Raw genomic sequence first — 58,551 nt, 5'->3', positions numbered from 1 at the left:
GATAAGAAACCCGCTTAATCCTCAAATGAATAGGATCAAACGTCCTGACAAGTTCTAATTCTGCCATGCTTATGTAACTTTTGTCAGCTAATGTAAGCAGTACAAAGCTGGCTAGAAACCCATGTTGCTCCAAAGGGCTCCCAGTTGAGCTCTGCCACTTTGTTCCTTCTGGTTTCCTAATGGATACGCCCGGAGCTTCTTCTTCTTTTCAGCTGGAGCTCAGCAGAGCTCAGCTCCAGCACCTCTCAGGCAGGCGCCACTGCCATTATAAGCGAACAAAGGAGATGTTCATGGTGAGCTCTGGCACCTGTTTTTCTGGAACAAATAGTACTGGATATGGCCATTTGGGTGGTGATTAATGCAGGTGTAAATAGCTTCCTCCACAGAAAGATATAGAGATAGATAGATATAGATCGATAGATGATAGATAGATAGATGATAGATAGATAGATAGATAGATAGATAGATAGATGATAGATAGATAGATAGATAGATAGATATAGATAGATGATAGATGATAGATGATAGATAGATGATAGATAGATAGATAAATAGATAGATAGATGATAGATAGATAGATAGATAGATAGATAGATAGATAGATAGATGATAGATAGATAGATAGATAGATGATATAGATAGATGATAGATAGAGATGATAGATAGATAGATAGATAGATAGATGATAGATATAGATAGATAGATGATAGATGATAGATAGATAGATAGATATAGATAGATAGATAGATAGATAGATAGATGATAGATAGATAGAGATAGATAGATATAGATAGATAGATAGATGATAGATAGATAGATGATAGAGAGATAGATAGATGATAGAGAGTTAGATGGATGGATGATAGATGATAGATGATTTTCGAGGCTGCTGGTCTCTTATTTTCAAATCTGTAAGTTGACAGCTATGGACAGAAGCCAGAGCACATGGAAACGCAATTTACCTTCCTGCTGCAGCGGTACCTATTTATCTACTTGCACTGGTGTGCTTTTGAACTGCTAGGTTGGGAGGAACTGGGACAGAGCAAAGCGAGCTCACCCCATGAGGGGGATTCGAACTGCCGACCTTCCCATCAGCAAGCCCAAGAGGCTCAGTGGTTTAGACCACAGCGCCACCTACATCCCTGATTGTAATATGCAGCAGCAGCCTCCGCAGCACAGTTATTTCTTGCTCTCCCTGGAGTGAGCCAAGCCAGATGGAGACCTCATTGTAAATGGCTTCAGGCCTCTGACAAAAGAACATGATTTATTTTCTGTGACCCCCCCCCCTCCACCCAATGTTTGTCCTGTGGGTTTCTTGCTGCTCTATTGAGAATGAGCTAGGCAGGAGGAAATTCTTGCATCTTTGTTCCTTGACAAGCTGAGAAGAATGTGATAACGCCTGATCTAGCAAAGGTCTAGCCCCCATCATTATCAACATCATTGTCACCTGCCGTTTATACTTTTGATTCCTGAATGCCAAGAAGAGGGTGGGAGAGTGACGTGGAAAAGCAGCCATGGAGGGAGACCCAGGAGTTGAGGCTGGAGAAACACAGTACCATTGTTTTTATGAGAGTCAAAGGCACAGTCATTGCAAAGTGGTGCACACACTCATTTCTCTTTTATCTCACTATGAGGGATTTTACTTTCTTGGGCTCTCTGATCACTGCAGATGGTGACAGCAGCCACGAAATTAAAAGACGCCTGCTTCTTGGGAGAAAAGCAATGACAAACCTAGACAGCGTCTTAAAAAGCAGAGACATCACCTTGCCAACAAAGGTCCGTATAGTTAAAGCCATGGTTTTCCCAGTAGGGATGTATGGAAGTAAGAGCTGGGCCATAAAGAAGGCTGATCGCCGAAGAATTGATGCTTTTGAATTCTGGTGCTGGAGGAGACTCTTGAGAGTCCCATGGACTGCAAGAAGATCAAACCTCTCCATTCTGAAGGAAATCAGCCCTGAGTGCTCACTGGAAGGACAGATCCTGAAGCTGAGGCTCCAAGACTTTGGCCACCTCATGAAAAGAGAAGACTCCCTGGAAAAGACCCTGATGTTGGGAAAGATGGAGGGCACAAGAAGAAGGGGACGACAGAGGACGAGATGGTGGGACAGTGTTCTCGAAGCTACCAGCATGAGTTTGACCAAACTGTGGGAGGCAGTGGAAGACAGGAGTGCCTGGCATGCTCTGGTCCAGGGGGTCACGAAGAGTTGGACACGACTAAACAACAAGTTCCTGGTCATCTTTTAATGAAAGCCTTTCAAAAAGCATGTTCAGCTTTCTGCTGCCCAGCTGCAACTGTGTGTGCACACATTGTGCTGAAGAGACTTTAAGCCCCATGAATTCAGTAGGGCTTAATTCCAAGTCGATTTATCATTTGGAGCCTAACTTCTGTGGGTGGAATGGGGCATAACAGCCTGTTCCTTGCCAATGTATCTCTTTCCATCCTCCATCCAAACATCTACTTCAGAGGTGTGGGAACCCCCAGAAATGACATGGGATGCAACAACACAAAGTGGAGATTCAGTGGAAATTAGGGTCCCCTCCACTCACACAAAGTCGCCTTTGGAACCTAGTCTATATGTCCATCAAAACAATTGCCATCATCCTCAGCATTCTGATCCTCACCAAAACTTCCTTACTATTTTCTTTTATTCTTGTGCACATATGTCCTCCAGCTGCCAATATCTTTCATACATATCCATGCTGTCATCGGCATCTGTCTGTCTCAAGAGACACCTCCAGGGGTGAAGTCAAGCTGCTGTGTTAGGAGCCCCAAAGTGACCTTGGGAGGCAAGCCTGGGCAGTGTGTACGGAGGTCCTGGGCTGCCCAGACAACATGATGTGGTCCAAAGGAAAGCAGAGCAATACATTTGGTAACAGCTTGGCTGAAAGAGGTGTACAAGGCGCCATCAAACCGTCTTAGGGACTCCACTAAGATGTGTAGGGTTTATTCCTTAGCCTTTTCTTCTCCCAAAGATGTCCCACAAAGCAGCAGAAGTTTAGGACCAGAGTTTTCCTACTCCCAGATGGGCCACCTTCTCGGGTTGATGAGCTCCATCTGCAGAAACTGCCTTCTTGATCGTTGGACCCACTATTGGTCTCCTCTGCTCAATCTGCTGGAGCTGGTCTTCAAATTCAGGGGAAGTAGCTAACTCATGTCCATGCATGTCCATACTTTCAATACTAGTCAACTTATTTTATTCCATCCATGACATTTCAAATACTATCTTATATATAGCAGCATTCCAACACATATTGCATATCTTGTCCTTTTAATTCTGTTCATAAAACTGGGCTGCCCATTGTTTTATGCTGTCTGTTGAAAATTAGCTTTCATAGGCTCTTGGTTTGGTTTGCTCCTTGTTATTGTGGATTTCATTTTTTTGAAATTGTATTTTAAATACCATTTCACTGTAAACAACCCAGATAATATTTATCAATCGGCTGCCATATAAATGCAATAAATAAATAAAAATATAAAACAAAGTATGGGTTTAGAATCATAGAACTGTAGAGTTGGATGGGACCCTGAGGATCATCTAGTCCAACCCCCTGCAATGCAGGAATATGCAGCTTTCCCATACAGGGATCGAACCTGCAACCTTGGTGTTATCAGCACCATGGTCTAACCAACTGAGCTATCCAGGCTCATTACATTGCCTATCCATGGTTTCAAGGAGAGAGTCTTTCCTACATCATACCTGGGTTCATCAGAAGTTTGCTTGGGCCAAACAGGGGCAAGTATGAATTGACACAAACCAAGGATAAACAACAGACATACAATACAATACAATACAATACAATACAATACAATACAATACAGTACAATACAATACAATTGTGAATGAGCTTTTCAGCCTTTCTGGAGACTGCAGTAAAGAGAACTCAGAACAGTCCTCAAGAGATCAAATCATGGCAAGTGGATGGAATAGGAGGCAGCAGAATAGGAATGCATACACAAATGTGTCTGTGTTAACACTTAAGGTAGAGTGGAAAGGGCCTCCTCCCATGATAAAGATTGAGTGAACCTTTTTCAGTTTTATCGTTGTATGCCTCTTGCTTCCCCATGTTATTTACAGTGCAGGTTCCTGTCCCTTTAAAAATGAGGGTGGCCAAGAATCAAAATCCCATTAGCTGCATTGTGCTCCCTGCTGCTAGCTATTCCACTTTCCCATCTGAAGAGGTAGGCTGCAACCTACAAATGCATATGCACAATTTAAAAAAAAAAAAAAAAAACACAAACAAGCCAGGTCTTCTGAAAAGCTGCTACTGAATAGCCAAGCCTATTTCAGAACAGGATTTGCTTGTGAGTCTTTCATCCCCTCATCCCCTTCCCCCTCAGTTCAGAACTCAAGGGGGAGAAGACCCCCTTTTTAAATGTCTTTCTCTCTTCTCTTCCTCTAATCGTCAGAAGACTATAGATCTCTAGTGTTCTCCCTCTCTCTCTTTTTCAATCTGTAGGGATGCAATAAAAACCTTTTCCCCATTATAGCTTTATGTTAGCATTTTTCATCAGTGAGGCCAAAGACCAAATAAGCATGAGTTATAAATTGCCCATTGAACCATAGCAGAGTTCCATAACCCCCATCTGTCAGGCCTTTGTAAGAGTTTGGAAAAGCAATTACCTATTCTCACTTGCTGGATAAACAAAAGATGTATTTTTTCAAAGGCTGTCAATCAGCACAGGCAATCCGTTCTCTTTTTTAACAACAACAACAACAACAAAAAGTGATGGTGTGCTTTTGCAAGCGACCTGTTATCAGGCGCACACATCTTCTCTCCATAATGTGTGCAGTGTGGGACAAGTCGCACAATGTAGGAGTCACACACACAGTTCGACTTATATAAGCATGTTCTGTAAGCCTAACCTACGAAGCAGAACATTTGCGCCACAGTGGAGTCTACAGAGGTACCTCGCGTTAAGAACTTAATTCATTTTGGAGGTCTGTTCTTAACCTGAAACTGTTCTCAACCAGAGGTACCGAGTTTAGCTAATGGGGCCTCCTGCTGCCGCTGTGCGATTTCTGTTCTCATCCTGAAGCAAAGTTCTTAACCCGAGGTAATATTTCTGGGTGAGCCAAGTCTGTAACCTGAAGCGTCTGTAACCTGAAGCATCTGTAACCTGAAGCGTCTGTAACCCAAGGTAGCACTGTACAGTGGTACCTCGGGTTAAGTACTTAATTCGTTCCGGAGGTCCGTTCTTAACCTGAAACTGATCTTAACCTGAAGCACCACTTTAGCTAATGGGGCTTCCTGCTACTGCCGTGCTGCCGGAGCCCGATTTCTGTACTTATCCTGAAGCAAAGTTCTTAACCTGAAGCACTATTTCTGGGTTAGCGGAGTGTGTAACCTGAAGCGTATGTTACCTGAAGCGTATGTAACCCGAGGTACCACTGTATTTGCAAATAGCTCTGGGGACCATTATGACGGCGACACTGTATAGAAAATACAGTGCCTGGGGGGGGGATATTTTTTCCCCCTTTATTTATTCCCCCCCCCCAAAACAAAAACTAGGTGCGCCCTATGGCCGGTGCGCCCTATGGGGCGAAAAAGCTCACTACACTATGTACATAGAAAATATATAGCAAGGAAGTAAAGTTAAGCAAATATTGAGAGGCAGCATGCATGCCTGAATTCTTGAAGAGGTGGACCATACCGACTTAGGTGGACCAATGGTTTGACTCAGCATAAAGCAACTTCTCATGGAAACAGCTCTTCAACTCTGGGTGATTTCCTATTTTTCTGCAATTTCAGCCCGGCAGCATTTAGATCCCCACCCGACGTAATAATCTGGAGACTCGTTGGCGATAGGGAAACTCTCTTTCCCATCTGCACCCTGAGATAGGAAAGCAGAGAATACAGCAATGGCTGGCCTTGGCACTGGATTAGGAGCAATTTAAATCCCCTGCATTAAAGGGCACGGAAGAAAAATCAGCTGGATAGGCAAGATAAATCCGCCCGGCCCAGCAGCAACTTCATGCATCACTGTCTCCTCACTTTCCATTTCGACACACCACCAAAGGGCGCCAGCTTACGCGTCATGCTGAGTTATTAAGAGATAGCTGTGTCAACGTCAATCATGCCATTTGAGCTTGTTAGTCAGAACTTGATTAAGTCGGCAATGCCTGTCAATCTGTCCGATGGAAAAACAACAACTCGGCACGTGATGGGAAGCAGGAAGGGAACTTTCTGCTGTCAATTATAGCCTTTCTTCTACATTTTCTTTGCAATTCAGCCTAAGTTGTGCAGCTGGGGAGAAGGAGGAAGAAGAAAAAGAGGAGGAGGAGGAGGAGACAGTTGGTCCCAGAGTCAACTGATATGCCTACTCAGATATGTAATTTTACTCTTTTTGCCTTAACGTTGCTGGTTTTACTTATATTGGGGGGGGGTGATATATCAATTTGCTTTTAAAGTTTTGTTTTCTCAGTATTTTTAATACCTAACTCATTTTGTTTTATTTGAACTGCCTAGAGGTTTCCTCTGATAAAGTAGTCCATAATACTACTTTAGTATGGGATAGTGTAGTCCCATAATGTAGTCAGTAGTCCGCTGGCAGTAGGAGTACAATATGGGCATGTCTTTAAGTTAACATCTTACATTAAAAACCTGACAGTACCAAATTATCGAAGGCTTTTCACCAAAGCCAGACTATACGTCTTTCCTTCTGCAGTGTTGGATGGCAGGTTGAGAGGAGTTCCCTACCAGGACAGACTTTGCTCGTGTGCTCAAGACATCGATTCCATAAAACATATTTTGTTGCACTGTGCAAAATATGAGCAAGCCAGGGCTGAACTGATATTACCCTTGCTGGTACCTTTCCCAGGAAAATCAGAGGCTCGCTATGTCAGGTTCCTATTGGAAGACCAGACAAATGCTAGAACATTAGCAGTGGCCAAGTTTTTATCGGTGGTTGCAAGAACCAATGATCCCTATATTCGGAACGAAATGCTTGTTTAACCTGGAGGTAGGCTGTATGAATTGTGTATTGCTTTGTAACGATTTGTTGGGTCTCTGGACCATAATAAAGGTTGATGATGATGATGACTTTAGTAGTGTGCTTGTGTGTACGCGTGCGCCTTATTTTGGCATGCCCATGGAACTTCCTGAATGACTCTTTCACATTCTCTATTGTACAGTGCACAAACACCGAATAATTCTGTGCCTCTTAAAGCTGAAAGAACTTTTTCTGAGAAAGCTTTCTCTAGCACAATGAGGGATGTGGGGTAAGAAGAAAGCTATAAGCAAATCTTGAAATGTTGTGGAGTGGTCTCAAAATTGGATTATTGTTGTGGGTTTTTTTTTGGAAGGGGTTACTTCTCTGGCATGGGTCTTTGAAAGTGGGGAGACATTTTTAGGTTGAAATTTAGCACATACCCAGGGACTATATCTGTTGCAGATATTAATATAAAAATTGTGCCGTTTGAAGTGACTGGATGCATGAAAACTGAGTCCTTTTGGAATAGAAACCTTGTCAAATTTTAATTGTTTAATTCAAAAGTTAACTTGCAGAACTTTTTTCAAAAAACAGAACCAAAGCACCAAAGATACATCCAAAATATCTATACAATGTATTGTGCTGTCCAGCACAGGTTCAGCATCGTAGAAGTAAAATAAACTTATCTGAGCTGACAAACATACCTCTTTCTTTCTTTCTTTCTTTCTTTCTTTCTTTCTTTCTCTCTCTCTCTCTCTCTCTCTCTCTCTGGCATTGCATTCCAGCCCCTTTAAAAGGTAAAGAGACCCCTGACCGTTAGGTCCAGTCGTGGCCAACTCTGGGGTTGCGGCACTCATCTCGCTTTATTGGCCAAGGGAGCCAGTGTACAGCTTGTGGGCAGCATGACTAAGCCACTTCTGGGAAACCAGAGCACAGAAACGCCGTTTACTTTCCCGCTAGAGCGGTACCTATTTATCTACTTGCACTTTGACGTGCTTTCGAACTGCTAGGTTGGCAGGAGCAGGGACCGAGAAACGGGAGCTCACCCCGTCGCGGGGATTCGAACCGCCAACCTTCTGATCGGCAAGTCCTAGGCTCTTTGGTTTAACCCACAGCACCACCCGCCCAGCCCCTTTAGCCTAGAGCTGTTTACTTGAAGCACTTCATTTACATCCTTACTCTCAGAGTGGGTTTTCCCAGGGAAAGGAGGGGGGGTGGAACAGCCCCACTCTCAGACCAGTGACTTGAAATCCCTTGAAATAACGGGGAAACAAAACACTAAGTTGGCCCAAAAAGACACAGATTACATAGCTCCAAGATGGGATCAGTCTGCTTTCCAAAGCTGCAAATACCAGTCCAGTCTTGTGCCCAAAACACACCATTAATTGTTAGTGCTGATCCGTAATGATCCATAATGATCTTTCATTCCCTAGTTTAAAATACCCTTTTCCCTGATCACTGCATCTTATTTCTTCCACTGCTCCCCCCCTTTTAAAATCCATTTTCCCCCTCTTGCTGTTACAGCAAGAAAGTAAAAGGTGACCTAGTTTTAACTTGTAGGGACCGTTGCCTCTGAATCAATGCACTGCTCTATGGGACATTTGCAGAAATCGTTCTATCTTCTACTTGATCAAACAAATTGGGGAAGACGGAAGGGATGGGGACGGACAAATCCAAAGGGGGGGGGGGAGGGACAAAGACAAATTATTGTGGCTATTGGGGAGATTTCCTGTGCATTTTCATGAGTTCTAAAAAATCACCTATGCTACAAAAACACGCACATAAGTCATTCACGAAGCATGGTGATTGGAACGTAAAATTGCCTTTCTTTCCGAGGTGATGGCATTCTGCGATGAATTCCAGGTCCTGGAGGGCGAAATAATACATATGATTAAGTGCTATTTATTGATAGTCACAAAACATTGTTTCTTGTGGCTAAAATTAGATGATCTAATTGGTTGCTAGGATTTGGTTTGGGGAGAAAGCAGAGATTATTTTCAGCACAGCTAAAAACTATTGTGATCGGCATGGCCACAGCAGTGTGGGTAGATGCTGTGAATCCATAGGAATGGAGAAAAATGAGAGATGCGGATTGGGCGAGGAATCTCTGGGAAGAATTCAACAGAGCACTGTGGAGATCGTTCCGTCAGCTTACCAGATGGAACAGTCTCCCTTTCCTCCCCCTATAGCATGCTTTGCTGTGGGTTCTCCCAACCACCATCACATCCAAGACAATTGGGGGTGCACCAGTGGCGTAGCGTGGGTTGTCAGCACCCGGGGCAAGGCAAGTAATTTGCGCCCCCTAACCCGGGGCAAGGCAAGTAATTTGCGCCCCCCGCTGCACTGTCCCTCCCCCAGATAGTCCCTCGCTCTCTCTCCGCACCGCACCGCACGCCTGGCACCCTCCCCTCCACAGTGGGTGGCGACCCGGCGGCTCAGATCGGATTCGCACAGCCAGCACTGCAGTGAGAGAGAGTGAGTGAGCCAGGTAGGGGCAGAGAGCTGCGAGTGCGAGCGCGCCCCCCCCAGATGTTGCGCCCGGTGCGGCCGGCCCCCCCTGCACCCCCCCACGCAATGCCACTGGGGTGCACAGGAGATAGCAACAGGAGATGCATACCCTCCAAGTGTCCCTATTTTCCGGGGACTGTCCTGGATTTACAGAACCTGTCCCAGTTTCTGATATGATCCCAAAATGTCCCGCTTTTCCTTAGGGTGTCCCTATTTTCATGGGAGGGTACGGAGTTAAGTTACCCCTGAGCAGGGCCGGATTTAGGTTTGATGAGGCCCTAAGCTACTGAAGCTAATGGGGCCCTTTATATGTCCAGCTGTCTGTCAGCAACAAATTGTTGCTGTTTCTTGTGTTGAATATGTGCTATTTGGTAATTTATGGACCTAATAGGTATCCAAAGCCATTTGCACATGCAGAATGTGGGCACCCTATATATAGAAAAGAGCAAACCAGGGATATTTTAGGGAGCAGGCTAGCAGGCGGGGCCCATGACTTGCATCATAGGAGCCTACACAACACAAAACTCTGTTGCTGTATGTAGGTTTTATTTTATTTGTTTTTTATCTTCTATTTTGGAAATGTACATCCAGGTTGTTTTTTTCCTTTAATTTTTTGGGGGGCCCCAAGAGAGTGAGGCCCCACGCTATAGCTTCTTTAGCTTATACGTAAATCCAGCACTGCCCCTGAGCCAAGGAGATGAGTAACTATACAATCTTTAGAAGACATCTGAAGGCAGCCCCATATAGGGAAGTTTTTTATTAAAAAGTTTAATGTTTTATTATGTTTTTATATATGTTGGAAGCTGCCCAGATTGCCTGTGACAACTCAGTCAGATGCACAGGGTATAAACAGTGGCGTAGCGTGGGGGGTGCAGGGGGGCCGGCCGCACCGGCCGCAACATCTGGGGGGGGGGCGCTCGTACTCGCAGCTCTCTGCCCCTACCTGGCTCACTCACTCTCTCTCACTGCAGTGCTGGCCGTGCGAATCCGATCCGAGCCGCCGGGTCGCCGCCCACTGTGGAGGGGAGGGTGCCAGGCGTGCGGTGCCGGGCGGAGAGAGAGAGAGAGGGACTATCTGGGGGAGGGACAGTGCAGTGGGGGGGCGCAAATTACTTGCCTTGCCCCGGGTGCTGACAACCCACGCTACGCCACTGGGTATAAATAATAAAATTATTAGCAGTGGTAGTACTGTGATACCTCGGTTTAAGAACAGCCCTGTTTACGAACTATTCAGTATACGAACTCCGCAAAACCGGAAGTGGTGTTCCAGTTAGTGAATTTTACCTCGGTCTACGAACAGAAGCTGAATGGGTGGGAGGCCTCATTAGGGAAAGTGCGCATCGGTTTAAGAAAGGCTTTGGTTTAAGAATGGACTTCCGGAACAGATTAAGTTCGTAAACTGAGGTACCACTGTAGTATCATCATCCTTTTCATCATTGAACAGGACATCCCTATTTTCATCGGAGAAATGTTGGAGAGTATGTAAACCTGGACACTGCATGCACTGTCCAAGTCCTTTCTTTGTGTGCCCTCTCCAAAGGGGGTGCAGAGGGTGGCATCACAAGCAAGGGCCTTTTCAGTGGTGGTTCCTCACTTGTGGAATGCTCTCCCCAAGGAAGCACACCTGGCACCATTGTTGTCTGCTTTTAGGTGCCAGGTATAATCCTGTGCCTGAGGTTCCCCATCTCTCCCCTAAAGCCCAAACACACGAGTTTTTCCTGGGCGTGACAATGTTCCAATCCCTTGCTTCCCAATCTGCTAAGGCTACCACGGGTCTCATCCTGAACAGGCTGCATCCCTCTCTAGAGTCTGATGTCAGTGCCTTATCCGTGCCCCATTTCTTGTTTTTACAGCGTAGCTGGCAAAGTATTCTCATTCGATTTCCTTTTTCGGTGAGTACCGAACCTCTTTTTCCTTTCCGTAAGACGGGATGCTTGCTTTGCTTGTGTGAATTGCACTTCAGGGAGACTAAGGAAGCTCCTGTTTCTTCTCAGATAACAAGTTACAGGAGCAAGAACAACGGTGTTAAGATCACATTTAATTTTGATGTTAAGGGGCAAGAATGCAGCAGATAAAATAAAACGAAAGTAATACGTTTCCCCCCAAATGCAATGACTCCTTCTGCGAGTCATTTCCATTTACTTGCGATATTAATCCATTAGGTAACGTGGGGGGGGGGGTTGAGCAGCAACTTGGTCTCCATTGAATAAAAGAAGTTACCATCTGACTTTTTTTGCCTGCAGGAAACATGGTGAAATCCTTTTGGGAAACCAGCTCCTTACACCCTGGGTTTCTTAACAATTTTCAAGTCTCTTTAAAAGCAAATCAGACTCACTCACTCACTAGGATACCTCTGGAGAGATGAGACGTCGGGATGAGATGAGAGATGGGATGTCGGGAGCTGGGCATTCAACAACTAGGATCACAGCACTGCCTGATTCAGCCCTGCAATTAGATGACCTCTGAAGGAACCAAAGGCCATGTTTACAAGATCACTTTGTATTTGTTAAACATAAGCTTACTTCTATGAGCAAAAAGTGTTCTTTATTAACTCAAAAGGGGGAGGGCATTTTCAGGCCCGTGGACCAGATATTTCTCTCTCTCTCTCACCCCTGTAGGCCAAGTTTTAAAGGTGGGTGATCATCTGATATGCAGAGACCACTTGCATCTAAATTGGTGTGATTTTTAAAAATCCTAATCTGTTTCTGAGACACTCTGTGCTCGCTTCTCTTCAATCTGTGCTCTGGGTTCCAAGCTGCTTCGTATAAAATGAAATTATGTGCTCCTCATTCATTACAAATGGGAAATTTTGAAAGTGGCTGTAACTTTTTTCTTTTTTGCAGAAGTTGAAAAGCAGGTGGTTCCCCTCCAGGGTAAGGACTCCCCACAGTTTACTGTGTATTTAAAACTGTTTGTGTTTCCGTGTAGTTTGTGTAGTTCACATGACATTCCCTTCCAACAACACCAATCTTGATGCTTCCCTATGTTAAATTTGTTCTTGTTGTTGTTTAGTCGTTCAGTCGTGTCCGACTCTTCGTGACCCCATGGACCAGAGCACGCCAGGCACTCCTGTCTTCCACTGCCACCCGCAGTTTGGTCAGACTCATGTTTGTAGCTTCGAGAACACTGTCTAACCATCTCGTCCTCTGTCATCCCCTTCTCCTTGTGCCCTCCATCTTTCCCAGCATCAGGGTCTTTTCCAGGGAGTCTTCTCTTCTCATGAGGTGGCCAAAGTATTGGAGCCTCAGCTTCAGGATCTGTCCTTCCAGTGAGCACTCAGGGCTGATTTCCTTAAGAATGGATGTGTTTGATCTTCTTGCAGTCCATGGGACTCTCAAGAGTCTCCTCCAGCACCATAATTCAAAAGCGTCAATTCTTCGGCGATCAGCCTTCTTTATGGTCCAGCTCTCACATCACTACTGGGAAAACCATAGCTTAAATTTGTTAAATTTAGGTTTATCCAAATTTAGGTTTATTCAATACAAGGATAATCTGATGAATGCAGGGAAATCAGGTCCTAAACTGCAGCGGTCAGGGTTGCAGATTATTTCTTTTGGTGTTTGGTAGTGAGTGTACTTGTCACTTTCTGCGACTCCTCTTTCCATGCCCACTACTTCCTCAATGTTGTAATATATAGCTATTGGCTCACACTAGCATGCACGAAAGGGTTAACCTGAGCCCAGAGCTCAGATAGCCAGTGGGTGGAGCTAGCAGGTTCCCGGCAGCCTTTGCTCCACCCTCTTTCTGTCTCTCTTTGACAGAAAAAAAGAAAGCAGTCATGTGTTTTGGTTCCCAGCTCAGCAAAATGCTGCACATGAATGAAAAGTCTCTCTAAAAGAATATTTTTACAGCCTGCTGACCCAAAGATTACATGATCCTTTTTGTAAGGAAACAAGTTTTCTTTTTTAAATTGTTTGGGAACTTTTCTTCTTCTTCATTTTACTGCCAATGGATGGAGACTTGTTTGCTGTAACTCCTGAAACTCTGTGACTTAATTCTTCACTTATTTGCAAAGCTAAACATCTGAGATTTATTCTAGCCTAACTATTTTCATGGAGAGCATTTGCTTAAAGGTGGATGAGGGCAGATGTTAATCTAACCAAATTTTAAAGTGCTTGGAGCAATTGTCATTGTACTAACTCAGCTACTGGAGAGTAGGAATCTCTCTTCCAAATCTCTCTCTCCAACACTTGATGCTTTCATTACTTTTCTGGCTGTGCTTGTAATTATTTCTGGCTCGTTCCTGAATGGAGGAGTGTAGCCTCCCTCCCCCCTTTTATTCTTTTTATCACCCAAATTTGTGCAAAACAAGCAAACCACAATAAACACAAGCAAACCACATTAAACGTTTCTACACAAGATTTATCAGGCAGCAATCTGAAAAGTATCTTTCCATTGACTTGCGGAAGGGAAAGCACAGTTCCATGTGAAAAACAAACACAATTATTAATCCCTCCTCCCAGTCCGTCTGATTGGAGTGCCCTGGGGAAATAACTCACTGTGATTAAAAGCTAGAGCTATCCATCACAATAAAAGATTCCCTCCCCTCTCTGTCACTGGGCCTTTCCCCAGACAGCTTGTTTTTTAATTTTTTTGGCCAGGGCAGAAGAGAACATCCATTTGTTGTTTTGGAGAGCTGAGATCCCAGAGCCACTTGGAAGCTTCAGAGTCTCTGATTTAGCTCTTGGTTCACCACATAATGTGCACATACAGAGCTGGTGCACACCCTGAGTAGCTGCAACAGATTTGGTGATAATGCTATGTTTTCTGACATTTCCCAAAACAGAAAGCATGGATTGCACATTTCCCACAGGTAGGGATAGATGGATCAGTCTGTTCCCAGCCTCTGCTAGCTGCCTATGCATTCCTTCATAAATCCAATCTGTACCATTTCCACATAAATCTGCGGAGGTGTTTAATCCACACAAAGCTTCATATTTAAATGCATATTTTAAAGCATATTTATTCACCACATGCACATTGCTAAATGTGTTTTCCTTCCAATGATGCATTTCTAATAGACACAGCTTATATCCCTTTGGTACAGTTCTGGAGCCAAGAACTCCCTCGCAAAATGTGGAGGGGTGGAAAATCTGTTCTAATCTCCATATTAATCCAGGAGATGTGGATGAAGTCACTTCATATTGGAATTCACAGGGGACAAATTCTTCCAGGGCATTAGAAGGAGGAGGAATTTCTAATGCCATTGAGGGGAGGGGAAATAGTCTTGATGTTCTCTTAGAAGTGTTTATTTAGTGAGAAACTCTCCTGTTTCCCCATGCATGATCACATCACTGAAGCAGAAGAGGAATCCTTCTCTCATCTATTAGTGAAATGGCATGAGCACTCTGTCTCCAACTGGAAAAAAACAACAAACATAATCCAGAATACCCCATGGTCAACCTGGACTGAACTCCTACAAGGTTCTGAAGCTGGAATCCAAGAGCACCATTTATAAGAGGCAGACCACATGTCAATATTTCTTAGCAGCATTTTGGGGCATATCAACATCACACACAGCACAGCTCTATTTATGTTTGCTTTCAGAAGTAACTTCCATGGAATGTAGTGGGTCTTATACCCATGTTTGTGTTCATACAATTGCAGCCCCAAATGGCTTCATTCAAGAGCTGCTCTTCTCAGGAATTCATGAGAATCTGAAGCTCTACAATGGGCCAGGGGAGGACCTCAGCTCCTCATCAAATTACAATGTCCACTCCAGAGTTCTTTGGGGAAATCAAGGACCATTAAAGAGAAATGAAGTATGTTTGTGTCTTGTCTCTATGCCTGCCATCACCTTCCACTCTCTGGTTCTTCCCGACTGGCATTTTCTGGAACCACTGAGTTACCCATCCTGATTTAAGTGACAGCAGAGTCCCTTTTCGGAATCAAGGAACTCAGGGTAGCAAGACAGCAAGGGACTCAACCTGTTTTATGCTCAAAACAGCTCTGTGGGGTAGACGTGGGGTAAGAAGCCTGTGACTTGCCCTAGGCTACAATATTTACCTTCTGTCCCACGAGTGTGCCAGTCAGTAATCACAAAGTTCAAAGATGGAGTTAACTCTCTGTTAACAAAAACACAATCTCCACAGACTTGGTTGAGTGTCAGGCCTAATTGAGCATTGCAGCTCATTCCCAGTGGTCTTCCTTCAATAAAATCAGTTGCTGAAACTGGAAGTCTTTGCCTCCTCACAGCTGTCTATGTCCCATCCTCTCCAGGCCTATTCCCAAGCAATTGGAGACTATGTCTGCGTGAAGTCAACCTCTCCTCCGCCCTTTTCATGCCTCTTCTGGGTCTGGGAGTCCAGTGGGGAGTCAAGCTTGTCATAGAAGAAACGGTAGACACCCATGACTCTTCACCAGCCAGACTCATCTCTGCCTCTTGGTGTCCCTCCTCCCACTTACCTGCTTCAGCTCCTGCCTCTGATTCTGGACTTCTGTCTGCCACTGATTCTCCCATCTCACTAAGCCCTGTTACCTCTTCAGCTTCTGACACCTCCTCTTCCCACGCTTCTCCCTCTGACCACTCATACCACCTTCCCAGGCTCTGAACCTTCACCCTTGGTGGTTCCCCAGCTAGTGACTCCCACCATTCCACTATGTCCAACCAGTTCATGACACCTACACAGCCAGGTAGGATTTGGGAGTCTCCCTAATCCAGCCGTGAGGAACCTCAAACCCAGGATCCCTCAGAAGTCTTCCTTGACCATGCCCCCTTCCCAGTCCACACACCCTTATCTCCAAGCTGCACACCTCAGTAGCTCTGCTCTGTGCCCTACTTGAGTGCTTTTTCCCTGATTGATAATGCCTCTTTGCTTGCAGGATGGCGTGATGAGTGTCGTTTGTGGATGCCTATGACTTTCACTCTGCAAAGGCAGGTCACCTGTTGCCCCGTCCACACCTATCATTGGCATGCAGCCCTCTGAAGGTTGTCGGTGTGGGTTGCTCCTGACTGAAAAAGGTTTCCCACCCCTGACCTGACCCAAAGCCAATGTTCTATCCACTGTCACCATGCTACCTGCCACCACATTTAACCTTGGTGGTTAATGTACAGCCACCACTGCCCATTGAAGCTTGCCATTGAGCTGAAGCTATGGAGAAGTGTAGGTTCAGCTCTGGTGCTTCTCCACAAACACACAAGAGAGCAAGCCCAAATGGCAAGCGATCACATTTGCATTCCTTAATGCTCTCTGCTTGCCTGCCTGAGGATAAGCCAGAGGCAGATGCTGACAGAGAGAGGGAGAGAGAGAGAAGGCGCACTTAAAATATGAGAGACATAATAAACATCAAATCATGGCCCCCAAATGGCAGTGACAGGCCTTGTGCTTGTCCCTAAATGCTAGGCTTGTGTGCTGAGGTGCATTTTATGAGCAGATGACTGATTAAAAAAGGACTTGGCTGCTATTCTGGAGCCGGCAATAAATTTCTTAAATATTTAGGAAGGTCTCATTTCGCAAAATTAATAAAAGTTATTTATGTACCTCGAGTTCAGCTAGAGATCTAAAGCATCCTGCTTCCTCCAACACTAATTCTTAGTTTGTTGATCTGGTAGATGTGTTGTCTTTATTAAAGTTCCTCACTTTGTCAATCACTCCTACAGAGATGTTTTTCATAGCAGGGAGAAAGATTCCAGCCGCGTCCTATTTGATTGTTTTATCCTTCTCTCTTATGAAGTGTGTGTGATTTGCCGTGCCCCTGAGCCAATTTCAGACGTTGTGTGTTCTTTTTCATCCAGTTTGATTTCCGCCCGTATTTACAGAAGATGCTCTTCTGAAAATTAGTAGGGATAGCAGGCTGCAACGAATTTTTCCTGCCCAAAGAGTGTAGAGCCAGCCTCAGACATTGTAGGCAAGAAAACTGGAAAATGCTACAGTGCCGCTACAAGCACCCCATCCGGAAAGGAGGCCCCATGCACAGAAACAGCTGCTGCACATACATCCACTTGCTGGAAGGGAAACTGTAAAGGTAAAAAGGTAAGGGATCCCTGGACGGTTAAGTCCAATCAAAGGTGACTATGAGGTTGCAGCGCTCATCTCGCTTTCAGGCCAAGGGAGCTGGCGTTTGTCCACAGACAGCTTTCCAGGTCATGTGGCCAGCATGACTAAACTGCTTCTGGCACAACAGGGCACCATGATGGAAACCAGAGCGCACGGAAACGCTGTTTACCTCCCCGCCGCAGTGGTACCTATTTATCTACTTGCACTGACATGCTTTCAAACTGCTAGGTTGGCAGGAGCTGGGACAGAGCAACGGGAGCTCAGCCCATCATGGAGATTTGAACCGCCAACCTTCTGATCAGCAAGCCCAAGAGGCTCACTGGTTTAGACCACAGTGCCACCCGCGTCTCCTATTGGAAACTGTATAGGGAAACTGGTTGCAGTGCCCATTTAGATATCCAGACCCCCAGCTAAGTCCAAGGATTCCTTTGACCTATCTCCATCTCTGTTCAAAGGCACTTGAATACACTGCATGGGAGCTTCTCACCATGCCTGCATGAACCTGACGACCATCTAAGGTTATCATGCATCCTATTATGCGTGGAGCAGTCCTCTATTTCAGTGGTTCATTCCCAAAATGGGTGGTGCTGCCTCCTGGGGGCAGAATTACCTAGAAGGCCACAAAGAGGCAATGGGGAAACAGGCAGAGGGCCTTCTTGGCAGCAGCACCCTCCCTGTGGAACGCCCTCCCATCAGATGTCAAGGAGATAAAGAACTACACAGCTTTTACTGTAGAAGACATCTGAAGGCAGCCCTGTATCAGGAAGTTTTTAATGTTTGATGTTTTATTATGTTTTTATATTTGTTGGAAGCCATCCAGAGTGATTGGGGCAACCCATCCAGATGGACTAGGTAATAATAATAATAATAATAATAATAATAATAATAATAATGGGAGTAATTGACTATCAGGCTTTGAAAATCTGGTGTCAGAGGATCCAATTCATCAATTTTATTGACTCAATTAAACTATATAGTTTTTATTGGAGTTTGAAATAATGTGTGATTCATAGTTACAGTTTTGAATTTTATTGCATTATCATCTTCTGTAGTGGGTCATGCAAGCTGCTGTTCTGAATACAGTGGAAGCTCAGGTTGTGGACGTAATCCGTGACGGAGGCACGTCCGCAACCCGCAGCATTCATAACCTGCAGCACCGCGTCTGCGCACGTGCGTGACACGATTTGGTCTCCTGCGCATGAACAAAGCGTGATTTAGTGCTTCTGCACATGCATGAGTGGCGAAACCCGCAAGTAACCCATTCTGGTACTTCTGGGTTTCCCGCGGTCCTGCAGACATGTAACCCAAAGTGTCTGTAACCCGAGGTACCACTGTAATGCTTTTTATAGGTAATGCTTTTACCTACGGGACCGCCTCTCCTGGTATGCCCCACAGAGAAACCTACGGTCTGCAAATAAAAACATCCTGAAGGTCCCAGGCCTCAGAGAGGTTAGGCTGGCCTCAACTAGAGCCAGGGCTTTCTCGGCTGCGGCTCCAATCTGGTGGAACGCTCTGTCACAAGAGACTAGGGCCCTGCGGGACTTGACATCTTTCCGCAGAGCCTGCAAGACAGAGTTGTTCCACCAGGCCTTTGGTCAGGGCCCAGCCTGACTCCCTCCTCTGGCAACCAGCACAGAATTTTGCTTAACGGTTGCCATTAATTTGATTTAATTAATTTTTATAATGGAATGTTTTTAGAATGTTGAATTATTTGATTGTTTGATTATTTAATTGTTGTTAGCCGCCCTGAGCCCGGCTTCGGCTGGGGAGGGCGGGATATAAATAAAATTTATTATTATTATTATAGGGTAGGGACACGGGGGGGGGGGTGATTTTATGGAACCAATGGAGATGTGGCCTGAAAAAGTTTGGGAACCACTGCTCTATTTAAAGGGCTGCCCAATCCAAGCCCAGTTGAAAGACAAGGAGACTTAAGAAGGGAGAGGAGAGATCATGGAGTTGCCCACCAGCAATTTGAACTTGGACAGTAGTCTGAGGAGGCACATGGGTCAATGTCTTCCACATGATGGTCAGACATTTTTGTTATGTGCCTAGATGCTCCCTGTATAATTCTCCCAGAGATCAATTTCTCAGAGGAATGCCCCATAGTGTTTCTCATTCAAATAATGAGCAGAAAAAATAAGCTGATGGACAGAGATAAATATACTATATGTAAAGTTCGTCTTAGCAGCCCAACACACCAGACAAAATGTCATTGTTCAACATGCGCTCTCACGCTCTGGGGACCACCTATACGAAAATGTATCTCTATCCTGTTTGCATTTCCCTGGTGACCAGTGGTTTCTGATGAATAAATCTGACGGACACTATGATGAAATGTAATGTATTTCTAAATATTTCTAATTATTTGCATTCATACATACAAATTAGCATGGGCAAATGTTATGCAAATCGGTGTTGGGTTTCTGTATGTGATGCGTTCACCCCCACCACAACTTTTCTTTTTTGCAATGCGCAAAAGGCCGTGCTCATCTTTCTGGCTACTCTTGCAAATTCTTGGGATTCTAGAAGACTTAGATGGATTCTTGGTCTGCTCCATCAAGGCAACCAGCTCATTGAATAGCATGAACGCCCCTAGCTTGGGCTGCTCTGAAGGCAGAAAAGCAGAACTTTTCAATAGTTTGAAAAAGTTTCTGTGATCCCACAAGACACATTTCTTATCCTGGTGAAAAATGCCTAGAGTCATTGGGATTCGGCTCGCAGAACAGCTTGTTTATTTTGTACATCAGAGCAGCTGATCTTTTCAGCTTCCCATGCATGTTTCCAGTCCTTTCTAACCAAAGAATTTCTGTGCCTTTTGTCCTGCAACTCTTTGAATCTTGGGCATCAGAACTGCCTGTCACCATCAAAGTAAACTGAGGAAAGTCAGAACCACCCCTTTATGCACCGTCACACAATGAAGCATCCCAAAAGTGTGCAGGTTGCCAAAGATCTAACTTTGGGAGAAACGATTCAGCTGGGATGACAAAACCCTTTCTTGCCATCAACAAATATAAAATGCAGTCTGATTTCAGAAAGCAGCTTTGTTCACATAAGAAAATGAGTGTTCTTTCCCCTTCTTTTCCCCTTTCATTACTTTTCTTTGGCAGAGTTTCAGAAGAACCTGCGATAGCAATTTCCACCCTCACCTTCCCCCCCCCCCACCTACATAATTTATATTTTAATTTGTGGGTGCCTTTAATTTTTAACACCTTCCATCAGCTTAATTGACATTGTTCCCTTCTCTGCTCTGAGTCCCTGGCACTGATCCCATCTTTCCCCAGGCAGCCTGTTCCACTCCTTGTACAGCCAAACTACACATTACATTAAACAACCAAGTCCAAAGGCAGTCTTAGAACTGGCCACTTCCTTTCTTTTTCAGGAAAAGGCTGAATGGATTTGTGCAGCTGCATGCAAAGAATTGGAGAATCAGAGAACTGTAGAACTGGAAGGGACCCAAAGGGTCATCTAGTCACCTGGTCCAACTCCCTGCAATGCCTTCTCCCTTTCCCACATGGGGCAGTTTGGTGCTGCTGCATCAAAGCAAATGTTCTCTCACTTTTCCCCATGCATTTCCCTGTCACTTTCCTTTCTGCAAAAAATACCCCAGTCATCTGCAGAAGCTGGCTTGTTGTGAAAAACTTCTCAATTAACTATAATTGTGTGATCTGAATTTGCCAGAATGTGATTGAACCCCACCTGAAAATAGCAGCAGTCACAGGATCACAGAACTGTAGAGTCAGAAAGGGCCACGAGGGTCATTTAGTCCAGCCCCCTGCAATGCAGGAATCTTTTACCCAAGGTTTGACTTGAACCCATGACCCTGAGATTAAGAATCTCATGTCTGGAAGTGCCGGTTGCATTACTAAGAAGCTAATGCTAAACAGCTGAATAGGTGAGTGCATACAAAAAATATTCACTTCACTCAGCCAATCAATCTAGAGATTAGTTTGCCCTGGAAAAGATGCACGGGGAGGTCAGAGAGGGAAAACAGTGCCACATGACAAGGTAATATGGAATTTTGTCGGTCTTTTCAAGACATGTATTAGATCCATTTCTGATGACTGGCTGGACTAGCTAGATAACCAGCATGGCTCCAATATTATCAGACTCTCCACACCTAGTTATAAGACCAGGAAATTACAGACTACAATGGCACCACTTGCAAGAGGTAGTTTGCATTTATGAGAATTCTCTTTTTTTAAAAAAGGTAGTAAACCAATTAGAGGAAACCAGTTTTAATACCACCTCCCTTCCACCTGGAGTAGGTGAACGTGAACGAGGCTTCAAATGCAGAGTTTTGCTAAGCTTATTCACTTCTACTTCTGTCAGATTATTCATGATGCATGAGGTATAGGCAATGATTTAATTAAAAAGGGCCAATTATAGATGGTTTAACGCTAATAATGAGGGCATAGTGAGGTCACATGGAGAAAGCTTTTTGTAAAATCTGTATTTTACAGTCTCTCTCAGCTCACATCAAAAGCACTTTTGAAATGAAAAAGGGCTGTGGGAGCGATCCTGGAAATTCACTGTTGCTTAAAAAAAAAGATGAACAGCTTGTACTGTAGTTTTGTTCATTGCAGTGTCTAAGGCTGAAAGATCTCAGAAGTCCATGAGAGATCTTCAGACTTGGAGGCAGGTTAGGGCAGAGTTTGTCAAATACAAGGTAGGGGCGAGCTGTAAGTGGGGACAACTAACCTTTTCCTCATGGGCTGGTTTGACTTCCTGGATATATACAGAGAAGTTGTGGCTGAAACTAACAGACTCTCTGGACTGGTGCTTTTTTGCAGGTGTATTCTGTGACATATCACTGATGCAGTAACAGCACATTAAAGGTAAAGGTAAAGGTACCCCTGACCATTAAGTCCAGTCGTGGCCAACTCTGGGGTTGTGGCCCTCATCTTGCTTTACTGGCTGAGGGAGCCGGCGTACAGCTTCCGGGTCATGTGGCCAGCATGACTAAGCCGCTTCTGGTGAACCAGAGCAGCACACGGAAACACCATTTACTTTCCCGCTGGAGTGGTACCTATTTATCTACTTGCACTTTGACGTGCTTTCGAACTGCTAGGTTTGCAGGAGCAGGGACCGAACAACGGGAGCTCACCCCGCCGTGGGGATTCGAACCTCTGACCTTCTGATAGGCAAGCCCTATGTCCCAATAGCACATTAGTGATGGATTTATACTGGACCATCCCCATGTCATTCCACTTTATTTCTTATGTAGTAATTTTATTATTATTATTATTATTATTATTATTATTATTATTATTATTATCTATTCAATTTATATACCGCCCTATACCCTGTCTCTGGGTGGTTCACAGAATAAAAACAGTCTGGCTTAGTTCTCAGGTGGTGTGAGTTTCATATCTATAGTAGTGCACTAGGCTTCTCCAGCAAATGTGAGAAAAATAAAACTCGCAAACAGCTAGCCAAAGGAAGAGCAATGTGTTTATTAAATCCTTCAATGAACTATGAACATGCAATCTATGCTCAGTCAGACAATCCCCCATTTTCACATAAATAGCCTTATTGGGAGCTGATAAATGTCTCCTTTTCTATCTTCCTCTCTCTTCCTGGATTTGAAGTCAATCTAATTCCTAGGCAAGCTCCAAGCATTTCAGTGGCATTTTTCTGCTCTGCATGAAGAATTCATCAAACATCAAAGTGTGTGGGCTTCTAGATGAGCATCAACAATCCAAGCGCATCCTTCACTCAGATCCGCAACTTCCTTGAAACTTTCTGAAGCACCCATTTTCAAGCATTCTGTCAAACTGCTTCACCCTGCCATGGAAGGAAGCATTGTTGACCACAGAATGGCTCAGTGATGAGATTACTCGAGAGAAGAGATAGGGGAGAAATTCAGTTTGGTGCATTTCCCCCCCTAATTTGCACTTCCCAAAGCAATATGCAAACATAGCTCTCCTTCAAATTTTGCACCTCTCTGGACTTAACACTATAGCATACAGATCACAACACCAGAACAAAGAGATAGAAAGAGAACGTAAGTAACTTATGGCACTGTCCATAAGAAATCCAGTTGCAGCAAGACTTAACTTAAACTGACAGTATCTTATAATGTCTAAAACCTTACACTAAGCATACAGAACACCACACCAGAAAGAAAAGAGAGAGAATGAAACCCAGGCTCCTTTTGCCTTGCTATTATAGTCAGCATGACCTGAACTGAAAGAGATTAACAGAGCCAGTTTAAACCAGCTGTACTCAACTTCTCAGAAGGAATAACCCAAACATCAGAAACCTTCTGCCTGCTTCTTTCACAAAGAAAGAAACCTTCCAGAACACTCCTGAACTAAGCAGAACAGGAAAGATCTCCATTCTTCAGATCGATACTTTCTGTACTAAGAAATGCAAACTGACAGATTGTTCAGCCAGCATATCTGAGATGTTCCTATGGCATAATCTGGTGTTTCCTGGTACAGTGAGGCTTCCGCAGGGTGCTCCGGCTTCTCAGCTGGTAGATCTTCAGTACAGAATTGCAATCTCTCTCATTCAGCCAACCTACCTTCATATTAGGGCTGGTGCTCAAGATGCAAGCTGATAGGTAGTCCTGAAAAGCCCTGGTGCCAGCAGACCACATTTAAAAGGGTGATAAACTCTTTCCACCATTACACTATTCCCGTGAAAGAGAGCTTGTGCAGTTCAATCCCTGAAGGAGGGGATTAATTCAGCAGGTCCAGTTAGACATCAAGTCTTTTCCCAGGTGAACTAATCCTGTTAACTTTCAGGCTCGTTTAATTGTTCCTGCCAGTGAAGGAGCATTTGGCTCTCGCCCAGCTGCAATGAAGGTTTGTAGAAGGCTCAGCTGGAGAATGCAGATAGAGGGGTCTTCTTCTTCCTTATTACAGTCCGGGGACTGTAATGGATTAGCCATACGCTCTGGACAGATAAATTTCTTCTTTGATTAATTGTTAGAACTCAGTATCACAAGATGTAGCATAGTAACAAAAGACTGTAAGAAGAGACTGCTGGATCCGGCCAGTAGACTATCTAGTTCAGCATCCTGTTCTCACAGTGGCCAGCAATTTCCCCTGATAAAATTCATTTTGTGGTATATGCCATCATTTATGCACACTTTCCACATTTTTGGTACATGTTACATGGCTGGAGAACAACATCACAAAGCTGGGAGATGTGCACATTTTGGAGATTTCCACATTTCGGTTTGCACACCGTTTTGGAAAGTACAAACCAGGTAGATTTACCTGTTGATGCAAATCGAATGCCTCCTTCGTCCTTACCCTCAGTGCTATTTTTTCTAGAAAAAGAGGTGCCAGAACTCACCATGAATGCCTCCCTTGTTTTCTTGTAATGTCAAAGATGCCCACTTGAGAGGTGCCAGAACTGAGCTCCAATGAGTTCCATCTGAAAAAAGCCCTGCTTACCCTTTACACACACCTGTAGCCCATTGGGGCTAATTCCTAGTTTTACTACTGGTGATCAAAAAGCCAGATTAACAACTTGTTCTCATCCCCACAGAGGCAGGCAGAGGGGGCACAGCAGGGCCCTGCAACTATGATATAGAGAACTGAGAGGGGGAGCCAAATTTTGACCTTACACAGGGCACCGGTGAAAATTGAAAGACCCAAGTCTGCCTCTGATATATAAAGTGGAATTTCTTAATAGAGGCCCAGTATACCTGAAGGAGCGTCTCCACCTCCATCGTTCTGCCCGGACAATGAGGCCCAGCTCCTTGGGCCTTTTGGCGGTTCCCTCACTGCGAGAAGTGAAGTTACAGGGAACCAGACAGAGGGCCTTCTTGGTAGTGGCGCCTGCCCTGTGGAATGCCCTCCCATCAGATGTCAAGGAAATAAACAACTATCTGACTTTTAGAAGACATCTGAAGGGAGCCCTGTTTAGGGAAGCTATTAATGTTTGATGTTTTATTGTGTTTTTAATATTCTGTTGGGAGCTGCCCAGAGTGGCTGGGGAAACCCAGCCAGATGGGTGGGGTAAAAATAATAAATGATGATGATGGAGGTGGTGGTGGTGGTGGAATTTGGAAATGGCGGCATTTTGGCTAAGGTGTGCAGAAAGAATAGCCAAAGAACATGGCCCCAGTTATCCTTGACTCAACTGCTCCAGAAAAAGTAGTGGAGCTTTTGCAATCCCCATCCCTGTCTGGAGCCTCTTCTGAAAGGCTCAGCTGCAAAATGCTCCTGCCATACAGCTCTCACCTATTCTCTTCTCACCTTGCCACCCACGTTGCTTTCAGCTCTTCATCAAAGAATAAAATGAAACTGAATGGGAAGAAGGGAGGGGGAAGAGACTCTTTTTACTGGAGTTTCATTTTATATCCTGGATGGATTGCCTCAATCGTGGGGCGGAAGGCAGGCGGGTGAAGAAGGCAGGGGGGGGGGGGAGAGAAATCCTTCCTCCTGAAATCATTCTAAGAACAACAGCAGACAGAAAGCATGAAGGTAATACTAGGGGAACTCAGCACTTAATGCCTATCATTTTTTCCTAAGTGGCTCAGGCAAAGTGCAGGGTGCATCTGGTAGAACATACATATATATTCCAAAACAATGAAGGGGAAGGAACAAACGGGGCCGCAGGGTACCAGAAGGATGGCGAGCCCTGAGCTGTTGTCAGCAGATGCACAAATGATACCACAAGTGCAGCGGAAAATGAGGGGCTGACTTAGAGGCACTTGGGAGGAGACGAGATGAAGGACATGGAGCATAAAGACAAGACAATGAGCCAGGTCACTTATTCATTACCAGGAAGCGGGAGGCAGGGTGTTAGGCAGTTAGATCCAAGACCGTGGAGCCTATGTCCAATTTTCTGCCCATGGAGAGAAAAATCACCATGGGCTGGAAGGGGAGGAGAGAGGAGAAGATGGGGAGAAGGCCCCCTCGAGAGAAAAACAAGGAAAGGCAAGCAATGGATGGGTGACTGTCCAAGTGGCAGCTGTCTAAAGACGTGAGTGACTGTGAATAGAAGACATGAGAGAAGCAGTTATCTTCACCAGGACGGCAACAACTCCCTCTGTGAAAGAGAGACTCTGCATTTAACAAGGCTGTCCTGTTCTGGCTCTGCTGTGTGCTCAAAGGGTGCTATGTAAGTCTGGCAGGCAGCTCACACTGAACAGGAATTGCCCAGCAAAGGGATGCAGGTGGCAGGTTCCAAGTGGCAAGCTTGGAGAGCTCAAAGATGTTGCTCCAATAATCTGGAATGGAGCACCTTTGACCCTCCAAATGTTGCTGCACTACAGCTTCCATCAGCTCCATCAAGCAGAGCCGATGGCCAGGGATGATGGGAATTGTAATTCAGCAACCTCTGGAGGGGCAAAGGCAATGGTCCTTAGATTGCCAAGCCAGGACCAAGCATTGCCAGAGCCACACCCCTCATGCAAAGCTGCATGGCACTTGTTGTTATGTCCAATGACTCAATATACTCTTCTGAAAATCAGAACCTGGTAGCTGGTTCAGGGGGTCAGTTCCTCCTTGAACACTTTGTCCAGCAGACTCTAGAGGAGTCATCATCAGACTCATAACAGACACTATAGAGAGATCCTTGTATTGAGCGCATCCATGATAACACTTGTCTTCTGCTTGCAATACACATTTCTGTTCCCCACTCACATGCTGGTCTAACATGCTAGTATAACTTCTGAACAGGGCTAGGTATAAGGTCCAATCTATGTACAGTGGTACCTCGGGTTACATACGCTTCAGGTTACAGACGCTTCAGGTTAAAGACTTGGCTAACCCAGAAATAGTACCTCGGGTTAAGAACTTTGCTTCAGGATGAGAACAGAAATCGCGCAGCAGCAGCGGGAGGCCCCATTAGCTAAAGTGGTACCTCAGGTTAAGAACAGTTTCAGGTTAAGAAAGGACCTCTGGAACGAAGTAAGTTATTAACCCGAGGTACCACTGTATTGTGGCAAATCTCATGGAACAGAGTTTCTGGGATCAGACAATTTCAGACAGCAGATAAAAAGCTTGAACCACACACACATACACACAAACATAGCAATCTGCCTTCTACCAAGTCCAGCCATTGGTCCACTGAGCTCAGAATTGTCTACCCCAATTGCCAGTAGCTTTCCAGGGTTTCAGGCATGAGGCATTCTCAACCCTACCTGGGCATACAAAGCTGATGTTCCATTGAGCGGGTGACGCTGTGGTCTAAACCACTGAGCCTCTTGGGCTTGCCGATCGGAAGGTCAGCGGTTCAAATCCCCACGGAGTGAGCTCCCGTTGCTCTGTCCCAGCTCCTGCCAACCTAGCAGTTCGAAAGTACACCAGTGCAAGTAGATAAATAGGTACCGCTGTGGCAGGAAGGTAAACAGCATTTCCGTCCACTCTGGCACTCGCCATGGTGTACCGTTGCGCCAGAAGTGGTTTAGTCCTGCTGGCCACATGACCCAGAAAGCTGTCTGTGGACAAACGCCAACTCCTTCGCCTGAAAGTGAGATGAGTGCTGCAACCCCATAGTCGCCTTTGACTGGACTTAACTGTCCAGGGGTCCTTTACCTTTTTACCTTTATCACTGCGCTACACTCCGCACCAAGGGGACAGCATCACAATCTCAGTGCCCATGGAGAACCATATCTGGGAAAGGTGTCTGGCATAGCCTTCTCCCTAACGTGCCATATTTCTCCATACAATGCATTTTTCACATGAGGCATGCAACCGGCTCCTGCCACCTGCAACCTGAGCTGCCTCAGTTCCAGTAAGTCATGTGCCCTGTGATGTAGAGATCAGCCTGAGCTCGGAGTTATTTTTTGCTCTTACCAATAAAGGTACCTCAGGCACAGTCCCGAAACACAGATACGTACATCCCTCTGCAGGTAACTGTGCATTCTGTCAGTTTTTAATCTAAAGAAGTGATTGGCAAGCTGTTTTGTCATTCCCAAACCCATGCCCAGAAGTGGCTTTTTGTGGGCTTAAAATGTTTCTCAGAAACTTCCAGGTCTCTATCAAAAGACCAAAGTTGACTTTGCCTTATTTGACTACATGTTGGTGTTTCTTAGCAAAAAGGTTAGTCATGAGGCTGAGTCACCATGCGCTGGGAAGACAAGACAGCAGGGACCCTAAAACAACCCCTCCATGCTGTGCTGGGATGTGCCATAGACTGTGGATAAACAGCTCCTGTCCTCCCAACTCTTTCTTTCTTCTTCCCTCCTGAGAAGAAAAATAGTCCCAGATGCTGACACCACCATCAAGCTCAAGGGGTGTGCCCCCTTTAAAATGATGCCGTGAATCAAGAAGAAACTGGAACGTGTCCAGAGGAGGGCAACCAAAATGGTCAAAGGCCTGGAAACGATGCCTTATGAGGAACGGCTAAGGGAGCTGGGCATGTTTAGCCTGGAGAAGAGGAGGTTAAGGGGGGATATGATAGCCATGTTCAAATATATAAAAGGATGTCACATAGAGGAGGGAGAAAGGTTGTTTTCTGCTGCTCCAGAGAAGCGGACACGGAGCAATGGATCCAAACTGCAAGAAAGAAGATTCCACCTAAACATTAGGAAGAACTTCCTGACAGTTAGAGCTGTTCGACAGTGGAATTTGCTGCCAAGGAGTGTGGTGGAGTCTCCTTCTTTGGAGGTCTTTAAGCAGAGGCTTGACAACCATATGTCAGGAGTGCTCTGATGGTGTTTCCTGCTTGGCAGGGGGTTGGACTCGATGGCCCTTGTGGTCTCTTCCAACTCTATGATTCTATGATTCTATGAAATGAGGGCTCAGATTATTACGCTAGGGCAGCCTTTGCCAACCTGGAACAGTCCAGATGTTCTGGACTACAGTTCCCATCAAACCAAGCCACTGCTCTGGCTGGTGCTGATGGAAGTTGTAGTGCAAAACATCTGGGGAGTGTCACATGGGTGCAGGTTGTGTTAGGAGATAACAACATAGAGTACGGACGAGGTGAAGGTGGAGCATGAGAATGGGAACTATGCTTGGAAAGGCATTTTCAGTACCACGGACAGAGTTTCTAAGAAACTAGGTGGGGTTTTATTGTCCAAAGATTATACAGACCTAGTTTGGTGTTGTGCGTTTGAGGTGCACAGCCTCTCCTGCAAGATCAGGGCCTCAGGCATAACTTTTGTGGCTCCCCAAGAATTTCATTTCAGAAGATTAAGGTCAAGCCACCTAAATAGAGGGATGGGGTGGATTCAAAGCCAGGATGCCAAGTCGAGGAGAGGAGCCAAGCAGGCAGTCCAACAGGACAGGTTCAGTCAAAGAGCACAGAGAAGAACAGGGTTGGCTATATATATATATATATATATATATATAACATGTAACAACAACAAAATTCCAAATCCAAATATTGAGATTACTCCGAATCTCCTGAACCCCCCATCCCTTCCATGGGTCCTAATGATAATATTTACAACTGCATATCAATGCTTATCCAAATTTTTATTCCTCTAAATTATCCATACTTTCCGTTATTTTACATCCGGCTAATGTTTTAAACTTGCTTACAGTGGTTTCGTAAATAAATTATAAACTTGCCCCATTCTTTCTTAAAGTTCTTGTCTTTCTTGATTTCTGAGCTTCCTCATGAGGTGGCCAAAGTCTTGGAGCTTCAGGATCTGTCCTTCCAGTGAGCACTCAGGGCTGATTTCCTTAAGAATGGATAGGTTACCATGGGAAAATGACATTTCCCAGTTCCCCTGCCACAACAGTGTTCCAAACAACAAGGAAAAAGAGGGGAAGTGGGAGGGAGAGAGAGAAACATCTGTCCTATCCTCTCTCCTTGCTAACACCAACACCGCTAGAGCTAGGTAAGTAAGTGGGGAGAAGGGGGAGGTCAATTTCAAGCTCACATAACAGTCCAAGCCAGGAGAGGTGGCTTGGTTCTCAATGCTACAAGATTTCTGGTCTTCAGGGGTGGCAGGTGCCTCAATAAATAAAGCCTCAGCCCAGTTTTCTGGAAGGCCCCCACTCTAAAATCTCCTGCAGGCAATCATTCTCACAGTACTGAGCTCCTTCTAATTTTAGGTCTAACAGCAGTTTTGCTGTTGAATGCTTTAACATACAAACAAATGTAGGATTGTTCCCTTAGACACTTTGACTCAGCCCAGGCTGCTACTTAAAGTGTCTGCAGAATTGGAACCATCAGTCTGGACAGACCTAAATAGTTTAAAACCCAGCAATTTGCAAGCGTGTGTGTAGACCATGAACAGAAATGCCCCCCTTCCTCCCAATTTGCAGAGATGTTCCTTGAAGAGCTGAGTCATACCAGGGTAGAGTGGAAGAATTTCCTGCTCTTCTGCTCGAGTTAAAAAGGAACGACCCTGTTAGTTCAGAAAAAAAAACACAGAATGGGGGATACACAGAAGGATGTAACGCCACCAGCAATCACGTACACACAGAAGCTTTTTGTTAACTTGCTATAAGACTTGCTCACTTCAGTCGTCAACAGAAGTCTTTGAGGCTTGGGAGTTGAATATCCTGGCATTTTCAACAGAAGCAGATCCAGGGCACTTAATGTAAAGAATGTTTCTATCTCTCTCTTTCCCTCTCTCTCTCTGCTGACGTCAATCATGCCCTGAGATAGTGACCTTAGACTAAAAGGATTTTGTGCTGCAGGACAGTCTTCAGAATGTTTAAGATAAAAGCATGACCCTTTGTACTTGCCAAACAAGAGGTGGTGATTTTGCCTGATCTTACCTCCGCAATAAACACCAATGCATCTTTTTGCTACACCCCTTAGAGATCTGGATAGGGGTGAGAAATCACCCAGGGTTCTTCTTTGCTACAGTTGAACCAAATAGTCCCTTTTAATCCATTCATATGCACAAGTCCTCCAAAACCCCAAAGAGTTGCCAGAATACCGAGAGACCCCACAATTTTGAAAGACCATGGGGACGGCCACCTATGCGAACAGAAAACAGTGTAGAGAATTTGAAGAGGAGTACAGTCAGACCTTGGAAGTCGAATGGAATCCGTTCCAGAAGTCGGTTCAACTTCCAAGACGTTCAGAAACCAAAGTGTGGCTTCTGATTGGCTGCAGAAAGCTCCTGCAGCCAATCGGAAGCTGTGGAAGTCCCTTGGACATTCGGGTTCCAAAGAACGTTCACTAACCGGAACACTCACTTCCAGGTTTGAGGAGTTCGGGAGCCAAAATGGACAAGTACCAAGGCGTTTGGGATCCAAGGTATGACTATATATCCAAAGATGGATGTGAGATGCAGAAGAAGAAGAAGAAGAAGCCAATCTTATCCTGATTTAAATATGTGCTCAAAAAGAATGCTTTGTCCTATTATCTGTTTATGTATTGCATTTATATCTGCAAAGGATATAAAAAGGATATATCTGCAAGTCTGGGCTGCATCAATAGGAGTATAGCATCTAGATCAAGGGAAGTAATAGTGCCACTGTATTCTGCTCTGGTCAGACCTCACCTGGAGTACTGTGTCCAGTTCTGGGCACCACAGTTCAAGAAGGACACTGACAAACTGGAACGTGTCCAGAGGAGGGCAACCAAAATGGTCAAAGGCCTGGAAACGATGCCTTATGAGGAACGGCTAAGGGAGCTGGGCATGTTTAGCCTGGAGAAGAGGAGGTTAAGGGGTGATATGATAGCCATGTTCAAATATATAAAAGGATGTCACATAGAGGAGGGAGAAAGGTTGTTTTCTGCTGCTCCAGAGAAGCAGACATGGAGCAATGGATCCAAACTACAAGAAAGAAAGAAGATTCCACCTCAACATTAGGAAGAACTTCCTGACAGTAAGAGCTGTTCGACAGTGGAATTTGCTGCCAAGGAGTGTGGTGGAGTCTCCTTCTTTGGAGGTCTTTAAGCAGAGGCTTGACAACCATATGTCAGGAGTGCTCTGATGGTGTTTTCTGCTTGGCAGGGGGTTGGACTTGATGGTGCTTGTGGTCTCTTCCAACTCTATGATTCTATGATTCTATGATTCTAAGGAGCTCAAGGCGGCAGTGGTGTAGCATCAGTTGCCAGTGCCCAGGGAGGGCATACACCAGGTGGGAGGATGCCAGCCCAGCCCTCACCACCAATGCCACCGGAGTGACCCCACCCCCACCACAGCAGAAAGGGGCTGTGTTGAGCCACATGCCCACTCGAACAGGGGGAAGCCCAGAAGGCCAACGCAGCCTTTGGTGGGTGGAGAGGAGCACTGGGCTGGGCTACATTGGGGGTGCCTGCATGGGGGCACCTGGTTCACACCTGCTCAAAAACTGTGTACCTGGGGGCACAGCCCCCCCCCGGCACCTCCCACACTACTGCAACAGAAGATTCAGTAACTGGTGGCACAAGCGCTTCTACCATTGTTATTTAACCAGAAAAGTAATATGTCGCTCCTTTGCTTCATGTTTTATTCAGATGACTAGGCTTCTTTGAGTTTCACACCTACAGGCATGATTTAATTAATGGTAAGGCTATTACGGAGGGGGAGCTAATAGATGTGAGGAATTCTCTGCTTTTCAGTGACTTGAGGTATTCCTAGGAGTTGTGATGGTGAAATCTCAGGCCCATTCCATTTTCTTTCCATGATTTTATTACTGTTGTTGTTATTAAACAAGGAGGGAACTAACTGCATATCTAAAAACTCTTTATTGATTGATTGATTGATTGATTGATTGATTGAAAAATGATTTTCCAAAAGCAATTCTGCAGCTTTCCCATCAAACTGTGGCTCACTGGCAAGAAGCCCAGCAGCCAGTAGAATCATGAAATTAATTGTTTTATTGATTAATTAATTCATTATTAGTATCGTTGTTACTAATTAGGTGGCTTGCACAGGGTTCCCACCCAAACAACAACCAGATTCAGACCTCCTTGTCTTTGTTGCATCATAGAATTGTAGAAGGGGCCCTAAAGATCATCAATGCAGGAATATGCAGCTGTCCCATACAGGGATTGAACCTGCAATCTTGGTGTTATCAGCACCACACTCTAATCAACTGAGCCATATACTGGTACCATTCAAACAAGGCTAGGAAACATTATTCCTATGAAGGGCTGTTGCTCTATGGGGAAAGTCAACAGGAGGCCATAAATGCTAGTTGAACTGCCACAATCATCCACCAGTGACTTCAAGCCAAAGGAGACATCCCAAACGTTGCACAGCATCTAAACCCAGCTGAGAGACTCCAAAGAGAGGATGATATTAACTGCTGGTCCAACCCCCCCTGCCACCAAAGAGGCTCTCAGATGAGCTTGCATCAAAAGACACGAAGGAGTTTCTCCTTTCAACTTGGCATATTCAACAGTACGTTTCCGAGCACAATTCAAAGTGTTGGTGCTGACCTTTAAAGCCCTAAATAGCCTCGGTCCAGTATATCTGAAGGAGCGTCTCCACCCCCATCGTTCTGCCCGGACACTGAGGTCCAGCTCCGAGGGCCTTCTGGCGGTTCCCTCACTGCGAGAAGCCAAGTTACAGGGAACCAGGCAGAGGGCCTTCTCAGTAGTGGCGCCCTCCCTGTGGAACGCCCTCCCACCAGATGTCAAAGAGAACAACAACTACCAGACTTTCAGAAGACATCTGAAGGCAGCCCTGTTTAGGGAAGCTTTTAATGTTTGATGTATTACAGTATTTTCATATTTTTTTGGAAGCCACCCAGAGTGGCTGGGGAAGCCCAGCCAGATGGGCGGGGTATAAATAATAAATTATAATAATTTATTATTATTATTATTATTATTATTATTATTATTATTATTATTATCAACTCTGATTAGGGTGATACTCTGGCAGCATTGTAGCCACACCTTGATTGTAGAAGGAGTGAGGCTGTATAACTTTAATCCTCCCAAGATGTGAAATGCAACTTTGAGGCTGGGTTAAGGACAGGCTCTTATGCTGTAAAAATTAGCTTGATGAACTGGCTTCACATTTAAAGAACCTCCCTGTGGCCCAGAAAGGAAAGAGCTTCAATTATATGTTCCGTCTCTGCTTTACAATTCCCTGGAAAAACGGCAAGCGTTTCAAGTAATAATTGCCCTTCTGTGCTCCATAGTCGCTGTCACATTTGAATACCTTCCCTACAAGGCAAAGTCAAAGCAACTGGGACGTTTTAGGTTAGAGGGATGGCATGACTGGGAGGGATGCAGGGCAGCAGAGTTTGATAAAAATTACAAGCAGCAGCGATAGAGTGGGAAACTTGGGATAAATCCATGTAACTGATTGTCTGCAGATGCAGTGAAAGATTAGATGGCTTTTAGAAAGGATTAGGCCAGTGCATTGGAGGATGAGTCTACTGGTGGCTAAGTGAAGCTTCCATGTTCAAGGGCAATATACCCCTGATTACCAGGGAATGGCCGTCAACTTCTTGTGCACTTCCCCCATCGTTCTGCCCGGACACTGAGGTCCAGCTCCGAGGGACTTCTGGCAGTTCCCTCGCTGCAAGAAGCCAAGTTACAGGGAACCAGGCAGAGGGCCTTCTCGGTAGTGGCACCCGCCCTGTGGAACGCCCTCCCACCAGATGTCAAAGAGAACAACAACTACCAAACTTTTAGAAGACATCTAAAGGCAGCCCTGTTTAGGGAAGATTTTAATGTTTAATAGGTTGTTGTATTTTAGTGTTCTGTTGGAAGCCACCCAGAGTGGCTTGGGAAACCCAGCCAAATGGGCGGGGTATAAATAATAATAATAATAATAATAATAATAATAATAATAATAATAATAATTATTCCATGGAGCTATTTTTGGAAATACGAATGCTACATTAAGAGCAAATCCACACCATACATTTAAAGAACATCCAATGCACATTTAAAACATGTTATTTCCCCCCAAAATACTAGAAACTGTACTTTCCCTTCCCTCCAGAACTACAATTCCCAGCATCCTTAACAACCTACAGTTCCCAGGACTTTCCGGGGGGGGGAGTCATGTGCCTTGGATGTGCTTTACGTGTGTGGGGTGGATGTGCTCTAGGTTGACCCTTGGTCTGATCCAGTTCTTCTGTTCTTCTTCCATGCTCACAAGCGGAAGGGATCAAGGAAGTGTTAAAAGGGAAAGTACCTTTTTTCTGCTTATGTGAGCAGCTCAAAATAGCAGAACCAAAGCGATGCTTGACAGAGCATCAAATGGTGCTTTTCAGAGAGGAAAGGCTGGCACATGTTCTCAGAGTGCAGGGTCCTTCAGGCTACCTGACTCACGGCCACAGGGAGCCCTTCTTTTCAGAGTACACTTAGTGATTCAGATCAAGCTCAGCTGGAGTCCCACTGCAAAAGGGAGACACCCCACAACTTTCCATGTTTCTAATGCCAGCTTATGTCCTGCTTTGGAACACAACTATTAGCTTTCGGTTGCATTTTTAATACATACGTTTGTGCACTTGTGTGAAATAATAATAATAATAATAATAATAATAATAATAATAATAATAATTTATTATTTGTACCCTGCCCATCTGGCTGGGTTTCCCCAGCCACTCTGGGCGGCTCCCAACAAAGATGAAAAATACACAAAAATGTCACATATTAAAAACTTCCCTGAACAGGGCTGCCTTCAGATGTCTTCTAAATGTCAGGTAGTTGTTTATCGCTTTGACATCTGATGGGAGGGCGTTCCACAGGGCGGGCGTCACTACCGAGAAGGCCCTCTGCCTGGTTCCCTGTAACTTGGCTTCTTGCAGTGAGGGAACCGCCAGAAGGCCCTCGGAGCTGGACCTCAGTGTCTGGGCAGAACGATGGGGGTGGAGACGCTCCTTCAGATATACTGGACCGAGGCCGTTTAGGGCTTTAAAGGTCAGCACCAACACTTTGAATTGTGCTCGGAAACGTACTGGGAGCCAATGTAGGTCTTTCAAGACCGGTGTTATATGGTCTCGGCGGCCACTCCCAGCCACCAGTCTAGCTGCCACATTCTGGATTAGTTGTAGTTTCCGGGTCACCTTCAAAGGTAGCCCCACGTAGAGCGCATTGCAGTAGTCCAAGCGGGAGATAACCAGAGCATGCACCACTCTGGCGAGACAGTCTGCAGGCAGATAGGGTCTCAGCCTATGTACCAGATGGAGCTGGTAAACAGCTGCCCTGAATACAGATTTGACCTGTGCCTCCATGGACAGCTGTGAGTCCAAAATGACTCCCAGGCTGTGCACCTGGTCCTTCAGGGGCACAGTTATCCCATTCAGGACCAGGGAATCCTCCACACCTGCCTGCCTCCTGTCCCCCCAAAACAGTACTTCTGTCTTGTCAGGATTCAACCTCAATCTGTTAGCCACCATCCATCCTCCAACCACCTCCAGACACTCACACAGGACCTTCACCGCCTTCACTGGTTCTGATTTAAAAGAGAGGTAGAGCTGGGTATCATCCGCATACTGATGAACACCCAGCCCAAACCTCCTGATGATCTCTCCCAGTGGCTGCATGTAAATGTTGAAAAGCATGGGGGAGAGCACAGAACCCTGAGGCACCCCACAAGTGAGAGCCCAGGGGTCTGAACACTCATCCCCCCCCACCACTTTCTGAACACGGCCCAGGAGGAAGGAGCGGAACCACTGTATGACAGTGCCCCCAGCTCCCAGCCCCTCAAGACGGTCCAGAAGGCTGTTATGGTCGATGGTATCAAACGCCGCTGAGAGATCCAGCAGAACTAGAAAACAGCTCTCACCTTTGTCCCTAGCTCGCCGGAGATCATCAACCAGTGCGACCAAGGCAGTTTCAGTCCCAGCTCAAGGAGCACTAACTCACAAATAACAAGCAAGAAATACATTCTGGAACAGAAAGCCCGAACAATGTTTTCTGCTGACCTTTACTCAAGGATGTAGTGGAAGAATTCTCAACCCCTTAACTTATTATTTTAACAAGCTTCTGGGGGAAAATCCAGTTTCACATTGTCTCTTCCCAAATATACCTTTGGCCAGTGCGTGACCTAAGGATTGCTTTTGCCTTTTCCTCATCAATAGCTTCAACAAGAGCAGCCAGAAGAATCTCTCTTTAGCAAACACAACCCCCTGCTAAAGTACATTTTGATTAAACAGACAATAAGATTGTAGGTGTTTCCCCAAATCGCTGGCTTCAGCGTCCTTTCCAAGAGCCATATCTGGCTTTAGATTCAAGCTTGCCATATCAGGTGGCCAGATCAACCTTTAATATAAAAATAACATGTGAATATATGATGAAGGGATATAAATCCACATCCACACTCATATAGAACATCCTTGACTCCTGTTTCTTGCAAAAGCCTGTCACCTAGCCAATGCATAAAATATTAGTGCGAACATAAGATTTGCAACCAAATGATATGGGGGGGGGGGGAGGCTTGGTTATATGTGAGAAGATAAGACCAGTTTCATTTCAGGATTTTTAAATCAGATATTTTGTGTCTAGGAAAAGGCAGATGGAGAGAGTTGACGTAATCAGAAAAAAGCCTTTATAGCATTGTGATCCCCAGCTTTCTAAATACAATATATTTCTGTTAAAAACTGAATGCTAGGATGTGCAAACATTTAGAACAGTCTTGGGAAAGGATGCAACATCATGAAGGATACGTGGAAGTATATATTTACCCAAGCAAACAGAATCTTCTGTAGCAGCCGGCCAAAGACTGCATCACTTTAAAATACTTTTTTAATGCTGTACAGATGGTATAACACAAAAGAATGTGTCTTGCGCAGACCACAACTGCTGAAGATGTAGAGAAGCTCAGGCTGATTACCAACATATCTGGCAGAACTGATCTAAAAATGTTTTCTTTTGGAAGGGATTACAATAATAAAAGAGAAAACAGGACAATCGCTTCTGTTAAATCCGTATGTCTTTTGCTATTAGATATATAAAAGATGAGGGACGCGGGTAGCGCTGTGGGTTAAAGCCTCAGCACCTAGGGCTTGCCGATCGAAAGGTCGGCGGTTCGAATCCCCGCGGCGGGGTGAGCTCCTGTCGTTCGGTCCCAGCTCCTGCCAACCTAGCAGTTCGAAAGCACTCTCGGGTGCAAGTAGATAAATAGGGACCGCTTACTAGCGGGAAGGTAAACGGCGTTCCGTGTGCTGCGCTGGCTCGCCAGAGCAGCGATGTCACGCTGGCCACGTGACCCGGAAGTGTCTCCGGACAGCGCTGGCCCCCGGCCTCTTTGAGTGAGATGGGCACACAACCCTAGAGTTTGCCAAGACTGGCCCGTACGGGCAGGAGTACCTTTACCTTTACCTTATATAAAAGATGACATAAAACAAGAAAGTAAAGAACTAGGGCAGGATTCAACTAATCCATGGAAGCTCATGCAAGAATGTCTACTTGCACAATGGGGTTTCCCCCGCTCTCTTCCACCCTGCACCCCTAAAATTGGCACTTGTAGGTGGTTGGGAAGCCCCCAGAACAGCATGCAGGGAAATGAGAGGAGGGATCATTCCACATGAAGTGTTTGCAGTGATAGAACATTTTGAATAGCACCATGTTGAATTCCACCTGAAATGGCATCTAAATTTATATTTTCATCCCCTTGGGGTATTGACCTGCCATACCAGCTCTTTGCAAAATGGCAAGTACATAGATAGTGCTATATAGTAGTGGCAGAAGTGGTGGGGGCAATGGTAGGAAACTGATATTTTATCTAGAACTGTGCTGAAATCGGGACGGAGCAATGCAGAATTTCTGAAGCCACAATGGGATACTAGCTCCGCCTGAGGCATGGAGAACAGCAACAACCGGGAAAAGATAGATATGATATTTTACAAGGACAAGAAGAAACAGAAGTTGTTAATATTGCATTTGTTGTATAAGGGATTGTTATTTTGTTATTTGTTATTTTGCCGGAGTGTAATTTAAATTAATAAGATTTTGGAACGTGGAAATAAAGTAATATCATCAAACCATCAATTCTAGCAAGTGGGGGGGCCACCTAAATTATACAATTTGGTATCTGAATGATTGGTATTAGTAATTGTATTATAATTTGGCATTGTTATAATGAGGCTGTTAATGGATTGTACAGTAATGGGAAACTAATAAAAATTATTATTAAAAAGTATATAGAACTGTGCTGAAATCTGTCATCCAGTGTCTCAAAGGTTTTCTTCCTCTGCAAAAGAGGCTTCCATTTTTCTGTCTTCTTTTCTGGGCACCAGAGAAATTCTATGGAATTTTGGTCATTGTGGGGTTTTGCGCTGACCTTGACATTACACGGTGGCCAGAGGTGGTGGGTGGTGTTTGCACTGGCTTCAGCTAGTGCAAAAACTTAATTGAATCAGACCACAGGGAGGACTGATTCCAGCAGATTATCTTGTTCTCCCATAGAGGTTACAGTTGTCTTGGTGGGAGGTGAACTGCTTCCTTGATCTCTCTCTCTCTCTCCAGTGACATAATTCCCCAGACATCCCCGTCATAGCTGTGAAATCATTTAAAGAGAGGGCAGAGAAGGAGAGACACAAACAGACACGGCATTGAAAAAGAGCAAGACAAGACAGGAGTCAAGAAAGAAAAAGAACCAGAATGAACGAAGAAAACCCAAACATTTTGAATGTGACTGGAACTCCTGAGGGATTTTCCTGAGACATTATTGGCTTTTCAGAATAGTTTGTTCTTTCCAGATAGCATTTACTTTGCTGGCAGCTAAGAGAGGAGCTAGGCAAAGTCACATAAAGAATTGAACATGTCTCTGAGAGTGGTGAGCTTGGGCCATATTATCTGACCAACAAAAAGGACCCCTGATCCCTGTTGTATCTTTGTAGAATTGCAGTTTCCTGGAGTACGCCTGTTGCTGAATCCTGTTGGCATTCGCTGACAAACAACAAAAGGTGGGGCATTTCAATTCTTCCCTCATTCGAAGCAAATTCTGTAAGGAAGGTGTCTCAGAGGGTCTGAGGACTGCTTGATAGTCCTGTGCCTCGCTTGCCAGCCTATCTTTCACCTTGAGAGAACTATAGGTTTATTTCGTGATGGCACCACCATACAGGTCACAGGTGGGGAATCAAAAGCCTAATATGGCCTTCTAAACTTTTCTACCAAGCCCTCGGGATCCTCCCTAGACCTCACTCTTTACTGATCCTGTGCTGGGGGCCATCATGAGTTCCTTCAGAGGTTTGCTCTCCACCTCACAGAGGCTGATGGAGGAGAACAGCACTCTCTGCTTTCCTCCACACAGTGCCCCTCCAGACCCCTCCAAGTGTCCCTTTTATCCAGGGACACCCCCAGATTTACAGAAGCCATCCCGGTTTCTGATTTCATCCCAGAATGTGCTGCTTTTCCTTTGTCGTTGTTGTTTAGTCGTTTAGCCGTGTCCGGCTCTTCATGACCCCATGTCCCTATTTTCATCGGAGAAATGTTGGAGGGTATGGAGCTATGCAACTTGCAAGCCCAAGAGATAAGTAACTATGCAACCTTTAGAAGTGTTGAGTGCAGTGAAGGGTTAACCTTCTGTGCCTCGGAGCTGAGGTGAAGGGCTTACCAGGATCGTAAGCCAGGATGTGACGTGAGCAGCCTAAATCGCTGTGTGTGTTCAGTGGGAACCGAAAGCAGTTAGTTGAACTGCGCAGCTCCGGAGAAAGGAGCAGAGAAAATGCAGTTGCATTCAGATGGGTTCTGATCTGTGTAAATATGTGCTTTTCGGAACAATAAAGAACTTTAAGAAACAGAAGCTGACGTCTCGGGATTCTTCCCTTATCACACGCGCTGCTGTGCGATTCTGCTGATCATTTTACGACCTACAGAGGCCCGCGCAGAGGGAGTGTGCTGGACGCCATAGAGCAATAAATCTATCCGAAGAGATTTATTGGAAAGAGGTCAAGTTTAATTACACAACAAGAAGGCATCTGAAGGCAAAGGGATGGAACAAGAAGCCCCGACAATAACGTACTGACATTACAAGCTACAAGAATTTGCTGAAATGGCGCAGTTAACAAATACCGTATTTTTCGCTCCATAAGATGCACCAGACCATAAGACGCACCTAGTTTTTGGAAGAGGAAAACAAGAAAAAATATATTCTGAATCCCAGAAGCCAGGACAGCTAGCGGGATCGCAGTGCAACTCCATAAGACACACACATTTCCCCTTACTTTTTAGGAGGCGAAAAGTGCGTCTTATAGAGCGAAACAATACGGTACCCTGAGATGCAATTCAAAACAAAAGTTTGTGGAAAAGTGGGATAGATATAAAACATATGTACAAAAATACAGTAAAGGTTCACTATCTACGCTAGCATTTGATTGACACTGGAGTGAGACTGAGTTGAGAAATAAGACTAAGAGCACATATTGATATAGGAATGTATTAGATAATAAGTAAAGAAATATACAATAATAAGAGTACATTCATTTGTAAAAAAGGAATATACAACGGGAAAGATAGGAAGTCTAGTGTGTTGGTATGTATATGATTTTGGGGGAGAAATTTGTTTTTGTTTTTCTCTTTGTTCTTTTTCTCTTTGTTTCATTTTCTTTCCAGGTATATAAAATTCGTATATAATTTATGTATACATGTTGGAAATTATATTATAGTAAGTCCTGTAGTGTAATATGACGACGTTTACCGTTGTAATATAAGAATGTTAACAAATAAATAAAATGCAAATTCAAAAAAAAAAAAAAAATAGAAGGCATCTGAAGGCAGCCCTGTATAGGAAGGTTTTTAAATGTTTTATTTTGTTTTTATATATGTTGGAGGCCACCCAGAGTGGCTGGGGTAACCCAGTCAAAGGAGTCAGTGGGATATTATTATTATTATTATTATTATTATTATTATTATTATTATGGAATAGGACATCCATATTTTCACCTGAGAAATGTTGGAGGGTATGCCCCTCAAATGGGGAATTCTAGCACCTGATGAGAGCTCATGTGACAAAACACTGTAGCCTTAGTGCAGTTTAAAATACCCTTATGGAATATAAAAAAAACCCCCAAACAGGTGAGATTTCTGCTGTGCCTTTAAAAAGAACATTAACTATACAGTACTGTAAAATCTCGGCACGTTGTATCCAGAGCGATACATTCACTAGATTTGAAAAGCACCGATGCACAAAGCCAAAAAGCATTTCCTAAACCCATGACAATAAGATGTTAGCTCTTCCCTACCATAGTCTGCATCTCTCATTACCATTCATCACATTTATGGTTGCATTTAATCCTCAGTTGGCTCCATTATTTATGTGGAATTTGTTGATGGCAGCCATAATGAGCAGTGCCCCGATAGACATGGAGCTCATTTCACAGAAAGTGTGGGGAGGGAGGCTGCAGAGAGGGGAGGGAGGAGGAGTGGGAAGCCTTATTTTGTTAAAGGGTCAATAAAGGTTGTTCGATCCACGTTCTAATGAAGCAAAGCGGAATAAAACACCCAGGGAGAAGAATTTAACAAATAATCAAGGCTAGCCTTGTGACCAGCGGTACACTCTGGCCCTGCTAACAAAACCACTAATGCATTATCTATTAATATTACATATTTAAAAGAAGACAGTGGAATAATTGACCCTAATGTGTTAATCCCGGCCACAATAGTTTCTCAGTCCCTAAGCAAAGGACAGTAACAGCGAATCATTTGCACCTTTTTGCACAGCTACATGGCCTACTTTATAGCCCTCTATTTTGCGGTTTTAGTACAGTGGTACCTCGAGTTAAGAACCTAATTCATTCTGGAAGTCCGTTCTTAACCTGAAACTGTTCTTAACCTGAGGTACCACTTTAGCTAATGGGGCCTCCTGCCACCGCCGCTGTGCAATTTCTGTTCTCATCCTGAAGCAAAGTTCTTAGCCTGAGGTACTATTTCTGGGTTAGCAGAGTCTGTAACCTGAAGCGTCTGTAACCCGAGGTACCACTGTAATTATTTCTAAATTTTCCCTGCTATACGAAGATAAGCAGAAGTAGGCCTAGTAATCTTTCAGGCCTCAGAACCACTCTCAGGCGCAAAAAGGAATACACAGATTTGCATCAGCCCCTGGAGCTGACAGACAGCAGGAAGCCCCTCAAGTGGTCAAACCTCATGTTGAGACTGGAAGTCTGGCTTTCTGCCTTTGGCCAGTCAACAGAGCAGTACCTTTTGCCTCATGCAATTCAATCCTCTCCAAATCCTCAAGGCCTAGTGAGATGCAGCCACCTATGGCCTCAATGGCCTTGTACTCAGTAGATGGACTCAAAGTGGATAAGACGAAGATGAACATAATTCCTAGCTTCTGTTAAATGCATATTCAACAAATGCAAATCAGCCCTTTATAGAAATACCAAATGGTTGAAGTGCTTACTCTTAAGTCTTCAGTTTTTAAAAGCTTTGCATTCTGCCTGCTGGTAAAAGTCAATGGCATTTTACTTCTCCTAAAACTAAATTCAGCTTCCAGACCTTTTGTGGACAGACAAAAGGAGGAGGGAGAAAGAGAGAGAGAGAGACTAAAAATGCCTGCCTTAGAGTGCTGCCAAAATTTGGTGTTTGCGAAATGTACTTGCAAGAAACATATGCCAATTCCAAAGCTCTGCAGCACTTTGATGAAGGAAGGGAGTGCTCAGGTGACGAAATACTTATTCATTTCCTAAATCTGCAAGTAATGCACAGTGAATTGTGCACTGAGCAACAATGCTTCATGACAAGAATCTCACACACACATTTTATTTATAGATTTATCTTCCACTTTTGCATGAAAAGGATCAGTGCTTTTTTCTGGGGGGACGCAGACCCCTAAACATTTTGTGGATCTAAGTTTGGCCTCATTGAGGGGTTAGTATTTCAACATGAGTAGGAAAATGAGAGTACTCCTAAACATTTTTTTAGAAAAAAGCACTGAAAATGATTGTTCCAAGCAATCCATTTTTTTTTTAAAAAAACAACCCTACTATACATGGTCAATTCAATGCTTTCTGCAGTGTATATGTTTGGGGTTTTCTGTTTGTTTTAATCAAAGGATTTTCATAGATAACAATGGTACATACAACATCTCTGTTTTCAATTCAAAGAGTCTTCCGTACAGATGAGTTACATTTGGTGTGAGACACTGTTGTCATACACATTGTGAGGTTGTGGGGGAGAGAATCGGGGAGAGGGATGGAGCGAGAAAGAAGGCAGGTCATGATATTTTATTACAGTATTTTGCTTAGTATATGTGCAATGTTTTTGTGTCAGCATTGTGAGCATAGGTTCTTCATTTGTCTGTGTTGTTGTTGTTTTGTTGTTTTTTTGCTGGCAGTGTGAGATGTTGGGGAGCCCAGAGCAGGGTTAGTAGTGTTTAGTTGATTGCAGTGGATTTTGTTTGTCTGTGTGAAGGGATGGGGGGGCTGGTTGTTGGGTCAGATTAGTCATATCGCTTTGTATGTTGTTGGGGGGGGGGGTTATGTTGTTGCTGCAGTGTATATGATTTCAACATGTCAAAAGATGAAAAATCATCCGAACTCAGAACTGGGTCTAAAGACAATCAAGACCCTAGGCCCCATAGAAGTTGTTTTTGGAAGTTCCTTCCACTATCCTGCCATTTTCTTGAACTGGTTTGTATATTCATCTGTGGTTGGGAACAGAAATCAGTCAAGTGACTATGAGAAGTATTTGTTCACATCGCTGTTGTTTTAAGCCTTCAAAAGACACGTAATCAATTATTTTTAAACATTGTTTCGACATTTCCTCTACATGGAAAAGAATGGAGGTTTTGTAAGTTACATAAATAGTTAGCTAACATTGTTTATTGTGGATAGCAAGACAAATAACATAGCATTTGGCAGAAACTGAACTGCAGTAGAATGGAAACAGTGCTGATGGTGACAAATATAGGTCAGAATGAAAATTGCTGCCTTGTTAAATCCTTACTGGGAACCCTGTGAAATGCAGTTCCTGTGGATTCTGAGCTCGCTCAATGTTGCAAGAAACATGAACTGCAGTGCTGAGTAACTGGAAATGTGGGAAATTCAGTGGGTCTCAGTAATATATTTTGGTTAGTTCCCAGTGTTCTTCAGCAGTGCTTCAAGCTTGTATGACAACGTCCAGATCTGAAGCAGTCCATACTGGTTTCTAGGAACTCTCCCTGCTACCACTATCACCCTGCTTTCTAAGTAAGAGAAACGGCAGAAACAATATGAACAGCTTCATGGAACTAAAACAGGAACACTGGTAATACAAGAATCCCAGGCCCAGACCCCAGGAAAGCTTGACCCAAAATGGATCCAGAGTGAACAAGCTCAGATAAAGAAGTGTGAAAGTACAAAGATCACACCCTCATTTTATAATTTTCCCTGTTATGAGAAAAGACAGCGTCATACTCCTTTCAGGATACAGAATGCATTAGTTTAAGTACTGGTCGTTCTGCTGACTTCTACTTTTAATGCTTTCACTACATTGCTCTATCTACAATGCCCTGGTGTGCGACTGTGGAGTCTTCAATTCCCTGTCATAACTTTAGGATGCTCCTGGCAAAACCAATAAGCAATTCCAAGTCCTTCACAAGGTAGGTGTCAATGACAGCCACCTCCAATCTCTTTCAGGAGAATTCATCTTATGTAAATTAATCCCCATCCTGCTTGCTCTGGGGTTTGCAATTTGTCCTTAAAAACAAGATTTTATTTTTATTTTTTAATGGGAAAAACTGACCTACTTTTGACAATCACACTAATACCTGCTAAGTAGGAATTGGAGAGAGGGATGTAAAAATGAGGGGATCCAAAATGCCCTCATACAAGGTGACGGTAAAGGACCCCTGGATGGTAAAGTCCAGTCAAAGGCAACTATGGGGTGCAGCGCCCATCTCACTTCAGGCTTCTAAACTGCTTCTAGCGCAACACCATGACAGAAGCCAGATCGCATGGAAATGCCGTTTACCTTCCCACTGCAGTGATACCTATTTATCTACTCACACTGGTATGCTTTCGAACTGCTAGGTTGGCAGGAGCTGGGACAGAGCAATGGGAGCTCACCCCATTGCATGGATTTGAAGTACTAACCTTCCAATCGGCAAGCCCAAGAGGCGGAGTGGTTTAGACCACAGCGCCACCCACATCCCTTTGCCGTCAAGGTGATGTGAAACAGGACGAAAATGTTCAAACATCCAGAAGGCAGGAAGCCTTGCCCTCTCTATAATGTGCCTCTATGATATAACACAGAGCCTAAACCAGAGCCGTAGCTACAGGGTGGGGGGCTAGCCAGGAATTTTGCCCCAGGTGAAGCCTCCAGAGGGCTGCCATTGAGGCTGTGTGTGTGTGTGTGTGTGTGTGTACACAAATACACATAGGAGACTGCCAAACTGGGTCTGACCCAGGTGAAATAAAGCCTAGTTTCACACCTGCCTAAACTGATTAGCTATATGGGGTCTTAAGGAAGTATGTTAAATAATGCTGTGAGAATGATAAGCAAAAGGATATCCATTAATCTTACTCCTTTTACACATGCACACATTGCATTTTTTGGAAAGAGAGAAATTGCAAATATAACAGGTAGGGAGGTGGGATTCTCAATAAAATATTCCACCGATCCTGACAAACATATAAATTGATACAGGCAGTCCATATCTCCAAATAGGTACCCAAATGAGTATTGTCGATTCTAAGCTATGCGTTCAAAAATAGAAAGTTAGCAAGATCTTCAGCCCTTTGGGGCTGATTGTACCATAAAGAATTGAGTGTTCAACACAGCAACTGCTTCATTTTTAAGCAATGAAAACCAGCAACACACACACACACACCCTGCCACCCCCATATCAAACAAGCATTACAAACATTTTAATGGGTGTGCTTTTCTCACATAAGCAGGGTTGTAGTGGCATATAATAAGAGCTAATCTGTGTAGCGTCACTGGCGCTTTCGGCAAGCCGAGATAAAACGTTTTGTTATTTGAAAAGTTTGCAGCAAAGAGCATAGCAGATAACCGCTTTGATATTTATGGTAGAGATTCCTCCCCTTCAAAAAATAAAAATAAAATCAGAGAATAATCATGTTTATAATGGAAATCCCCACCTACCCCAGTCTTGAAGATGAGCTATATTACTGCTCTGGAAGAAGGACACGGAGAGATTTCACAAGCAAATAGGACAATCTCTTTTTTAAAATGAGAACAAAATAAGCAGGCAGGGAATATAGCAAAGTTGCCGCCGTTCAGGCAACTGCAATATCTCGTTCTAAGCTATCCAATCATGCAGGCAGCTGCTGCGCTATCCTTTATATGCTACCAGGACCCAGTCCAGGTGTGTTTTTGCAGCACATAATAGACAGCAACAAGAAAGATCTTTGCAGCCTTCAAAAACAGGACTTCCATCACTCCTAGACTGCAAGGAAAACCAGACCTGCCGCCAATCCAATGGATGAATTGAGCTAGCTAGATCTACACTTTACACCTTTGGCTGTAGGAAGGAAGCCTAACTGTGGCCTTTTCTTCCGTGTTTACCTTTTATGGGGCTGTTATCATTATTTGTATATATTACTCACTCCTTCACAAAGGTGAACTCAAGGCAGGGTGGTGGTGGAATAAGTATGAAAACTAGAGTAGAAACAACCTGAAATGCTCGCTGATAATATTGTTATAAGGGTGGGGGAAAGGAAAACCATGCTAAACCCAAGGGATTAATGAATGTCAGAATCCTGCTAATAATTGGGATACTGAAGGGGGAGATACAGGCTGCAGTGTAGCCTATGCAGACTAGCCTGGCTGGGCTGGTTGAATGTAAGTCATTATGAAACAATAAACAGTTGTTATCACCTCAAGAGGATGTTAAAGATAATGTTTTAATTTCCTGAAATGGGAATGTTTGCTCATGTTGAATTCCTTTGTATTTTTACCATGGGGTTTTCCCTTTGGCAGGGAAGCGGGTGGCGCTGTGGGTTAAACCACTGAGCCTAGGGCTTGCCAATTGGAAGGTTGGCGGTTCGAATCCCCGTGACGGGGTGAGCTCCCGTTGTTCAGTCCCAGCTCCTGCCCACCGAGCAGTTAGAAAGCACGTCAAAGTGCAAGTAGATAAATAGGTACCGCTCCGGAGGGAAGGCAGAATAAGAAGAAGAGTTTGGATTTGATATCCCGCTTTATCACTCCCCTTCAGGAGTCTCAAAGCAGCTAACAATCTCCTTTCCCTTCCTCCCCCACAACAAACACTCTGTGAGGTGAGTGGGGCTGAGAGACTTCAGAGAAGTGTGACTGGCCCAAGGTCACCCAGCAGCTGTATGTGGAGGAGCAGAGACGCGAACCCGGTTCCCCAGATTACGAGACTACCGCTCTTAACCACTACACCACACTGGCTCAAGGTAAACGGTGTTTCCGTGCGCTGCTCTGGTTTTGTCAGAAGTGGCTTAGTTATGCTGGCCACATGACATGAAAAAACTGTCTGCGGAAGCTGACAAACGCCAGTTCCCTCAGCCTTTAAAGCAAGATGAGCGCCGCAATCCCAGAGTCGTTCACGACTGGACTTAACTGTCAGGTGTCCCTTTACCTTCAGTTTCCCTTTGGTAATAGCTCTCATGTGACTGGGGTCCTGTGCCTCATAAATTCAAACTCTGCACCTTGAATTGAGCCAGGAAACTAATTGGTAGCTAATGCAATCATGCCAGGATTGGGGATATATATTTTGGACCACCTTGACCCAGTCTGCACCAACTGCTGTTTCCGAACTGTCTCCAGAGGCAGCTCCCCATACGACCCTTTGAAGTAATCTAACCTAGAGGTCACCAGAGATTAGACAGCAGAAGTTAGGCTATCCCTGTCTGTGCTTGCCACAACTAGCATGCAGACATTTATTGCTAGGGTTATTTGACTCTGTGACTCTTGGCGATGACACTGATTCATGATGACCTCTGCCTTTATGTGTGGCTAAGCATGTTTATACTCAAACTTTTATCTTCTAGCTAGGCTGTGTTATATAATCAGACCGTGGCGGTAGAGTTTTGGATGCAAAACCAGCTTGACAGGCCAATTTGTCCTGTAAATACAAAGTGCCTGTAACAGGACTGAGTCGGCATAAGTTTTTAACCTAGGGCCAGGCATACATAGGCAGACTGAAAGGAGATGGCTTAACTGTCAATGACAAGATGAAATTAAAAACAAAAGGAAAACCTGGTCTTCTTTCCCCCTTGACCCATCCCTAAAATAAAAGGTAAGGGTAAAGGACCCCTGGATGGTTAAGTCCAGTCGAAGGTGATTATGGGATTGTGGTGCTCATCTCGCTTTCAGGCCAAGGGAGCCAGCGTTTGTCCGCAGACAGTTTTTAGGGTCATGTGGCCAGCATGACTATACCGCTTCTGGTGCAACAGGACACCGTGACGGAAACCAGAGCACACGAAAATGTTGTTTACCTTCCCACCACAGTGATACCTATTTATCTAGTCACGCTGGTATGCTCTCAAACTGCTAGGTTGGGAGAAACTGGGACAAAGCAACAGGAGCTCACCCCGTCACATTTATTTGAAGCACTAACCTTCCGATCAGCAAGCCCAAGAGGCTCAGTGGTTTAGACCACAGAGCCACCTGCGTTAGTCAGACATCTTAGGCAGAGTGTAGACTAGGGCTCCCTATCATGTGCAGACAGGTTCAGCCCTCCCATGAGGGAAGCTGAGGTGACTGCCTCAGGCGGAAGAATTCACAGGGGCAGCAGAGCCAGCCTCCAAGGAATGCTGCAGTGACAACGACAGCTGTTGTGCGCCCCTTGGAGGCCAGATCTCCCGCCTCCTCAGCCCCGCCCCCGATGCCATCTGTACAGTGGCTTCCTGGTAAATTGGAGGTGCTGCTGGTAAATTGGAGGACCTTGTTCCTGATGTAGATATCCACCCGCCCCTTCTTTCCTGGTGGGGGCTGCCCCAATTTTTTTTGCTCGCCTCTGGTGCCAACGTGTCTTGGGCCAGCCCTGTGTGCAGATGTGGCCGTGTTTCCCATAAGACTGTGCCATCTCCGAATGAACTTGAGAAGCATTCTTGGCTGACAAATGGCTCTACATCAAATGTTCCCTGCATGCGAGCGGATGGTTAATACATCAGAATAAAAGATAGTCTAGAAGCTTGTACCAGGTGAGTAAGCTTTTCACATGCTGGGAGTGTGCTTTCAAACAAGCGTGGCTTCTTAGGTGGCATGGCCATGTCAAGAACTGTACCATGTACACATGTGATTTGCCTTTCCCTTCTGTCAGGCACCTTTTCTAGACTAAAAATGCAGTCAATAAAATGTCTGCGATCTTTCCTTTGAGGAGTAGAAATGGCACAACCATCACTGCGGCTAAGTGTCTCAATTTCACAATAGGTTTTCAGACAATTATTGGGGCTCTGCAAAAATAAATGCGACTGGTTGTCGTGCTATTAAGTCAATTGCATGGAGTAGCCCAGTGCCACGCAGAATAGAAAGTGAGTCAGCTTTGTAAATTGGTGGGGGGGACCCTGTTGAATGCAGGGACAGCAATTTGAGCAGGGAATTCTGTTGAGAAATACCTTGGCACACAACACCATTACAAGCTAAAAAGGCTATTGTTCAATAGCCAGGATCCAAAATAAGAAGGAAACTTACCATTTGGAGAATTCTGTCCTTGCGGGGAAAGACATAGAATAATAGAATTGTAGAGCTGGGGGGAAAACTAAGATCATGGCCACTGGGCCCATCACCTCCTGGCAAATAGAAGGGGAAGAAATGGAGGCCGTGAGAGATTTTACTTTCTTGGGCTCCATGATCACTGCAGATGGTGATAGCAGTCACGAAATTAAAAGATGCCTGCTTCTTGGGAGAAAAGCAATGACAAACCTAGACAGCATCTTAAAAAGCAGAGACATCACCTTGCCAGCAAAGGTCCGTATAGTTAAAGCCATGGTTTTCCCAGTAGTGATGTATGGAAGTGAGAGCTGGACCATAAAGAAGGCTGATTGCCGAAGAATTGATGCTTTTGAATTCTGGTGCTGGAAGAGACTCTTGAGAGCCCCATAGGCTGCAAGAAGATCAAACAGATCCATTCTGAAGGAAATCAGCCCTGAGTGCTCACTGGAAGGACAGATCCTGAAGCTGAGGCTCCAATACTTTGGCCACCTCATGAGAAGAGAAGACTCCCTGGAAAAGACCCTGATGCTGGGAAAGATGGAGGGCACAAGGAGAAGGGGACGACAGAGGACGAGATGGTTGGACAGTGTTCTCGAAGCTACCAGCGTGAGTTTGACCAAACTGCGGGAGGCAGTGGAAGACAGGAGGGCCTGGCATGCTCTGGTCCATGGGGTCATGACTAAACGACTAAACAACAGAGCTGGAAGGGACCCCAAGAGTCATCTAGTCGAACCCCCGGCAGTGCAGGAATCTCCATCCAATATAACCATCCAAGACAGACAGCCATCCAACCTCTGCTTCAAAACCTCCAAGGAAGGAGAGTCCACCACCTTCTGAGGGAGTTCATTCCACTGTTAAACAGCTCTTACTGTCAGAAAGTTTTTCCTGATGTCTAGTCAGAATCTCATTTCTTGTAACTTGAACCATTGGAGATGGTTCCACCTAAACATTAGGAAGAACTTCCTGACAGTAAGAGCTGTTCGACAGTGGTATTTGCTGCCAAGGAGTCTGGTGGAGTCTCCTTCTTTGGAGGTCTTTAAGCAGAGGCTTGACAACCATATGTCAGGAGTGCTCTGATGGTGTTTCCTGCTTGGCAGGGGGTTGGACTCGATGGCCCTTGTGGTCTATTCCAACTCTATCATTCTATGATTCTATGATTCTATGTCCTACCCTCCAGAGCTGGAGAAAACAAGTGTCACGGTCTGGTTCACGGGCGATCGAAGTCCCGGCTGGGGACATCGGGACCGGGGGCAAGATGGCAGGGTGGGACCAGCAATGGGAGTCCAGAAGCCAGAAGTCGGGAAGCCAAGAGTCCAAGGGTCAGAGAGCTGGAATCAAGAAGCCAAGGATCCAAGGGTCAGGAAGCAAGGAGTTCCGAAGTCAAGGGTCCAAGGATCAAGAAACAAGGAGTCACGAAGGCAGGGGTCCGAGGATCAAGGAGCAAAGAGTCACGAGTCAAGGGTCTGAGGATTAAGGGGCAAGGAGTCAAGGAACCAAATGCAGCAAGGCAGGGAATGTGTTGCTGTGGCAAAGAGCTGAAGGGAAATGCTGACCTTATATCCCTTCCCAACTCTTGCCACCAGGTGCTGTGAGTTACCAATCGGCCTCACCTGTGCGGCCACGCCTTGCCTCTCCAGAACAAACTTAGGAAGGCCCCAGTCCTGGTCACAGGGCCTGGCTCCTTCACGCACACCTGACAACAAGCTTGTTCGTTCTTCCATGTGACAGCCCTTAAGGTATTTGAAGATGGCTGTTCTATCTCCTCTCAGTCTCCTCTTTTCCAGGCTAAGCATACCCATTTCCTTCAACCATTCCTCATAAGGCTGGGCTTCCAGACCCTTGATTATCTTGGTTGCCCTCCTCTGCACATGTTCCAGCTTGTCAACATCTTCTTAAATTGTGGTTCCCGGAATTGGACGCAGTATTCCAAGTGTTTGGGACGCGGGTGGCGCTGTGGGTAAAAGCCTCAGCGCCTAGGGCTTGCCGATCGAAAGGTCAGTGGTTCAAATCCCCGCGGCGGGGTGCACTCCCGTTGCTCGGTCCCAGCGCCTGCCAACCTAGCAGTTTGAAAGCACCCCTGGGGGCAAGTAGATAAATAGGGACCGCTTACTAGCGGGAAGGTAAACGGCGTTTCCGTGTGCGGTTCTGGCTCGCCAGAGCAGCGATGTCACGCTGGCCACGTGACCCGGAAGTGTCTCCGGACAGCGCTGGCCCCCGACCTCTTGAGTGAGATGGGCGCACAACCCTAGAGTCTGTCAAGACTGGCCCGTACGGGCAGGGGTATCTTTACCTTTATTCCAAGTGTGGTCTGACCAAGATAGAATAGAGTGGTGCTATCATTTCCCTTGATCTGGACACTATACCTTTTCTTTCGCTGATAAAGTATCTCCAAATAGAAATAACTGGAAAGGGCTTGCTCAATTAAGAGTCAATTTTAAAACTGACACTGTCTTTGGGAAAATCCAGTTAGGAGACAATTCATAAACTGTTGGGAGCAGTTGTCTGGATAATCTGGGTTAATGTGAGTCATTCTGCACCGCTTCTAGAATGCTGTGAGAAGACGTCTCTCCCCTGTGTGTCTGTTCCTCCTTCTACAAAGCTCATCTTATTCCTCTGAGTTCTCAGCAGAATGCTAAAATCAAATGGGCCACAGGTTCTTTCCTTAGCCATTTTCCGGGGCCAAGATGATATGCTTACCTTTGCCTTAACAACATGGTAGGCAGATTAGCCTAAATCTTCACTCTCTGGCTGGCCTTTTGCAACTAAATCTGCATTTCTGAGCTCTGGCTTCACAGTTCACTAGACCAGAATAAAGCTGCCCTGTGAGGCATTTTTGCTAAAAATAGCACATACAAGGAACCCTCAGATTTAAACAAACCCAGAACCTAAGCATTATTTCCCTGGCCTGATTTTTTCCCCTCTTCAATTATTTGAAGTGGGGAATAAATTTGATTCAGTTCACATTTAAGGGTGAACCTACTTAATTTACAGGTTCGGAAATTCGCACTTCTCAGAATTTTGCAATGTATTACTGCATACAAGTAATGTGTACAGAAATGCATATACTAGGGTAAAGCATGCCTTTAGTTTGGGGTGGGGGGAACCATGCATTTTATTAGGCAAATTTGTTTTGCAAGAAAAGTGTATATTATGCAAAAATGCATACACACACAAAAAGGATATATTAGGAGCAATTCACACTAAAATGCTGGTGTTCATGAGGACTTCCCAGTGCTGAAACTAGCTATGTGAATATAGTTTTTCAGTGTACACATGGAGCATGGAATTGAGATTGATTCCACATATTCAGCATTATCACCTTCATTTTGACTTGCCGTCCCTTCATCACAGCAATTTCTATGACAGTCTTCATTCAGTGTGAATTACTCCTGAGCAGGGATGGACAGATTAGCCTGTATCCATCCTATGCCAAATTTCATGCCTAAACAAAACTGGCTCCCATTTGTGAGTGGTCCAAGGACTACTCTTCTCTTTCTTTAACATTTTACAGCTACTTACAGCAGCTATTATTTCCTCCATGGCTGCACAGTTAAAGGAGAACTGGGTTGTATGATATCCAAATGAATTCTATCCCAAGTGGACCCACTGACATTAAGAAACCTAAGTTGGTCATATCCATTATCTTAAATAAATCTACTCTGAGTAATGCTAGTATTGGATGCAACCTGCTGTATTCAAATGCTCTCAGGATGTGACTGGAAGTGAACTTCTCATAGCTCAGCCAGTACAGCATGAGAATCAGGGTCATAGAATCATAGAATCATAGAGTTGGAAGAGACCACAAGGGCCACCGAGTCCAACCCCCTGCCAAGCAGGAAACACCATCAGAGCACTCCTGACATATGGTTGTCAAGCCTCTGCTTAAAGACCTCCAAAGAAGGAGACTCCACCACACTCCTTGGCAGCAAATTCCACTGTCAAACAGCTCTTACTGTCAGGAAGTTCTTCCTAATGTTGAGGTGGAATCTTCTTTCTTGTAGTTTGGATCCATTGCTCCGTGTCCGCTTCTCTGGAGCAGCAGAAAACAACCTTTCTCCCTCCTCTATGTGACATCCTTTTATATATTTGAACATGGCTATCATATCACCCCTTAACCTCCTCTTCTCCAGGCTAAACATGCCCAGCTCCCTTAGCCGTTCCTCATAAGGCATCGTTTCCAGGCCTTTGACCATTTTGGTTGCCCTCCTCTGGACACGGTCCAGTTTGTCAGTGTCCTGGGTCGTGGGTTCGGACCCCACAGTGGGCAAAAGATGTACCATAGGGAAGAAAAGATGGCTGCCACTACAGAACAATAGGGGAGCCATCTTTTTTCTGTGTGATGCCCTCATAAGGTTACAAGGAACCTTATGCATAGGAGTAAATAGCTGCCCATACATAAGGTTGGGACACAGGTGGCGTTGTGGGTTAAGCCACAGAGCCTAGGGCTTGCCGATCAGAAGGTCGGCAGTTCGAATCCCCATGACGGGGTGAGCTCCCGTTGCTCAGTCCCTGCTCCTGCCAACCTAGCAGTTCGAAAGCACGTCAGAGTGCAAATAGATAAATAGGTACCACTCCGGCAGGAAGGTAAATGGTGTTTCTGTGCGCTGCTCAGGTTCGCCAGAAGCGGCTTAGTCATGCTGGCCACATGACCTGGAAGCTGTACACCGGTTCCCTCGGCCAATAAAGCAAAATGAGCGCCGCAACCCCAGAGTCGGCCACAACTGGACCTAATGGTCAGGGTCCCTTTACCTTTACCTAAATAGCTGCCCATACATAAGGTTGCCATATTCTCAAAAGTGAGAATCCAGACATAGTTGTTGAGTTGTGGTTTGGGATTTTGGGTTGGTTTTTGTCAAAGCTGTTGAGCTCCCCACCCCCCGGACATTTTACAGATTCAGCGAAAATCTGCCCAGATGCCATTTTCAAGCCCGATTCCCGGAGGTCTCCAGGAAAACTCAGACGTATGGCAGCCCAACCATACATCATGTGGGCAAGTGCATTGTCACTGTGATGACGCAGCCATTAAAAACCATGTGCCTTTTGCGAGAGGGGACTTACGCCACTCCTTGCCTTGTGGAGCAATAAGTGCATGACCCAGGCCATTTCTGCCTGTAGAATAAACTATCTTTAATTAATTCCCAGCTATGTCAGGCTTTAATGAACAGTGGATTCATATTAAAACGTTAACAAAAAAAGAAGAAGCCAGACACAACAGCATCCATTGTTCTTTCATTTAATGAAGCTCATTAAAGTTGATTAAGCTTCCCTAGTCCCAATCCTCTGATTGTGCATGTTGGTCATTACCATAATGCAAGGCAGCCTTTGGAATCTGTCCAACACCCATCAACTGAGGCAATGGCCTGTCACTAATCCTACATCAACAGACTAATTCCCTCCCTCCCCCCCCCAAAAAAAACCTCAGTTTTGCTGACTCACAGCCAGACATTCGCCGCAGCAGAGCAAAAAGGCCATATAGCTGGTGGCAGCCTAGCAAGTGAGAGATGTCCGTGACTTCACTTCCTCTTCATTGGTTTCTGCTTCTGGCTTGCTTTGATGAGCGGCGCTGCCCTTCTGGCTGCCTGGAGTGGCACAGCCGAAAGCTTTAGAGTCTGAGTACTTCACAGCTGCAAGGGGGGAAAGGAGACCATTGATCTCTTTCACACACCCCTCCCCATTGCGTTTCTCTCATTGTAGTTTGTGCCTCGACCCGCTCTGGGGAAATGAGTCAAAGAACGCAAACATCGTTTGCATCCAAGCACAGCAGAATCTCCCAGGACAACAGCGCAGAACCGAGTGCATCACATTCAGAGTATGCAAAGGATCTCCTTCACCCTTTGAAGAAATCAGAGACCAAGGAGAATCGTGGAGGAGGAGGCATGACAGATCCACTCTACTGGGGGACTGCATTGCAGGAGGGGCTTTAGGACCTCGCGGTGACCCAGCGGTGGGCAGAGGGATGCTGCCCACGTCACTAGGGCACCCAGCCGCATCACGCCCCCCGGTGGACCAATCATGTGGGCCAGGGGGCGTGGCCGCTGACTGTTTAATCCACAGCATGGCGGGGAAGGCGGCCTCCATTCATCTCCGTCGGCTCTCCCAGCCCGCCAACCCCCTTTTCTTGCGTTGCTTGATTATGGCCTTGCTATGACTAAAGTTAGGGATGCAGGTGGTGCTGTGGGTTAAACCACAGAGCCTAGGACTTGCCGATCAGAAGGTCGGCGGTTCGAATCCCCACGACGGGGTGAGCTCCCGTTGCTCAGTCCCTGCTCCTGCCCACTTAGCAGTTCGAAAGCACATCAAAGTGCAAGTAGATAAATAGGTACCACTCCAGCGGGAAGGTAAATGGCATTTCCGTGCACTGCTTTGGTTTGCCAGAAGCGGCTTAGTGATGCTGGCCACATGACCCGGAAGCTGTATGCTGGCTCCCTTGGCCTGTAAAGCGAGATGAGCGCCGCAACCCCAGAGTCGGTCACGACTGGACCTAATGATCAGGGGTCCCTTTACCTTTACATATGACTAAAGTTGTAGGGGGCGGGTAGGAATTTTTCCACTTGGCAAATTGGCACCAGCCATTTGGTTCTCACCTACCTAGTAGCAATCATCACAACTTTGTAAAGTTAGGCATTGGGTAAGCCTTACCATGGGAGGGGCAGTTGTTGCCTCCAGCCTGCCCCTCCACATTAAGGGTATCCCATTAAATTCCTGCTCCATGATTACAGTCATGGGATTCTTGTCTATCACATGGTGGTATATGCTTTGACTCCACAGAGTGGGAAGTGACGGAGACAGGATGTTTTTGTTACTGTGTTCCGTATTACTATTGTCCTTTGTTCTTTTTCTCTTTGCTGTCTGATGCTAGAGAGAGAGGGAGCCATGTTGCAAGAAAGAAAATTCCACCTAAACATTAGGAAGAACTTCCTGACAGTAAGAGCTGTTCGACAGTGGAATTTGCTGCCAAGGAGTGTGGTGGAGTCTCCTTCTTTGGAGGTCTTTAAGCAGAGGCTTGACAACCATATGTCAGGAGTGCTCTGATGGTGTTTCCTGCTTGGCAGGGGGTTGGACTCAATGGCCCTTGTGGTCTATTCCAACCTCTATGATTCTATGTAGTGCTTGGTGTGTGTTTACATGTAAATAAAGTAGATTAGGCAAAATGCTGAGTTGCTGAGGTCTGTCACGAAAAGCTGCGAAAACTCTGTGGATCCCCAAGTGTGCCGGTGTCAGTTGGTATCAGTCACTGTGATGTTTGGGCTGAAGAAAGCTTATGAAGCTCCCGAACAATCGACCAGGAGAGAGGAAACATGCCAGTCGGGCATGTGTCTCTGCCAGGGTCCTACTCAAGTGTAGGTGAACTCCTGACAGTGGTTCCTGTCCAAAGCCTGGGTGTGGGCCAGGGCCATGCCACGACCCCATCGTGGGAGTGCTCTTAATTAATATCTATCATAGGGCTCCCCCTATCAGTGGTCTTGGGACTTCCTGCAGACAGGCAAGAGTCAGTATATAATCTTGCTTCAATTGCCTAAGCCAAACCGCTCACATCTGAAACCAATAAAGTTGTGGCCCTGTTTATCCCATTAACCCAACATATTCATGTCTGTGTGTTTATTTCTGTGGGAACTGCGGGGTGCGGGGCCTCGCCACGCAAATCCCAAATGACTGGAGATTAGGGTAGGGATAGTCATCTCCCTTTGTAATGCACAGAGAACAGATTGCCTTTGGCGAAGAGGAACACAGCCAGTAATAGACAGAAGCATGGCTTTCACAGGTTCCAATTGCTGGCTG

At 45.2% G+C, this 58,551-nt stretch overlaps 1 long non-coding RNA gene across 1 annotated transcript; it reads left to right on the top strand.

Annotated features, from left to right (window-relative positions):
• The first annotated feature begins 5,723 nt into the window (after positions 1-5,723).
• Positions 5,724-13,746, top strand: LOC310667954. Its single transcript, XR_014506478.1, has 5 exons — positions 5,724-6,331; positions 7,134-7,220; positions 11,293-11,331; positions 11,683-12,424; positions 12,910-13,746. It is a non-coding gene; the product is annotated as an uncharacterized lncRNA (long non-coding RNA).
• The last annotated feature ends 44,805 nt before the right edge of the window (positions 13,747-58,551 follow it).

The sequence above is a fragment of the Podarcis tiliguerta genome (assembly GCF_965153285.1).
Source record: "Podarcis tiliguerta genome assembly, chromosome: 17".
In the NCBI taxonomy this organism is placed as follows: domain Eukaryota; kingdom Metazoa; phylum Chordata; class Lepidosauria; order Squamata; family Lacertidae; genus Podarcis; species Podarcis tiliguerta.
This window is presented reverse-complemented; position numbering and strand designations above follow the sequence as displayed.